Source organism: Durio zibethinus, chromosome 3, assembly GCF_047325235.1.
Source record: "Durio zibethinus cultivar Kanyao isolate XHJ-2024 chromosome 3, ASM4732523v1, whole genome shotgun sequence".
Taxonomy (NCBI): Eukaryota; Viridiplantae; Streptophyta; class Magnoliopsida; order Malvales; family Malvaceae; genus Durio; species Durio zibethinus.
The window spans coordinates 1,470,233-1,542,321 of NC_143164.1; the positions used below are offsets into that span (position 1 = coordinate 1,470,233).

At 41.5% G+C, this 72,089-nt stretch overlaps 4 non-coding genes and 6 pseudogenes across 4 annotated transcripts; all 10 read right to left on the reverse strand.

The window, feature by feature from the left end:
• Window positions 1-2,486: 2,486 nt before the first annotated feature.
• LOC149519498 (25S ribosomal RNA) lies at window positions 2,487-5,760 on the reverse strand (annotated as a pseudogene).
• A 231-nt stretch (window positions 5,761-5,991) lies between these two features.
• LOC149519499 (5.8S ribosomal RNA) lies at window positions 5,992-6,147 on the reverse strand. The gene has a single exon (XR_016341257.1). It is a non-coding gene; the product is annotated as a 5.8S ribosomal RNA (ribosomal RNA).
• A 290-nt stretch (window positions 6,148-6,437) lies between these two features.
• Window positions 6,438-7,737, reverse strand: LOC149519500 (18S ribosomal RNA; annotated as a pseudogene).
• Window positions 7,738-8,085: 348 nt separating this feature from the next.
• On the reverse strand, window positions 8,086-9,854 carry LOC149519501 (18S ribosomal RNA; annotated as a pseudogene).
• Window positions 9,855-28,044: 18,190 nt separating this feature from the next.
• LOC149519502 (25S ribosomal RNA) lies at window positions 28,045-31,392 on the reverse strand. Its single transcript, XR_016341216.1, has one exon. It is a non-coding gene; the product is annotated as a 25S ribosomal RNA (ribosomal RNA).
• Window positions 31,393-31,624: 232 nt separating this feature from the next.
• Window positions 31,625-31,780, reverse strand: LOC149519503 (5.8S ribosomal RNA). Its single transcript, XR_016341252.1, has one exon. It is a non-coding gene; the product is annotated as a 5.8S ribosomal RNA (ribosomal RNA).
• A 4,016-nt stretch (window positions 31,781-35,796) lies between these two features.
• On the reverse strand, window positions 35,797-36,883 carry LOC149519504 (18S ribosomal RNA; annotated as a pseudogene).
• A 15,263-nt stretch (window positions 36,884-52,146) lies between these two features.
• On the reverse strand, window positions 52,147-54,782 carry LOC149519505 (25S ribosomal RNA; annotated as a pseudogene).
• Window positions 54,783-55,014: 232 nt separating this feature from the next.
• LOC149519506 (5.8S ribosomal RNA) lies at window positions 55,015-55,169 on the reverse strand. Its single transcript, XR_016341259.1, has one exon. It is a non-coding gene; the product is annotated as a 5.8S ribosomal RNA (ribosomal RNA).
• A 294-nt stretch (window positions 55,170-55,463) lies between these two features.
• LOC149519507 (18S ribosomal RNA) lies at window positions 55,464-57,203 on the reverse strand (annotated as a pseudogene).
• Window positions 57,204-72,089: the final 14,886 nt, after the last annotated feature.

Genomic DNA, 72,089 nt, shown 5'->3' on the forward strand with positions numbered 1-72,089 from the left:
AGGGTTCGACAGCTAGGGGAAGTAGGCCTTGAGGCATATTAGAGGCCCAGGTCATGGGAAACTAGCCCAGAACAATGGTACAGGTAGTGATCAAGACTCTAGAGGTTCATGCATGGTGCTTATGTTCAATAGAGTTGAGTCAAGCCTAAGTACGGGCACTGGTAAGTGCTTATATGAATTTACAAGCCATAAAAATGGCATTGGCTTAGCAAAAATATGAAGATGTGCCTAAACCCACCTATTACCTGGTCATGGTATGCATGGTACATAGCCAAGGCCCAGGATACCTACATGTAGTGCTCAGCCCAGCATGTGCTGACGATTTTCAAGGGAATTACCCACATAAAAGGCCAGTATGTACTGATGGTGTTCGAAGCATGTGTCAAGATGAAGCATGTGTCAAGACCAAGGGATAACATGTCCCGATGGTTGGTCAAGGAATGTGTATGTGTCACAGTTCACAAGCTGGTCTAAGCCTAAGGGTTCTTTCCAAGTCAAGGAATAATTCTAGTTCTAGCAGGATAGGGTTCGACAATTAGGATGACCAAGCTTTGAGACCTGCTGGAAGCCTAAGTCATGGGGAACTAGTCTAGAATAGTGGTATGGTTAGTGATCAAGACCGTAGAGGCTTGGACATAATGTTCAAATTAGGCACAATTGAGCTAAGCCCTGATGTGGGCATTGGTAAGCGCTTATATAAATTTACAAGCCATAAAAATGACATTGGCATTGTAGAAATATAAAGATGTGCCTGAGTGCACCTATTACCTGATCGTAATGTGCATGGTGCATGGCCAAAGCCCAGGATACCTGCATACGATGTGTAACCTAGCATGTGCCAATGCTGTTCGAGGGAATTGGTCGCATAAAGGGATAGCATGTGCCAAGTCCACTAGCCCACATGTCCTGAAGGTGGTCAAGGCTTATGCATGTGTTACGATCCATAAGCTGGTCTAGGCCTAGGGGTTTTCTTCGAGTCTAGAAGTAATTCCAGTTCTAGTGGGATAGGGTCTGACATCTACAGGGACTAAGCCTTGAGGCCTATTGGAGGCCCAGGTTATTAGGAACTAGCCCAAAACAGTGGTATGGGTAATGATCAAGATTCTTGAGGCTTAGGCATAGTATTCAAGTTTGACAAAATTGAGCCAAGCCAAGGTGCAAGAGCTGGTGAGTGATGCACAGACACACAATCAGACCTAGGTACAGGTGCATGGTCAGACCAAGGTACAAACACACCTAAACACAGTCTTAGGAGGATCAGTATTTGTGGGCTTCCAGAAGGCCCAGTACTGTAGCATAATCTTTAACAAGCTGGAATTATGCTAAGCACTTGAGTTTAGTATGCTGACTTAGGTAGATAATAAGATGTAATCGATCGAGTTTAAACTAATATAGCATTAAGCTTGAGCTTAAGCTTGACTCAAAATTCAAAGTTCAAAACTTGATTCGAGCTTGACTCAAATTTTGAAGCTCAAACTCGATTGAGTTTTATTTTTTAGCTCAATTTTGACTTAAGATAGAATTTAAGCTACTCGAGCTTGCTCGATTAGGCTTGATTTTTTTATTTGACAAGAGCTTAATTAGCTATGCTTAAGCTCAAACTCGAGTTCAAGATATTTTATTAATTAAAATAATTAAAATATATTAAAATATAAAAGATCAATTAGGCTCGTGAGCTACTCAAGTTAGGAATAAGAATGATCGAACTTGGCTCGATCGATAAGTCTAGCTACTCAAGTTCGAGCTTGACTCGATAATAACCAAGCCAAATTTGAATTTTATTTGAGTTGGACCCAAATAGCTAGTGAGTACTAATGTATCATTTACACCTCTAGCAAATGGAGTCAATTCCATAAATAAGGTCACACGGGGTTTGGCTTAAGACCACCCGTGACATATACTCCGAGCACTATTTGGTGCTGATGGTGATCGAGGGGCAAACAAGTGCCTTAGGTGGGAGGGTCATGATACACATTCCATACCAAGTGCCAACATCTACCAAAGACATGTTCAAGGCAACAACCTACACCAAGGCCCTATTTGCACCGATGATGGTTAAAGTAAGTGCTCACATAAAGTGCCAGCATCTGGCAATGGTGTCTGATTCAACATCCCGCACCATGGTGTTAGCATCTGTATATGGTGTCTAAGGCAACAATAGGCTAGCATCTGTCGATTATGTTTGATGCGATTGCCTACACCAACCAAGGGCTAGATGTTATCAATGGTGTTTGAGGCAACAACTTGCACTAAAGGCTAGTATGTGCTGATGGAGTTCGAGGCAAGTGCCTGTACCAAGGGCAAGCCCTTCCCTGTAACAAATACCAAAGGTATTTGGTTGTTGTTTACTTGGACTCATAAGGGAGGGATGTCATCGCCCAGCCAAATCGATTGCAATAGAGAACACCATTCATCCCCAACCCCAAAGGTATGCAGTGTAAAAAAATGAAATGAGTGGACTTTAGTGGGTGTGAAGTGGGGGAGGGATGAATCGAAGTGATGAAAGGTTGAATCTTAGTGGATCATGGTAGCAAGGCCACTCTACCACTTACAATACCTTGTCACACATTTAAGCCATCTGTAAAGGATTTTACCCACCACTCGATGGGAATTGAGCCCTAAGGAGGCCCGTGTGGCTTGTCCACCATAAGGGCTACACCTATGACATGTGCCATTGAAGGCCATAGGCCCCTACTATAGGTTGGCAATCGAGCGATGGGTGTGTGCATTATTTCTAGCCTGGATTCTGACTTAGAGGTTTTCAGTCATAATCTAGTGCATGGTAGCTTCACACTACTAACTTTTCAACCAAACATGATGACCAATTGTGCAAATCAATGGTTCCTCTCATACTAGGTGTGACGCTACCATCAGTAGGGTAAAACTAACCTGTCTCATGGTAGTTTAAACTTAGCTCGTGTTTCCTAGTGGTGGGTGAACAATCTAGCACTTGGTGAATTCTACTTCAAAATGATAGGAAGAGCCAACATCAAAGAATCAAAAAGCAATGTCTCTATGAATGCTTGGTTATCATAAGCTAATTATCCCTCTGGTAACTTTTCAAACACTTCTAGCTTCAAATTTTAAAGGTTTAAAGGATCGATAGGCCACACTTTCATAATTCGTATTCATACTGGAAAATAGAATCAAATGAGCTTTTACCCTTTTGTTCCACACAAGATTTTTATTCTTGTTGAGCTCATCTTAGGACACCTGCATTATCTTTTAACAAATGTGCTGCCTTAGCCAAACTCCCCACCTAACAAGGTTTTTTGCTTGGATTAATCGACCAAGGGCAGTTTTGGTTCCAAAAGAAGGGGTTATGCCCCACCTTTGATTCATGGAATAAGTAAAATAATGTTAAAAGTTATGATATTTCAATTTTGCCCAAGGGCTCCCACTTATCCTATACCTTTCAAGTCATTTCACAAAGTTGGACTCTACCAAGCTCATTCCCGTGGTTGTGGTTTTGTTGGATAGTAGATAGGGATAGTGGGAATCTTGTTAATCCACTCATGCATGTCATTAATTATATGATGAGGCATTTGGTTACCCTAAGAGAGTCATAGTTACTCCCACTATTTACCTGTACTTGGTTGAATTTCTTCATTTTGACATTCAGAGCACTGGGCAAAAATCACATTGAGTGAGCATCCGTAGGGACCATTGCAATGCTTTTGTTTTAATTAAATAGTTGGATTCCCCTTGTCCATAACAATTTTGCGCCAACTATTCGTCATATAGGAAAGACCCCTAAGGGAGCCATTCTAATCCATCCCTTAGCAGGCATGTGATGACCCATTCTCATTGTAAGAGTAGCTCGAGTAGTGCACCAGTAGCCGATGGGTTCAAGATTGGGACCCCCATGCCTAGCCTTCAGAGCCAACCCTTTTTCTAAGGTTACAAATCCATTTTACCGACATCTTTTACCTATATTGGTTCATCGACCAGAGGCTACTCACTTTAGAGACCTGATGCAGTTATGAGTATGACTGGGCATGGATGATAGTTGGTCCTTTGGATTTTCAAAGGTCACCAGGGGCACATTAGACACCATGCAACGTGTAGTACTCTTTTGGTTGTTGGACCCTACCTTTGGTTAAGCCATTTCCAAGGTGGACAGGCCATTAAATAAAAAAGATAACTCTTCCTGAGGCCCCCACCAATATCTTCAGAGTCCTTAACATTGCCATTAGTCACCGCATCTTGGTTTAAGAATTTTGGCTTGATTCCCTTTTAAAGCTTGTGCTAGACGTGCTATCGGATGAACTTTCCCCATCTTTTAGGATTGACTAACCCATGTGCAAGTGCTATTCACATAGAACCTTTCCCTTCTTTAGCCTTTAAAGTTCTTATTTGAATATTTGCTACTACCACCAAGATCTATACTAATGGTTGCTCTGCTCATGCTTTGGGTTTTACGGTGCCCCCACACCTTGCTATTCATTAAGGCTTAGCCCTTGCCCTAATAGCCATATATAGGTTGTGTGCTTAACACTATCCATTTTTAGGGCTAGTTGATTTAGCAGGTGAGTTATTACACACTCCTTAGTGGATTTTGACTTTTATTACCACTCTCTTATTGTCTCAATTGACCAACACCCTTTTTGGGTTCTAGGTTAGCATGTTGTTAGGCATCGTAACCTAACTTCTAGTTCATCCTGCATCACCAGTTCTACTTAACAAAATGGCTCGCTTGGAGCTCATGATTCCATGGAACGGCTCCATGATGTAGCCTCACCCTCTTACCTATTTAAAGTTTGAGAATAGGTCAAGGGTGTTGCACCTCCGATGCCTCTAATCATTGGCTTTACTTGATACAACTTGCTAAGGGCTTTAGCTATCTTGAGAGAAACTTTAGAGGGAGCTAGCTACTAGACATTTCAATTAGTTTTTCACCCTATACCTAAGACAGACGAATGATTTGCATGTTAGCATTGCTGTGGGCCTCCACCAGAGTTTCCTCTGCCTCTGCCTCATTTAGGCGTAATTCAAAAGATCAAGGTTGGTTAGTAGTGCACTTGTAAGGGATCTTACCAATTAGTTTCCTTGCACCTTATGGTTTTTCTAGCTCATTCACTTACACATGTTAGACTCCTTGGTTTGTGTTTCAAGATGGGCCAAATGGGAAGCCTATAGGTTGACCCTAAAAGCACATATGGGCTGACACACATCTAGATGGCATGTGTTGCATTCCATGATAGTGGCGATAATGTCTCTGTAGGCATATAAAAAGCTCGAGCTTGGGCCATTGCCATGATCTGCATCGATCCATGCCCCAAGTCGATTGGTGGACTAACTCTCGCCATTTCACATCTAATTGAGATGCATCCTTAGCCTTCATCTACTTCTCTACCGATAATTTCATGCACTTTTTGACTCTTTTTTTAAAGTCCTTTTCATCTTTCTCTCACGATACTTGTTCATTATTGGTCTCTTCCTTGTATTCAGCCTTGGATAGAATTTACTACCTGATTAGGGCTACATTCCTGAACAACTTGACTCGTAGATAGCGCCTCATGGTGTGATAGGGTCTAGGCATAATGGGGCTTTCACCAGTACCTCTTTCTAGTGGATTGGGCCCAGTCCACCATTAAAGATGCTTCTCTAGACTACAATTTGGACATCAAAGGTGACCAATTATCAAGTTAGGCTTTTCCCAATTCGCTCATCGTTACTAGGGGAATCTTGGTAAGTTTCTTTTCCTCTACTTATTGATATGCTTAAACTCAAAGAGTAATCTTGCCTGACCTAGGGTCACAATGCATGCATTGATTGAGTGATGCGAGAGGTCTGATGGGGTTTAGATGGACAATAAATGCTCGTCACTAGAGACAATGCATGCTGGGAGCTTTACCAGTAATGGTCACAACACTATCATTACTAGGGACTCATTTTTGGGCCAATGACAACTGACAAGATCATAAGAGGCCATCTTTTACCCCTTGCTCAAAGCCCAATGGGTGGGGGGTTAGAGGGGGTGATGATGCATGACACGCAGGCAATCAGGCCCCTAGCCTAATGGCTTGGGGTTAAACTTGCATTCAAAGGCTTGATGGCTCATAGGATTCTACAATTCACACCAAGTATCATATTTCACTATGTTCTTCATCGAAGCGAGAGTCGAGATATCCATTGTTGAGAGTCATTTTGGTTTTTCATGACAAAAGGAGTCACGGTGCCACCCATACATGTAATGTGAACCGATGACAATGGCACACACGCTTTTTTTCATTTCGATCCCTTGGTGTAATTCATGCTAGGGATTCATTATTCGACCACAAGTGATGACACTGATTGTTTCATTCACCTGACAAGCAAAAAAAAGTGACCATTGTGCACACCTATAATCGAAAAAGCCTTGGAGCATAAAGGCAACATCACCCCATCGATGTTTTGTTAACATATTCACGTGTCATTCATTAAACAAGTTTCAACAATGATCCTTCCACAAGTTCACCTAAGAAAACCTTGTTATGACTTCTTCTTCCTCTAAACGATAAAGTTTAGTGGACTTCTTAATGTGTCGCAGGCAGTAAACCATCCATGTTGCCATGATTTGAATACTTCGAGGACCATTCAATTGGTAGGAGCGACAGGTGGTGTGTACAAAGGTTAGGGATGCAGTTAATACAAGTTGATAAATCACGCTTACTAGGAATTCCTTATTGAAGACTAACAATGGCAATGATCTATCCCTATCATGTTGAAATTTCAAAGATTAACCAGCCCTATCAACCAAGGCTATAGATACATTGAATACATTAGTGTATTATGTGTGTGGCCTAAAATATCTAAGGGTATCATAGACTTATTATTGCCTTAAACTTCCTTAGCCTGAAAGGCCATAGTCATTCTAAGAAGCTAGCCATGGAGGTTCACCTTCACATAGCTAATTAGTAGGCTAAGGTCTTGTTCATTAATTGAATTAACTAAACAAATCGCTCCACCAACTAAGAATGACCATGCACTACCACCTATAGAATAAAAAAAGAGCTCTGAATCTATCAATCCTTTGTATGTCTAGACTTGGTAAGTTTCCATGTGTTGAGTCAAATTAAGCCGTAGGCTCCACTATTAGTGGTGCCTTTTCATCAATTCCTTTAAGTTTCAGCCTTATGACCATACTCCACCTGAAATCCAAAGACTTTGATTCTTATAAGGTGCTAGAGGAGTCTTAAAAGTAACATCCATTGATCCTTGGTTGGCATCGTTTATGGTTAAGACTAAGATAGTATGTAATTGTCTTTGAGCCTTCAACTTCCATTCTTGATTAATGAAAACATCCTTGGCAAATGCTTTCATAGTTGTTCATCTTTCATAAATCCAAGAATTTCACCTTTGACTATGAAATACGAATGTCCTTGACTATCCCTATTAATCATTACTCCAATTGCCATAGCATCATCAAAGAACTGAATAATGGCAATGGGGGTTTCAATGATTAGAGGTGGAGGGCCAGGGGGTGTGCGCACATGATGTGTGGTGGGTGCTGGTCCTTGGCCCTTATATTAGCCCCCTATCCCCCAATGAACCTCAATAACTCACACCCTTTTAATGAGCATAAAAGCTTTTACGATTCACAATCAGTAGCCATTTAAGTGTCTGAAATGGGGACACTTTTTTCAAATGACCATAAAATCTTCTACACTGATTTTTTAGCTAAATGTTTTTGTGGATGCCAACAAAAATACAAGAATTTTTCTACACATGGGATTTTGCAATTCTCACCAAGTATAACATTTTGCTACGTTTTTCATCAATAAGAGACCCGAGATATATATTGCGGAGAGTCATTTTGGTTTTCCATGCAAAAGGAGTCACGGTGCCACTTACGAACACACTGCGAAAGGGATAGCAACATCACGCGCTCTCTTTTTCATTCTAGTTCGTTAGTGCGATATGCATCGAGGGCTCATTATTTGGCCACAGACAATGATACCAATCATTTTTCCCACTTGAGAGGCAAAACAAATTGATCATCGCACACGCTCAGGGCTAGAAAAGGCTCAGGGCATGAAGGCATGCTTGGCCTCTCAGTGCTTCATTAACACATTTGTGGGTCATTCGTTGAGCAAGTTTCGATAATGATCCTTCCCCAAGTTCACCTACAAAAACATTGTTACAACTTTTCTTTCCTCTAAATGATAAGGTTCAGTGGACTTCCCATGATGTCATAGGTAGCAAACCATCCACGTCACCATGATCCAAACACTTCACTAGATATTCAATTAGTAGGATGGGCAGTGTGTAAAAAGGGCAAGGATGTAGTCAACATAAGTTGTTGACTTGTACTTACTATCCCCAGCATGATGAAATTTCAAAAATTACTCAAACCTGTTAGCTAAGGTTGTAGACTCATTGAATACATCAGTGTAGCACACGTGCAACGCAGAACATCTAAGGGCATCACAAACCTATTATTACCTCAAACTTTCTTAGCTTAAGTAACCATAGTCCCTCTAAGAAACTATCCACAAAGGATCACCTCCATGTAGCTAGTTAACATGCTGAGGTCCTGTTCGTTAATGGATTTAACTAGACAAATCAATCCACCAACTAAGAACTACCATGCACCACCTCTCATAGAATCAAGAAAGAGCTCTCAGTTTATCAATCTTTACTATGTCTAGACCTGGTAAGTTTCCCTATATTGAGTTAAATTAAGCCATAGGTTGCACTCTTTGTGGTGCCCTTCCATCAATTCCTTTAAGTTTTAGCCTTGTAACCATACTCCCTCTAGAACCCAAAGACTTTGATTTCTCATAAGGTGCTGACGAAGTCCTGAAAGTAACATCCATCGATCCTTGGTCGACACATTTATGGTTGAGACTAGGATGATATTTGATCATCTTCAAGCTTGAAACTTTCATTCTTGATTAATGAAAACATCCTTGGTATATGCTTTCACAATTGTTCATCTTTCATAAATCCAAAAATTTCACCTCTGACTATGAAATACGAATGCCTTCGACTGTCCTTGTTAATCATTACTTTGATCTCAAAGGCCACCACAATAGGATAGAAATCCTATGATGTTATCTTATGCTAATGTATACAAGCATAGGCCTACTTTGAGCACTCTAATTTTTTCAAAATAATAGCACTAGAGGAATGATCAATTGGTTAAGGCTAGGAGCACGTCTCTAGTAGAGGGATGAGTAGATCGATGCTCACCATGGGCATACCAAATGACCCAACCCTAATTTTGACCATGAGCTTTTTAACTGCAACAACTTAAATATATCCCATTAAAATTGGTATTACCATAGCTACTAGCACCAGACTTGCCCTCTAATGGATCCTTATTAAAGAATTTATATTGTACTTATTTCAATTACCAAACTCATAAAGCCCGATATTGTTATTTCTTTTGACTACCACCCTATGTCAAGATTGGATAATTTTAACACTTGCTACCTTCTTTGGATTTGCTAGTCATTTCTTAAGATCTCTTTTCGAAATTGAACCCTAATTCTCTGTTACCCTTCACCATCATGGTAGGCCACTATCCTACCATCAAAAGTTGATATGGTAGAAATTTGAATGATGCGTCACCGGCATAAAGGTCGCGTGATTTGTTGAGTTACTATGAATCATTAAAGCAATGGTCAAAGCTCGCATCAACCTTTTATCTAATAAATGCATCCCTTTTAGAAGTTGGGGTTTGTTGCACGTATTAACTCTAGAATTACTATGGTCATTTGAGTCAAGCTTTTGACACTGGCAGGATCAACCACATAGCATTCTTTTAGGATGTTAACACTGCATGGGCCTCAATGCACTAACAGAGACAACATTGGCTACATGCATGGGCTTGGCCTAGCCAAGGCATTCTTACGGTCGATGAGAAAGGATCACTAGATTACCAAATACTTGAGAGACTTAGCAAGACCAAGATTGAGATAACAACTTCTGCTTGCACCATCCTAGGGAGTTGTTGCCTAATTTAGGGACTTGGTTTGGGGTCTGGGGTAGTATCAGCCACAGATGTCACAGACTGTGTATAAGTCCCAGACCAAGAGGGTCATGGTCGGGACTTGCTAGAGATGATGCAGGTGAATCACTAGGAAGGATTGAGACCAAGGTCTTAAAGACACATATTTTAGCCAAGTGTGCAGACCAAGGCCAAGGCTAGAGTGTAGGAGTAAACTCATGGTAAGTTGCACAATGCTAGGCATGAGGACTACTTGTTAGAAGGCTCAAGAGCACCCTAGGATGTGGCACAAGTAGTCAGACATAGAAAGGCCTAGAACCATCTAGAGATAGGCCATATACACAGGCATGAAAGTGCCTAGAAAGCCTAAAGGTAGGCCAGGTGTGTGGGCATTGAAGGTTCCAGATGGGCCGGGCATGATCATAGTGATAGGCACTGTAACACCCAAAGAAAAAGCCTCTAGAAGACCCTAACTATGAGTAGAGTGGCACTTAGATGGAGAAAACTTTAGAACCCATTAGGTGTGGGCACTTACCAAAAGTGCCCTGAATCATCCAGACCCAAAGGCTTGGTAGGTAGCCTAAAACCAGTATATCTCTAGAAAGGCCTTAGCTGACTTTGTTAAAGCTTGGAAACCTTAGAACTATCTAAAAAGCCCTTAATGGCCATACATTTGGATTCATTATAACCATAAGTACCAAAGGGGCTCAAGTATAAATAGGAGAACCTCCCCCTCATTTGTACATAAGCCATAACCAAGTGAAAACATAGAGAAGCAAGAATGTAAGCATTAGCGACATAGGCCTTGAAAGCCTTTGTAGAGAACACATAAGGGGCTGTGTTCCAAGAGTAAGTGTACATATCCCATCAAGTCAATAAACTACTATTGCCTTAACCATTTCCTTTCTAGCTTTTTCCTAAACTCCTAGGAGATTAGTTGAGTTTCAGCACAAGTGAACTAAATAATCGATTAGTGCATGGCACCTAGTTGGTTTAAAGATTAACTTAGTCATACAAATGGTAGTTTCCCACCTAAGGTTGCATGGTAGCTAGGCTTAAGCTCCTAGCCCATGATAGTTGGTATTAGTGCTATTTCTAACTAGAGTTGGTATCAAAGTAAGTTTCAAACCTTGGTTACGATTAGTGTCAGTGTCAGTTTGAATGCACAGGTAGCTTGTGTGTTAATGTGTCAGTTGTGCTGTAAACTTGCAGTGGGAAGTATTGTGTGGGTGATTGCTAGTTGTCGATGCCAAGAGTGGGGCATAAATATGTGTGAGTGCTCCTAAGTAAATTATGGGAAATCCTTAGTTTAAGCTTTGTAATTATGGTGCGTATGAAAAAGCATGGCCAGTAACTTTCAAGTAGAGTGCATGAATGAAGTTCAAGAGGGTAACCCACCCATAAGCAAGGAGAAAAAGAGTGGTTCAAAGGATCTATTATTATCCATGTCCTCTCGGTTGGCAAAATGAAAGTTAGCCATGGGAGATTTGAAGGATCAATTTAAAGACATTGAGGATTACATCCAACAGTTAGACTTGGCATAGGAAAAACTTAAAAAAGAGATGCACAGTGTCTTAACTCAAAAGATAGAATTGCTTACCCAACATAATGAAGCTCTAAAGGTTCAAGTGGTAGCCTTATGAGAAGAACTAGAGTAACTCAAGTAGGAGTTTGTTGCATTTCAAGTTGCATAGTTACAAACAAGGGTTTAGGACTTAGGGTGAAAGTCCTAACCCAAAGCCATTCATGAGAAGTCATTCAGCTAAAGAAGTTGACAACTTCATGTGGGCCATGGGGTAGTACTTCCTAGTGGTTAGTGTAGTGAAGAAAGCAATGGCAAGCATGCTACCATGTACTTAATTAATGTGGCCTTATTGTGGTGGCATCAAAGGTACAATAACATGCAGCAAGGGTACACTACAATCACCACATGGGATCTATTTGTGAGGGAACTAATAAGACAGTTTAAGCTAGAGTATGCAAAAGAAAAAGCTCAGGCAAAGCTTCACTAACTCACTCAAAAGGGAAGAGTGTGAGACTATTATAAAGAGTTCTTGAAACTATCACTTATGGTTCCTAGCATAGCCAAGCAAGAAGCCTTGTTCTACTTTTTTGATTGGTTAAAGTCGTGGACAAAAATTGAGCTAAAGTAGCATAAGGTCCAAAACTTGAGTTAGGCAATTATAGTTGCCAAATCGTTGGTTAAGTATCAACATAGCAAGTTCCTTAAGCCTAGGGGCAGTAGCTTAAGTAGGGGAGACAAGAGTAACTGCTTTTTATTAGAGGATGAGGTTAGAAGAAGCCACAACATCACAATGGAAGGGTCGAGGAGCCTAACAAGGACAAAGGTAAGAAGGCTATTACCTTTAGCTGCTTCTTATGTTCAGGATCACATATACCTAGGGATTGCCCATAATAGAAGAAGCTTGTAGCCATTGTGGAGACTTATAAGGAGTTTAATGGCAAGAATAATGGTAGCAATTAGCACGTTGAAGACTCTAATGGTGTGTTAAGGCTTGGTGCTATTCGGATGAACCAAGAGGAGCGAACTTCTCAAGCTCTCGATGAAGGTGATAATGGTGTGGCTACGGAAAGCCACCAGTCAAGCCAAATAAGATTAGTAGAGTGTGGTCATGAAGAGCCACTAGTTGAACTAAAAAGATTAGGCAAACCCTTTCATTAAAGTGTATAGGGGTGACTCAAGCAAAAATTGGTTTGGTAACAAACTGTCACTATTAAGGTAAGAGAAAGGGATGATCATGATTAGGTGCCAATGACCATCGAGATAAGAGACAAACAATGAACTAATGTGCATGTACGATGGAGGATTAACATTCCTTTAGCAACAAGGGCATTACTAGCACAAGTGGGAAAGAATATTATAGATCGTACATGAGTTCTAGACTAAAAAGGTTATATTATAGGACTTGCTCGAGATGGTGCAAGCAAAGCGCTAGGAAAGATTGAGACCAAGGTCCTAAAGGCACATATTTTACCCAAGTGTGCAGGCTAAGGCTAGGGCTAGAGTGTAAGAGTACACTCATAGTGAGCTACAAGGTGTTAGGTATAAAAACTACTTACTAGAAGGTTTTAGAATACCCCGGGATGTAAGACAAGTAGTTAGGTACAAAAAACCCTAGAACCACCTAGAGATGGGCTATGCATGTAGGTATGGAAGTGTTTAGAGAAGCCTGGAGGTAGACCAAGTGCATGGGCACCAAAGGTTTCAGAAGGGCTAGGCATGGGCACATGGATAGGCACTATAGCACCTAGACAAATAAGCCTTTAGAAGACCCTAGCTATAGGTAAAGTGGCACTCAGATGGAAAAGACTTTGGAACCCATTTGGTGCAGGCACTCATTGGAAGTGCTGAACTCTTCCAAACTTAGGGGCTCTGTAGGGATCCTAAGACTAGCATATCTCTAGAAAGGCCTTAGTCGACCTTGTTAGAGCCTGGTCACCCTAGAACTGTCTAGAAGGGCCTCAATGGCCATATAGTTTGATTCATTGTAACCATAAGTACCAATAGGGCTCAAGTATAAATAGTAGAGCCTCCCTTTCATTTATACAAAAGCCATAACTAAATGAAAACATATGGAAGCATGAGTGTGAACATTAGGGACTTAAGCTTTAAGAGCCTTTATAGAGAACACATAGGGACTAACATACCCTATTAAATAAATAAACTAGTCTTGCCTTAACCATTTTTTTCGTAGTTTTCTCCTAAACTCTTAAAAGGTTAGTCAAGTTCTAGCACAAGTGCATAACACAGTTGGTTTGTGCATGGCACCGAGTCCTTTTAAAGGTTGACTTAGGCACATGGATGATAGTTTCCTACCTAAGGTCGCATGGTTGCTAGGCTTAAGCTCTTAGCCTATGACAATTGGTATCAAGCCAATTCTAATTGGAATTGGTATTAAAGTAGGTTTCAAACCTTGGTTACAATCAGTGTTGGTGTTAGTTCTAGTGCATGCACAGCTTGAGTGTTAGTGTGTCAATTATGCTATAGACTTGTAATGGGAAGTGTTTTATGGGTGATTGTTGGCTGTTGGTGCTAAGAATAGGGCACGAAAACACTTGAGTGCTCTTAATGAAATTGTGGAAAATCCTTAGTCTGAGCTTTGCAATTGTGGTGCATGTGCCAAAGCATGGCTAGTAACCTTCAGGTGAAGTGCACTAGTAAAGTGCAAAAGGGTTCCCCACCCATAACAAAAGGAGAAAGGCTAGTTCGAAGGATCTATTGTCATCCATGGACTTTTAGTTGGTAAAATGTGCCATGGGAGATTTGATGGATTAGTTCAAGGACATTGAAGATTGCATCCAAGAGTTAGACTTGATATAGAAAGAGCTCAAAGAAGAGATGCATGATGCCTTGACTCTAAAGATAGAAGTGCTAACACAGTATAATGAAGCTCTAGAGGCTCAAGTGGCAGCCTTACAGGAAGAAATAGAGCAACTTGGGCTGGAGTTTGTTGCATTTCGAGCTACCAAACCTACAATGAAAGTGCATGAGCCAAAGCCATTCGAGAAAAGTCACTCAGCCAAAGAAGTCAACAACTTTATGTGGAGCATAAAGTAGTACTTTTGAGTGGCTGGTATAACAGAAGAGGCTAAGGTAAGCACTATTGCCATGAACTTAATTGATGTGGCCCTCTTATAGTGCTATCAGAGGTGTAATAGCATGCAGTAAGGGGAGACTGCAACACCATATGGGATCAATTTGTGAGGGAGCTAATGAGACAGTTTAAACTAAAGTATGAGAAAAAGAAGCTTGGGTGAAGTTTCATCGGCTCATTCAAATGGAAAGACTGTAAGACTATTGTCAGAAGTTCTTAAAATTGTCACTTACGGTTCCCAACATGGGTGAGCAAGAAGCCTTGTTCTACTTCCTTGATAGGTTAAAGCCATGGGCAAGAATCGAGTTAAAGTGGCATAGGGTCCAAGACTTGAGTTAGGCAATTGTAATTTCTAAATCATTGGTTGAGTATGAATGCACCAAGTTTCCTGAGACTAGGGACAACAGCTTAAGTGGGGGAGATAAGAGTAATCACTCTTCATCAAAAGATGAGGTTGAGGAGAAGCTTTATTATCGTAAGGAAAGGGTCGAGGAGTCTAACAAGGAAAAAAATAAGAAAGCCATTACGTTTACATACTTTTTGTGTTTAAAATCACATAGGCCTAGAGATTGCCTATAATAGAAGAAGCTTGTAGCCATTGTAAAGACTTATAAGGAGTCTAATGGCAAGAATAATGGTTACAATCAGCACTTTAAAGACTCCAATGGTGTGTTGAGGCTCAGTGCTATTTGATTGAGCTAAAAGGAGCAAATCTTTCGAGTTCTTGATAAAGGTGATAATGGTGTGGCTACAAAGAGCCACCAATCAAGCTAATAGGATTAGTGGAGTGTGGACATAGAAAGCCACCAGTCAAACTAAAGAGATCAACTAGACCCTTTTTATCAAAGTGCATAGTGGGTGACTCTAAGGAAAAAGTTAGTTTAATAATAGACACATCAGTGTCAAGGTAATAGAAAAAGATGATCATGATTAGGTGCCAAAAGCCATTGGGATAAAAGGCAAACATTGATCTAACATGCAAGTGTGGTGAAAGATTGGCATTCCTTTAGAAACAAAGGCATTGCTAGAACAAATGGGGAAGAATGTCACAGATCGTGAATAAGTCATCAACCAAGAAGGTCACATGACGGGACTTGCTCAAGATGGTGAGGTGAAGCTTTAGGTAGGTTCAAGACCAAGTTCTTAAAGGCACATACTTTACCCAAATGTGTGGGCCAAGGCCAAGGCTAGAGTGTAGGAGTACCCTTATGGTGAGCTACATGGTGTTAGGCATAAGGATTGTTTGCTAAAAGGTTTTAGAACAGCCCAGGATATGGTGCAGGTAGTTAGACATAGAAAGGCCTAGAACATGGAAGGGTTAGACAAGCCTTTAGGTAGGCTAGGTGCGCTAGTACCAAAGGTTTCAGAAGGACCAAGCATAGGCATAGTGACGGGCATTGTAGCATATAGATGAAGAAGCCTTTAGAAGGCCCTAACCATAGGTAGAGTGGCACCTAAATAGAGAAGACTCTGGAACACACTAGGTATGGGCATTGAGTGAAAATGCTTGGGCTTTTCCAAACCCAAGTGCTTAATGGGGAGCTTGAAATCAGCATATCTCTAAAAAGGCCTTAGCTTACCGTGTTGAAGTGTAGGCACCATAAAACTATGTAAAAAGCTCTTAAAGGCCATACACTTGGATTCATTGTAACCATAAGTACCAAGGGGGCTCAAGTATAAATAGGAGAGCCTTTTCCTCATTTGTACATAAACCATAGCCAAGTGACAACATAACAAAGCAAAAGTGTGAGCATTAGGGACATAGGCCTTAAAAGCCTTTGTAGAGAACACATAGGGACTGTGTTCAAATAGTAAGTGTACATACCTAATCAAGTAAATAAACTACTCTTGCCTTGACCATTTCCTTCCTAACTTTCTCCTAAACTCTTAGGAGGTTAGTCGAGTTCTAACATAAGTGCATGACATAGTCAATTAGTGCACGACACCAAGTTGGTTTAAAGGCTGACTTAGGCATACAGATGGTAGTTTCCCACCTAAGGCTGCATGACAGCTAAGCTTAAGCTCCTAGCTTGTGTCACAGGCACGGGCTTGAGGTTAGCACAACCGAGCCCTTTTTTCACATGCATGTTAACTGGTCAAGGCCATAGGTGCCTATAGGTCACTAAACTAACCAGTCACCAAACAATATGACAAGAAGGCAAGCATGGCCTAGATTTTTCCCCAAGGACATTATCATGGATATATGCAATGACAAGCCCATCATGTACACCTACACCCCTCATAGAGGGGAAAGGGGGGCTCAGACAACCAACTCTTAAAGAGTATGAGAGATTTTATAGATATGCTTATAGTAGATATTAGAGCATTTGAAATGGGGACATTTTTTTCAAACAAGCATATCTCACACCAAGATTTCGTAGGTTTTGATGGTGGTCAAGGCATGTGCTGACACTAAAGCTCAGCATGTGCTGATAGTGTTTAAGGTAATTACCTGCATTGAAGGCCATTTACTACCAATGCTGATTGAGGTATGTGCCCACACCAAGGGCCAAAATATGCCAATGATGGTCAAGGCAAGTGCCCATACCTATTGCTAGCTTGTGTCGATGGTGGTTGAGGTAAGTGCCCATACCGAAGGCTAACTTATGCTAATGATGTTCGAGGCATGTGCCCACACCATGCACCAGTATGTGCCATTGATGGTTGAGGCCTTGGTCAAAGTTTGATTCTAGGCCACAGTGTATATATTAGACTTAGGCATGTGCTGGTTCAGCTTTTTTTTACCAAGGGCACCATCGTTAGAGAACTTGATCAGTGGCATTAGAGGTTTTAGCGATTAGAGGTAGGGGTCAGGGACGTGTACACACATTATATACAATGGGTGTTGGTACTTGGCCCTTATATTGGCCTTATGTCCCTAAGAAACCTTGACAACTCACACCCTCTTAAAGAGCATAAGAGCTTTTACAAGTTTGCAGCTAGTAGCCATTCAAGAGTCTAAAATATGGGGCACTTTTTTCAAATGGCCAAAAAATCTTCTACACTTCAAGTTTTTAGCTAAATTTTTTGTGTGGAAGCCAATAAAAATACAAAGATCATGTATACCAAAATTAGGGCCAAAAGTCCTTTAAAAAAAATTTCAAAAAATCTAAATCGAGAAAAATTTAAAAATTTATGAAAAATAGAAAATGAGTCATCTTGCCACTAAACTTCATATGAAGGCTTAAAGGACCATTATATGAATTTGCAAGCCATAAAAATGTCATTGGCACAACTAAAATATGATGATGTGCTTGAACCCACCTATTGCCTAATCATGGTGCACATGGTGCATGGCCTAGGCCTAGGATACTTACGCATGGTGTGAGGCCAGCATGTGTTGATTATGTTTGAGGGAATTGTGTGCACAAAGGCTAGCATGTGTCAATAGGGGTCAAAGCATGTGTTGAGATAAAGGGCCAACAAGTCCTGATGGTGGTTAAGGCATGTGCATTCACTAAAGGTCCTTCGATGTCGATGGAGGTCAAGGCATATGATGTGTCATAGTCCATAAGCTGGTCCAAGCCTAGGGGTTCTTTTTGAGTTAAGGAATAGTTTTAGTTCTAGTAGGATAAGGTTTGACAGCCATAAAGACCATGCCTTGAGGCCTACTAGAGGCCCAAGTTATGGGGAACTACCCTAAAATAGTGGTATAGGTAGTGATAAAGACTCTAAAGGCTCAGGTATGGTGTTTAGGTTTAATAGAATTGAGCCAAGCATAGATATAGGCATTGGTGAGTGCTTATATGAATTTACAAGCTATAAAAATTGCATTGGCATGGTAGAAATATAAAGATGTGCCTTAACCCACCTATTGCCTGATCGTGGCATTTATGTGCATAGCTCGAGCCTAGGATACCTATGTGTGGTAAGTGGCCTAACATGTGCCAATGTGTTCAAGGAAACTACTCACATAAAGGGCCAACATGTTTTAATGGTGGTCAAAGCATGACCTAAGACTAAAGGTCAACATATCTTGATGGTGGTTGAGGCATGTGCATGTATCATAGTCCACAAGCTAGTCTAATCCCATAGGTTTTCTATAAGTCAAGGAGTAATTCTAGTTCTAGCAAAACAAGGTTTGATGGCTAGATGGATAGGCCTTGAGGCTTTCTGGAGGCCCAGGTTGTAGAAAGCTAGCCTAGAACAAAGGTATAGGTAGTGATCAAGATTTTAGAGGCTTAAGCATGGTGTTCATGTTTGACAAAATTAAGTTAGGCCCATGTGTGGGTGCTACTGAGCACTTATATGAATTTACAAGCTATAAAAATGGCTTTGGCATGGTAGAAATATGAAGATATGGTTGGACCCACCTACTGCCCAGTTATGGTGTGCATGGTGCACATGTCATGCCTTGGGCGAGAGCACTAGGAGCACAGGCTCAAGCACTTGAGGTTAAGGTTGGTGCACTAGGAGCATTGGTGGGGGTTTACACACTAGGCCTTGGTGAGGAGTCCAGATCACCCGCACAGCATACAGGCCAGCTTGCATGCCCAAGGCTAGGCTTGTATGATGCCTGCACCACATCCAGGAAGGCCCAAAAGAGGAAGCACATAGCAAGATCTTCTAAAAGTGCATAGGATCAATAGAAGCCTTCTAGAGGATTTGGTTGACCCAAAAAATCAGAAAATAGAATCCTGTATTAATGTAATATGTGTAATCCTTGATTGATTGTAATTCCTTGATTCTAGTGATTTAGCCATAAGTGTAGCTAGGGGCCTCAACTATAAATAGAGGGTCACCTCACCCTCTTTTATACATCATCTTACACTTTTGCACATCATCTTACACTTTTGCTTTAGTAAAATACAAAGCATATTCTAGCAATTCTCTTGTTTTTTTGTTTTTCTCAAACTTGTGTGTTCTATCCTTCCCATTGTTCTAGTGCTCGCACACTTTAGTTCTAGGCTGACTTAGGCTAGAAGGAGGTGATTCCAAGCCTAAGGCTACATGAATTTTGAGTCTTAGGTTAGAGCCTGTGACAGTTGGTATCAGAGTAGTTTTGGTTCTACGTTTTTGTGTGTGTAGGTTAGATCGTAGTCAAGGAGATGGCTTCCCAGAGTGATGTGGCTAGCTAACAACCAGAGGCCCAGGAGCAAGGGTGCGGAAGAGGCAAGAAGGCTAGTTCAAGAGACCTCTGGTCTACCATGGATGGGAGGTTGTCCAAGGGAGAGGTGACCATGGGTGACATGAAGGAGAAGCTTGATGATGTGGAGACTCATATTAAAGCGCTAGACTCCATGAAAGAAGAGCTCAAGGGTAAGTTACAAGCTGCTCTCAATCAAGGCCTGGATGTGATCACCTAAAGGAACAAGACCTTGAAAACCTAAGTGGAGACCATATATGATGGCATAAAGGCCATGTGTAAAGAGATAAAGGAGCTCAGGAGTGAGTTCGCTGTGTGTAAAACTGCCATAGGGAATGGCATGTTTGCTAGAGCATTTAAGACCCGTGTGTAGATCCCCAAGCCTAAAGGGTTCAAGGGGACTAGGGCTACCAAAGAAGTAGACAACTACTTATGGGGCATGAAGCAGTACTTCTAGGCTATCAGCATGTACAATGAGGCTACCGAGGTAAGCACTACATCAATGTATCTTACTAATGTTGCCTTGTGATGAAGGTGCAAGTGTGATGATGTGAGGTATGGCGTGCCATGATTGGAACCTGGGCAAAGTTTAGAAAAGAGTTCAGAGAGTAGTTCTACTTAAAGTATGCCAATGATGAAGCCCAAGCGAAGTTGTGCAAGCTTACCCAGTAAGGGGAGATAAAGGACTATGTCCCAAAATTCTCTGAACTAATGCTTTAGATTTTGGATCTGAGTGAGATAGAAGGCCTATTTGCTTTCATGGATAGGTTGAAGCTGTGGGTGAAGTGCCATGGATTGAGACTTAATCTCTAACCTTACGTGGCTCTAAGACCCGGGCATGCACTCATCTGATGTCCTAGATTAGCCTACCTACTATGATTCACACCCTTGTGAGGTATTGTTTGCTTTGGCCCTTCTGGCCTCATAGTTTTATCCCACAAAAGGTGCCTCACAAGGAGGAAGAGGTGTGAACCCTTATATCCCAAGACCAACTCTAGTATTTAACTGATGTGGGATTCTTGACTTCACTTTAGGATTGTGACATCTTTCCCTACTCTAATAAGGTCCCACTGTCCTCTATGGTACATCTCTAGTACCTTATAAAGTGGGCTTTGATTTCACTTGTCGCAGATCAAGACTTAATCTCTAGGCCCATGTGGCTTCAAGATCTAATTATGCACTCATCTAGCGTCTTAGATCAACTTATTTACTATGGTTCACACCCTTGTAAGGTATTGTCTACTCTAGCCCTTTTGGCTTTATAGTTTTGTCCCACAAAAGGCCCCTCACAAGGAGGAAGAGGTGTGAACCCTTATATCCCAAGACCAACTCTAGTACTTAACTGATGTAGGATTCTTGACTTCACATTAGGACCATGATAGAAGCACGAGCTACAAAGGCAGGGAGTTCATGACTTGGCTAAAGCCATGATTACTGCTGAGTCCTTGGAGGAGTTCAAACCATTGAACAAGTTGAGTCTTTCAAGCCGAAGGGAAAGTGCAAGGACAAGAGGGGCTAAGAGAAGTAATCCAAGGGAAGGGATTGTGACTGGCAGTCCAAGGATGGGGATTGAGACCATTTGGACAAAGATGGCAAAATGAAGCCATTAGCAGGGAAGTGAATGGCAAAAGGGGATTGAGAACCACTCATATGCTATCGATGTGGAAGGAGCTACATAGCTTGTAACTGCCCATAAAAGGGTAAGCTGGCTATTGTAGACAAAGAGTTTGATGAGGAGCCAATGGTAAGGGTAGCAAATCTTGGGTCGTTGGTGCTTAATACTATCCAAAGTAATGGGAGCTACAAACCAAAAGGCTTGATGTTTGTTGATATGATGGTTACGGGTCAAAAGGTGAGTGCACTGGTGGACACAAGTGCCTCGCACTTGTTTATTTTATGGGTTTAAACCTAAAAACTCTGATTGAAGGGGTAGAAAGGGACTAGTACCATCAAGACAGTGAACTCCATGGAAGTTCTGGCCATTGGAGTAGCACGAGGAGTGGAGTTATAGCTTAGAGACTACAAGGGCAAGGAAACCAATGAGGTAATACCCTTAGATGACTATGAGTTTATGATTGGGTTGGATTTTCTTGTTCGGATTAATGCCTTCCTTGTGCCTTTTGCCAATTGTATTTACATTCTAGATGCATAGTGCCAATGCCTTGTACCATTGAGCTAAAGGTTCGAGATTGAGTCTAAGGTGGTGTCAGCCATTCAATTTACCAAAGTAGTGAATAGGGAAGAAAACACCTTCTTGGTAGCCCTGAAGTATGAGAAGCTGAGGGAGGAAAAGTCCAATACTCCCTTGAAGGTGGTAAAAGTGCTGGAGTCCTTTAGCAATGTGATGCCCACAAAGCTGCCTAGCAAGCTACCACATAAGAAAAAAGTGGACTACAAGATAAAGCTGGTGCCTAAGGCCAAGCCACCAACTAGAGCCCTTACTGGATGTCCTCACTAGAGTTGGAGGAGTTAAGAAAGCAGCTCAAAGAGTTGATTGGTGCTGGCTTTATCAGGCCATCTAAGATGCCATATGGTGTGCTCATTCTATTCTAATACAAGCATGATGGGTCATTTTGGTTGTGTATAGATTACCAGGCTTTGAACAAGCTGACCATCAAGAACAAGAATCCTATCCCACTAATTTTGAAATTGTTTGACCAACTTGGGAGTGCAAGGTGGTTCACCAAGCTGGATTTGAGGTTAGGCTGCTATTGGGTCAGAATCATGGAGGGAGATAAGCCTAAGACAATGTATGTCACTTAGTATGGCTCATATGAGTTCTTAGCCATGCCATTTTGACTCACCAATGCCCCAACAACCTTCTGTACACTCATGAATAAGGTACTTCAGTTGTTATTTGATCAATTTGTTATGGTTTATCTAAATGACATTGTGATCTACAGCCAGATGTTGGGAGAGCATGTAGACCACTTGAGACAGGTATTCGAGGTGTTGTAGGTGCACAAGCTATATGTCAAGAAGGAGAAGTGCTCATTTGCCTAGTAGGAGATCCTGTTCGTAGGCCATAAAGTGCGAGGTGGCAGGATTCGCATGGATGAAGGCAATGTGCATGCCATCTTGGAGTGGGAACCACCAACCAAGGTCACTGAGTTGAGGTCATTCCTTAGGCTAGTCAAATACTATAGGCCCTTCATCAAAGGCCACTCAGCCATAAGCATGCCATTGATTGACTTACTCAAGAAAGAAAAAGCATGAGAGTGGAGTGCAGGGTGCTAGGAAGCCTTTGATCGGTTGAAGCATGCTATGATCGAGAAACCAATCTTGGCCTTGCCAGACCATGCCAAGCCGTATGAGGTGCATATAGACGCATCAAACTATGCAATAAGGGACTATGCAATAGGGGGTGTGTTGATGTAAGAAGGACATTCGATTGCATTTGAGAGCCAAAAGCTCAATAAGACTAAGCATAGGTACATAGCCCAAGAGAAAGAGATGACTGCAATGGTGCACTACTTACGCACTTGGCACCATTACCTATTGGGGTCGAGGTTCGTGGTCAAAATGGACAATGTGGTGACCAATTACTTCCAGTCATAGAAAAAGCTATCTCCAAAATAAGTGAAATGGCTAGATTTTTTTATGGAGTTTGATTTCCAAATAGAGTATAAGAAGGGCGGGCAAACCTGGTGGTTGACCCTCTGAGCAAAAAGGTGAACCTTGCTACCATTAGCCAACCAGAGGGGTCTTTGGTGCCACGTATCAAAGAAGGGCTTGTGCATGATCCTACAGCCAAAGCTTTCATGGAGTATGCCTAGTAAGGTAAGACTAGGTGATTTTGGTTGTAGGATGGCTTATTATACACTAGAGGCAGTAGGCTATTTATGTCGTAGCATGGGATGCTTCGTAGGGAAGTCAAGCATGAGTGCCATGATTCGAGGTTGGCTGGACACCCAGGGATGAGCCATACCTTAGCTTTGATAGATGACTGATACTACTAGCTGTACATGAGGGAAGATGTGGAAGCCTATGTGAAAATTTGTCTTGTGTGCCAACGTGACAAGGTAGAGCTCAAGAAACCAAGTGATCTTTTGGAGCCATTGCCAGTGCTAGAACGACCATGGGAAAGCATCACTTTGGACTTTATAGTCAATTTTCCCAAAGCAGAGGGGTTTGGAAGCATCATGGTAGTGGTGGATAGGTTTTCCAAGTATGGGATTTTCATTCTAGCAACCAAAGAGTGCCCAGTTGAGGAAGCAGCCCGATTGTTCTTGAAAAATGTGGTGAAGTACTGGGGAGTGTCGAGGACCATTGTTAGTGATCGGGATAGGCATTTCATGGGTAGGTTCTAGATCGAGTTATTCAAGTTATTGGGGTCAGACTTGAACTTTTCCACTAGCATACATCCGTAGACCGATGAGCAGACTGAGCATGTGATGGGCTATTAGAGGTCTACCTCAGGCACTATGTGAGTGCCACACAAAGGGACTGGCCAAAGCTATTAGATGTCACCTAGTTTTCTTACAACTTGCAAAGGAGCGAGGTAATGAACTAGATTCCATTTAAGATCATGATAGGTCAACAACCGCTAACACTCAGTTCAATTGCTATAGGTTATGCAGGGCCAAATCCAATAGCATACAAGTTTGCCAAGGCTTGGCAAGAGCAAGCTGACTTGGCCAAAGTCTGTCTACACAAAGTGGCAAAGAGGTCGAAGAAGTGGGTAAACTAGAATAGGTGGGACATGCAATTCCAAGTAAGAGACTTGGTGTTGGTGAAACTGTATCCCATACACAAAGGCCTTGTCCAGAGGTATGAAAGACCTTTCTGAGTAGTCAAGAGAGTAGGCAAGGTTGCCTATAACTTAGATATGCCACCCAAGCTGAAGGTACACTCGATGTTCCAAGTTAGAATGCTTAAGCAATTTTTTAAGGATGAAAAAGATCCAGGATGGGTAGAATCAAAGCATACGCCATTGAGAGCTTGGGCCTTATATGAGAAAGAGGTCCACAACATCTTAGTTGATCAAAAAATGAGGCAGAAGAGCTACCAACCAAGATAAGAGTATAGGCTCAAGCAGCCAAGGTTGAGGCTCGCGCACCAGGAGCATTGGCAAGGGTTTGCACACTAGCCCTTAGAGAGAAGTCTAAATTGCTTGCATAGCATGCAGGCTAGCTCACACGACTAAGGCCAGGCTTACAAGATGCCTGTACCACATCCAAGAAGGCCCAAGAGAGGAAGTGTGCAGCAAGATCTTCTTAGTAGGAGCCTTTTGAAGGATTTGGTTGACCTTAAAAATCAGGAAGTAAAAATCGTGTATTAATGTAATCTGTGTGATCTTTGATTGTTTGTAATTCCTTGATTCTAGAGATTTAGCCATAAGTGTAGCTGGGGACCTCAACTATAAATAGAGGGTTACGTCACCCTCCTTTGTACATCATCTTACACTTTTGCTTTGGTAAAATATAGAGTATATTCTAGCAATTCTTTTGTTGTTCTATTTTTCTCAAACTTATGCATTCTGTCCTTCCCATTGTTCTAGTGCCTGCACACTTATGATCTAGGTTGACTTAGGCTAGAAGAAGGTGATGCCAAGCCTAAGGTCACACTGATTCTGAGTCTTAGGTTAGAGCCCATGACACACATCTCGAGCTTAGGATACCCACGCATGGTGCATGACATAACATGTGTTGATGGTAGTCGAAGCATATGTCGAAACCAAGGGCCAAGATGTATTAATGGTGGTTAAGGCATATGCATGTGTCATAGTTTGCAAGCTGGTCCAAGCCTATGGGTTCTTTTTGAGTCAAGGAGTAGTTCCAGTTCTAGTGAGATAGGGACAGCCAGAGGGACCAAGCATTGTGGCCTACTAGAGACCCAAGTTATGAGGAACTAGCCTAAAGTAGTGGTATCGGTAGTGATCAAGACTCCTAAGGCTCAGGTATGATGTTCATGTTTGGCAAAATTGAACCAGGCCTAGGTGTGGGCACTAGTGAGCACTTATACAAATTTACAAGCAATAAAAATGACATTAGCATGGCAGAACTATGAATATGTGCTTGAGCCCACCTACTGTCTATCGTGGTGTGCATGGTGCATAGCCTAGCATATGTTGATGGCGTCTGAGGGAACTACCTGCACAAAGGGCTAGCATGTCTTGATGGTGGTTGAAACATATGCTAAGACCACGGGCCTACATGTCCTGATAGTGCTTAAGCCAAGTGCATGTGTCATAGGCCTAGGACTTAAACCAAATGATCCATGTGGCCTTAGGCTAGACTCCTTCCTAGTATGCCTAAGTTATCATGCAAACACTTTCAAGCAATGAGCACTCAAAAGAACACTGAAAGGTAATATAAAGCTAGAAAAAGCTAGAAAGCAAGAGATGTTTGGAAATGCTATAACATGTATTCACTCAAGTGTTTTTGTATACCGAATGAGGGTGGGGCAGCCCTCTATTTATAGTTGAAGCCCTCATGAATCAATGGCTAGGATTGACTCAATCCAATGGCTATTATAGTGTCCAAGATTATAAAGAGATTACATGAGATATACATCAAGAGTTTGAATTATGTGGGGAACTATACTATCATGGGAGTCTCTAGATCTTTCTAGAAAGTTCTATGTATTAAGTCTACTTGGGCCTAATGATAGTTGGGTCTACTATGGCCTGGTGTGCCCATACCAAGGCCTAGTCCACCTTACCGGGGCTTAGTTTGCACATGCATTCTACTCTTGAAGGGTTCTTACTAAGATAGGAAGTGGTTTTAAGACAACATGGACCAAGTCAAAATGTAAGGGAAACTAGGCCCAAAGGTGCAATGGAGACCCTATATGTAGGACCATGACCTAGAATGGGTTTGTAGGCACTGAAACAAGCTTAGGCAGCTCAGGCCAAGGGATCCAGTTTGGCAACTTTTAGACAAAACTAGGCACGAGTGCGGGAGTAAGCCTATGTGCAAGCAAAACCAAAATAGGTGTAGACAACTAAATTTAGAACTATTCATTATGATCCCATTGTATGTCCTATACATATTGTACTCTTTGTGAGCATTAGAATAGGAACAATGTCAACCATTGATTCATGGGGGTTTTAGCTATAAATAGGAGGTGTGCCCACCCTCATTATACATACCATAACTTGAGTAATACAAGTTTACTCTTGCCTATCTTTGTTGTTCTCTTTAGCTTTCCATTAAACACCCTATATGCAGGCTTGTCTAGTAGTAGCTTGGGTGGTTAGCCCTGAAGTCTTAAGCATCTATGCACCAATTTAGTTGAAGGCTAATGTGGGAAGTTGGATGAGTCCATTCCTAGGTCCTGGAGCCTTATGAGTCAAAGCTTAAGTCTCAACTAGTGACACATGTGTCATGGTTTATAAGCTGGCCTTGGCCTAAGGGTTCTCTCTGAGTCGATGAGCAATTCCAATTCTAGCGAGATAGGTTTAATAGCTAGAGAGCTAGGCCTTGAGGCCTACTAGAGGCCTAGGTCATGAGGAACTAGCCTTTTTTAGTGGTATAGGTAGTGATCAAGACTTTAGAGGCTTAGGCACAATGTTCAAGTTCAGTAGAATTAAGCCAAGCCTAGGTGTAGGTGCTGGTGAGTGATGCATGAGCACACAATCAGACCTAGCTATGGGCATTGATGATCGAGGTATGGGTGCATAGTTAGACATAGGTATGGGCACACTTCAACATAGTCCTAGGAGGATTAGATTTGTGGGCTTTTAAAAGGCCCAATACTGTAGCACAATTTTTGACAAGTTGGAATTATGTTAAGCACTTGACTTTTGTAGGCTAACTTAGGCAAACAGAGTTAATTCCCTATCCAAGGTTACATGGAGTTTGGCTTAAGATTGGAGCATGTGACGTATGCATCGAGCATCATTTAGTGCTGATGGTGATCGAAGGGTAGGCAAGCGCTATGGGTGAGAGGTTCACAGTACACATGCCTACCAAGTGCCAGCATCTACTAAGAAGAGTTTAAGGCAACAACCTGCACCAAGAACCCGCTTGCACTATCGGTGGTTGAGGCAAGTGCCCATATCAAGTGCCAGTATTTGGCAATGGTGTTTGAGGCAACATCCCATAGTAAGGGCCAACATCTACTAATGGTGTTTGGGGCAACAATAGGCCAGCATCAGCCGATGGTATTGGATACAATTGCCTACACCAACCAAGGGCCACATGCTGTCGATGGTGTTCAAGGCAACAACCTACACCAGGGGCTGGCATACACTGATGGAGTTTGAGGCATGTGCCCACACCAAAGGTGAGGCTATCATTGTAGCAACTACCAAAGGCATTCAATTGTAGTTTACGTGGTGGCTATAACAAATACCTAATCGAATCTATTGCAAAGGAGAACACCATTCATCCCTAACCCTCGAAGGGTATGGTGTAAAGAAATGAAGTGAGAGGACTTTAGTGGGTGTGGTGAGGGGAGGGACAAATTGAAGTGATAAAGGGTTGAATCTTAATGAATGTGGTAGCAAGGTTACTCTACCATATACAATATCCCATCATATATTGAAGTCATCTATAAAGGATTCTACCTACCACTTGATGGGAATTGAGCTCTAAGGAGGCCTATGTGGTTGTTCGCTATGAGGGCTACACCTAGGACACATGCCCTTGAGGGCATTGGCCCCTACTGTGGGTCAACATTTGGGTGACAAGCACATGCATCATTGCAAGCCTAGATTTTTCCTGAAAGGCATTCGGTTATAATCCAGCACACGGTAGCTTTGTTCCTTTGGCTTTTCAACCAAGTGCGATGACTTATTGTACAAATCAATGATTGTTTTCATACTAGGTTAAATTACTATTGCAACACTGCAATCAGTAAGATAAATCTAGCCTATCTTATGATAGTCTAAACCTAGTTTACATTCCCAGTGGTTGGTGAACAATCCAACACTTGGTGAATTTTGCTTCATAATGATTGAAAAAGCTGACATTGAAGGATCAAGAAGCAAAGTCACTATGAATGCTTGGCTGCCACAAGCCAATTATCCATGTGGTTTCTAACACCTCTAGCTTCAAATTCTGATGGTCTAAAGGATCGATAGGCCATGCTTTCGTAGTTTGTATTTGTACTAGAAATTAAAATCAAATGAGCTTTTACCCTTTTGTTCTACATGAGATTGCTATTCTCATTGAGCTTATCTTAGGACACTTGCATTATCCTTTAATAGATGTGTCACCCCAGCCAATCTCTCTACTTGATAATGTCTTTCACCTAGATTGACTGATCGAGGTTGGCTTTGGGTTTAAAAGAAGGGGTCATGCCCTACCTTTGATTTACAGAATAAGTAAAGTAGCATTAAAAGTAGTGGTATTTCAATTTCACCCGAAGGCTCCCACTTATCCTACACCTCTCAAATCATTTCACAAAGTCAGACTAGAGTCAAACTCAATTGGGTCTTTTTTCCTCACTAATTCTGCCAAACCTATTCCCTTGGGTGTAGTTTCACTAGATAGTAAACAGAGATAGTGGAAATCTCATTAATGCTTTCATGTGCATTAATAATTAGATGACAAGGCATTTGGCTACCTTAAGAGAGTCATAGTTACTCCCGCCGTTTACCTATTTTTGGTTGAATTTTTTCACTTAGACATTCAAAGCACTGGGCAAAAATCATATTATGTAAGCATTTGTAGGGACTATCGTAATGTTTTGTTTTAATTAAATAGTCAGATTCCCTTAGTCCGTACTAGTTCAAAGTTGACTATTCATTGTTTGGGGAAGGCTCTCGACCGACATATGGTGACTTGCTCTTGCCATAGGAGTAGCTCAATAGTGCATTGATAGTCGAAGGGTTTAAGAATAGGACCCCCATGCACAGTCCTTAGAGCTAATCCTTTTCTTGAGGTTATGAATCCATTTTGCTGACTTCCTGTGCATACATTGTTCCACTGACCAATGGTTGTTTACCTTGGAGACTTGATGTGGTTATGAGTATGATCGGACATGGATGGCACTCGATGCTCCAAATTTTGAAGGGTTGTCAGGGGTGCACTAGACACTAAGCAACATATGTTGCTCACTTGGCTACCAAACCCTACCTACAATTGAGTCATTTCCAAGGTGGGGAAGCCATGAAATGAAAAAGATAACTCTTTTTGAGGACCCAACCAATGTCTTTAGATTCTCTAACGTTGCCATCAATCGCTGCATCTTGGTTCAAGAATTTTAACCTTATTCCTTTCAAAGCTTATGCTAGATGCACTATTAGACTATTTTTCCCCATCTCTTAGGATTAACTAACCCATATGCAAGTGCCATTCACATGGAACCATTCCTCTCTTTGGCCTTCAAAGTCTTTATTTGAATATTTACTACTAATGCCAAGATCTACACTGATGGCTACTCGACCCAAGCTCGTGCCTTAGGTTTTGTAATGACCATGTGCCTTCTTACTCATTGGGGCTTGGCCCTTGCCCTAATAGTCGAGTTTAGGTTGTGTGCTTAAGCGTCATTCATTTTCAGGGCCAGTTGACTCGGTAGGTGAGTTGTTACACACTCTTTAGCAAATTTCAACTTCCATGACCACTGTTCTGCTATCTTAATCAACCAACACACTTTATGGGTTCTAGGTTAGTGCAAAGTTGGGCACTATAACTTGGCTTCTGGTTCATCCTGCATCACCAATTTTGCTTACCAAAAATGGCCCACTTGGAGCTCTCAATTTCGTGGCATGGCTTAATAAAGCCGCACCATCCTACCTATTTAAAGTTTAAGAATAGGTCGAAGGTGTTACGGCCTCGATGCCTGTAATCATTAGCTTTACCTGATGGAATTCACTAAAGGCTTTAACTATCCTGAGGAAAACTTTAAAGGGAACCAACTATTAAATAGTTTGATTAGTCTTTCACCCTTATACCCAAGTTAGATGAACAATTTACATGCTAGTATCATTGTGGGCCTCCACCATAGTTTCCTTTGGCTTTGTCCCACTCAAGCATAGTTCCTTATCTTTTAGGTCTTTACATGCATGCTTACACTCAAACCTTTTTTAGAAGATCAAGGTCGATCAGTAGCTCACTTGTGAGGGATCCCACCAATTAGCTTCCTTGTGTCTTATAGGTTTTCTACCCCATTGACTCACAAACATGTTAGACTTTTTGGTCCATGTTTCAAGATGGGCCAGATGAGGTACCTACAGGCCTATGTCAAGAGCACGTGAGCATCAAGGCATGTTGAGATGGCATGTGCTACATTTTATAATCATGGTAACGATGTTTCCATAGGCATATTGAAAGCTTGGGTTCGGGCCACCGCCACGACCCATAATGGTCCAGCCCTAGCTAATCGACGGATCAACTATTGCTGGTCCACATTTAACCAAGATGCATCATTGGCCCCCATTTCACTTCTTTCTTGATAATTTCAAGAACTCTTTGACTCTCTTTTCAAAGCCTTTTTCATCTTTCCCTCATGATACTTGTTCTCTATCAATTTTTCACCCATATTCAACCTTTAATGGAATTTACTGCCCTATCAGGGCTACATACCCAAATAACCCGACTTGTAAATAGTGCCTCATAGTGTGATAGGGTCTAGGCACAACAGGGCTCTCAGCCTCTCTGGCTCCCTTTTCCTGGGGACTTAGGCCTGGTCCACCACTGAGGACACTTCTGTAAACTACAATTTAGACACCGTGGGCACCCAATTCTCAAGTTGGGCTTTTTTTGGTTTGCTTGTTGTTACTAAGGGGAATCTTGGTAAGTTTATTTTTCTTTGTATATTGATATGCTTAAATTCATCAAGTAATCCTACTTGACTTGGGATCATGATGCTAGCATCAATCAAGTGATGTGAAGGGTCCAATGGGGTCTAAATGGACAACGAGCATGTGTCACCAAAGTTAAGGAATGCCAAAAGCTTTACTATTAATGATCACGATGCTATCATTGCTGGCAACTTGCTTTTAGCCCCACCAAGATTGATGAGATCATGAGGGGCAATTTTCAGCCACTTACTGTAGAGTTTAATGGGTAGGGGTTTAGAGGGGGAAACAGTGCATGACACCCAAGTAGGCATGCCCTCAGCCTAATAGCTTGCAGCACAACTTGCATTCAAAGACTCAATGGTTCACGGGATTCTACAAGTCACACCATGTATCATATTTTAGTACATTCTTCATCGATATGAGAGTTGAGATATCCATTGCTGAGAGTTGTTTTGGTTTTTCACAAAAAAAAGAGTCATATGCCGCCCATGTATGCATCATGAATAGGATGGAGAAGGCACACATGCTCTTTTTCATTATGGTTCCCTAGGGTGATTAGCACCAAGGGTTCATTATTCAATTGTAAGTGATGATATTAATAGTTTCACCTGCTTAGAAAGTGAAATGAATCGACTGTCATGCACAGCTAAGGCAAGAAGGGGCTTGAAGTATGAAGGTTCCTTTGCCCCCTTAGTGTTTTGTTAATGCATTGTCATTTATTAAGCAAGTTTCAACAATGATCTTTTCACAAGTTCACATATGAAAACCTTGTTATGACTTTTCCTTTCTCCAAATGTAAGGTTCGATGGACTTCTCTAGACATCGTAGGCAATGAACTATCATGTTGCCATAATCCAAACACTTTATCAGACCATTCAATTAGTAGGAGTGATGGGTAGTGTGTACAAAAGACAAGGATGTAGTCAATGTGAGCTGATGACTCATGCCTACTAGGAATTCCTCATTGAAGACCAACAATTGAAATGATCTATCACCATGACGATGAAATTTCAAATATTACTTGGGCCTATCAGCCAAGGCTATATGTCACAAGTTGAGACTTAGGCTCTGACTTATGCAGCTCTAGGTCCTAGGAATTGACTCATTCGGTATCCTAGAGCAGCCTTTAACCAGATCAATGTATGGACACTTGAAACTCCAGGGCCGACCATTCTAATCTACTATTAGACAAGGCTGCACATAAATTGCTTAATGGAAAGCTAAAGAGAACAACAGAGATAAGAAGGAGTAAACTTGTATTATTCAAGTTATGGTATGTATAGTAAGGGTGGAGGGCTTCTCCTATTTATAGCTAAGGGCCTCTTGAACCAATGGCTGACATAGTTCCTATCCTAGGGCTTACAAAGAGTCTAATCTATACAAGACATTATAATATGATTACATTAGAGAGTTCTAATTTTACATGAACTCTATCAGAAAAGAGTTTGAATTAACTTGGACTCCTTCTTCAACAGTATCCATGTCGGGCCCTTTTTCAGACCTATGCATGGTTTAGTTTTGCTATGCTTGGGCCTACTCACGTGCTTATGCCTAGGTCTATTTGAAAGCTATTGAACTAGATCCCCTAGCTTGAGCTCCCTAAGCTTGTTTCGATGCCTATGCACCTATTATGGGTCATGGTCTTACCCCTAAGACCTCTATTACGCCTCTGGGCCTAGTTTCCCTTGCATTTTAACTTAGTCCTGATTACTTTAAAACCACTCCTTATCTTAGTGAGAACCGTTCCCTTTCTCAGTGAGAACCTCTAGGCTTGGTCCTTCCTATGGACTGTGACATTCTTCCACACTCATTCTAGCAACACCTTTATTACTAGAGGGATATTGCATCTAAATTGCATGCCTTTATGCAAATCAACTTTGTCTTGTCTCCTTGAACTAGATTTCCCATGTGTCTATCCCATACCCAAATAAGTACTCTACTAGTTGTTCTCTTGAGTATCATCAACCCTATGCTGCACTAGTCCTTTTCGCCTGCACGTCTAATGTCTCCTCTACTTTCTTTGACTTGCCTGCTACAAACATTTTTTTAGAGGGATCTGGCTGCACCTTGGGACTAATGCTATGGCACTCCATTACCACTTCATTGTCATATCCTAGAGAGGTTCTACCTTTTCAACAAAATCAAAAGGCATCGAGCCGCATCACCTTGGGCTCTTCTTAGTGCTCATAACCACTACTACTCTTGCCTACAAACAATTTCTCTATGTAGTTGATGGTTGAATGCCTTGTACACTTCGAGCACTCTTTCACCCTATGCTGATTATTACATAAAACGTAACTCAAGGGCTTATTCTCTTTATCCCTACTAGTAGCAGTAGTTGCCATGCAAAATCTAGGATTTCTCATAGCCCTTTCCTCACATAAGGAACAAACACTGGTGTCTCCCCCACTTGGTTGTTTCCCTTGGGGTTTGGAGACTTGGTGCAATAAACCTAAGACTTTGATTCCACAACAACACTGGCCTAACTTGACTCCTACATACCTTCTTATTGCAGCATGGTCTTGACTCTTAGCTTTTAAGCATCTAAAAACTGCTTAGCCACCACCACCTTAGGTTCTAAGCCCACACCAACAACTATGGCAGTTTGAAATGTAGTATGATCAACCCTAAGCCTTGCTAGCTTTTCTTGCAAGGTTGACACCATGGCTTCCAATGCCTCATTCCATTGCATGACCACCTCTAATACCTTATTCAAGGAACCTTCCTATCTTTGAACCTATACCTCAATTCAACAATAGTCACCTCAAACTTTTGCAATTTGGTATCTAGGGACTTCACCATGTCTTTCAATCTAGCCTTATTTACTTTGTCTATAGGTGGGCACTTATTAAGGCCCTTACCCTAGCCTTTGGTTTAGTTTTCCATAGTGATGCCACTACCTTAAATAATTTACAAAACCAAAGAGATTACCTCAACCTTTTGCACATTCTGATGATCTAGTCTTGGTCTCAATGAACCGGTACACCTATCTATTGGCACAACACACCAACACACACATTGTCAAGCACCAATTTGCACATTGACTTAACAAGCCCTGCATTCTCAGTCAAGCACCAGTCTATACACTTGCACACCATGCCTAGCACTTCTATAGTACCACAATAGTAATCGATTGAACACCTAGTCTACATTCTTGTACACCTGTATCTTGTGCACTAGGGGGCATATCGCTACCACACAAGCACAAAAATGACCTACGATGCCCACACCATAAAATTGAATGCCTACACCAACACGTTCGAAACTTTCTTCCAAGGTTAACTTTAGTACCGTGACACATAGCGTTGATCACTGTGGACTAGCTTTTGCTAACTTTGAACCAATTTTGAACCTGTTCTAATACCACTAATCATGGGCTGAGACTTAAGCTTTGACTTGTATGGCTTTAGGACCCAAGAATTGACTCATCTAGTATCCTAGGTAAGCCTTTAATTGGATAGATGAATGGGCTCTCAAAACTTCAAGGCTAGTTGCCCCAATTTGCTGCTAGATAAGGCTATATATAAACTGTTTAATAGAAAGCTAAAGTGAATGATAGAGATAGGCAAGAGTAAACTTGTATTACTCAAGTTGTGAAGTGTATAATAAGGTTGGGGGCACCTCTTATTTATAGCTAAGGCTGACATAGTTCCTATCCTAAGCTTACAAAGAGTCCAATATATATAGGACATTACAATAGGATTACATTGAAGAGTTCTAATTTTACATGGACTCTATTAAAAAAGAGTTTGAACTATCTTGGACTCCTTCTTTAGCAGTGCCTATGTGGGGCCCTTTTCTAGGCTTGTGCTTGGTTTGGTTCTACCAATGCTTGGGCATACACCTCACCTGCACCTGGGTCTGTCTAAAAGCTACTAAACCAAATCACTAGCTTAAGCTTCCTGAGCTCATTTCAATGCCTACGCATCCATTTTGGGTCATGGTCCTACTCTTGGGACCTATCTTGCACCTTTATGCTTGGTCTACCTTACATATTGACTTGGTCTCAATAGCTTTAAAACTGCTCCTTATCTCAATGAGAACCCTTGGCTTGGTCTTTTCTATAGATAGTGACATATAAACTCATTGAATACATTAGTGTAGCGCATGTGTAGCCTAGAATATCTAAGGGCATCACAAACTTGTTATTGCCTCAAACTTCCTTAGCCTAAGCGACCGTAGTCCCTCTAAGAGGCTAGCCAAGAAGGATGACCTCCTCGTAGCTAGTTAGTAGGCTAAAGTCTCATTTGTTAATGAAATTAACTAGACCGATTGCTTTACCAATCAAGAATAGCCATGCACCACCACCTATAGAATCAAGAAAGAGCTCTCATTCTATCAATCCTTACTATGTCTGGACCTGGTAAGTTTTCCCATGTTGAGTTAAATTAAGCCACAGGCTCTACTCTTGGTGGTGCCCTTATGTCAATCCCTTTAAGTTTCAGCCTTACAACCATACTCCCCTCAAAACCCAAAGACTTTGATTTCTCATAATGTGTTGATGGATTCCTAAAAGTAACACTGTCGATCCTTGGTCAACATTGTTTATGGTTGAGACTAGGATGATATTTGATTGTCTTTGAGCCCCCAACTTTCATTCTTGATTAATGAAAACATCCTTGGCAAATGCTTTTGTAATTGTTCATCTTTCATAAATCCAGGAATTTCACCTCTGACTATGAAATATGAATGCCCTTGACTATCTCTGTTAATCATTATTCCGATCCCAAAGGCTAACACAATAGGACTAAAATCCTATGATGTTATCCCATGCTAATGTATACAATCTTAGGCTTACTTTGAGCACTTTAATTTATTCAAAGTAACAGCTTTAGAGGAATGACTCGACTAGTTAAGGCTAGGAGTACATCACTGGCAGTAGGGATGAGTAGACCAACGCTCACCATGAGGTAGACCGGATAACCCAACCTTAGTTTCAACTACAAGTTTTTTAATTGCAGCAACATAAACATACACTATTAGAGCTGGAATTATTGCAACTACTAGCACTAGACTTGAACTCTAATGGATCCTTATTAAGGGTTTTAGACTGTACTTATTCCAATTACCAGACTCATAAAGCTTAGTATTATTATTTATTGTTACTACCTCGTCGAGTCAGGATTTGGTAATTTGCACACTTGCTACCATTTCTCAAGATTCCTCCCTGGAATCAAACCCTAATTCTTTGTTACTTGTTGCCACCATAGTAAGCCACCATCCTACCATCGAAAGTTGATAGGGCAAAATTTTGAATGATGCATTACCAATACAAAGGCCATGTGATCTGTCAAGTTATCATGAATCATTAGAGCAATAGGCAAAGCCTGCATTAACCTATTATCTAATAAATACATCCCTTGTAGAAGTCAAGAGTTGTTGCACGTATTAGCTCTAGAATTACTATGGTTATCTGAGTAATAGATACCATCAAACGAACTATAACTAATTTGTTGAGCCATTCGTAGTTTCATAGTCTGAATTAGTTTGAACTGACACATGCATGGCTTAATCTTTTAGACAAGCATATGACTATTGGCAAGATCAACTAGGTAGCATTCCTTCAAGATGTTGGCACTACATAAGCCTTAATGCACCGACTAAATGACAGAGAGAGCTAACACAGAGCAGAAGCATCATGCATGTCGAGCACATAAAATGTATTGCATTGGATGAACAAGGGTTGAGAGCCCGTGTTTACAAAATGTTCTGCATCTAGAAGCACTATCAAACACCAATGCACCAATGTGGCCACAGAGGTTTGGGTGGCATACTTGGGACATGGGCCTTGATTTAGGTTCGACCTATAGCCCCAAAAAACATAAGACCAATAAAGGATGGCAAGACATCTAGTTTTCATCAATTTAGGTATGCAGCACAGGATCTCGATTACACCCTTAGGGTACTATGACCTCATGGAGGGAGATTGAAAAGGATGATGGGTCAATAGTTCAATGCAGTGATCATGGAGTCTGCCAACATGTACAACCTTAGCACCACTCATATACCCATTGTGTACAAGTGGTAGGATCCACACACATCAGTCTGTAACCCACCCATTCAATTACACAACAAGCGAGTGGAAGAAATGACATATGGGGCTACCCCACAACAGCTTCGCATAAGAAAAACATAAGCAAAGGCTATGAGACTATATCTACCATCCAATAAACAACAATGACACGACACCATCGATGCTTGGTCTGGTTAGGATCAGACATATAAACTTTATTATCAGCAGCCCAAGAAGACATTGCCTAACTTATTCTTAGGTTATTGGGCCGTATCGACTGCATATGTCATGGTTCATGTGCAAGTCATAAGCCAAGTGGGTTAAGAGATGTGGCTTGTTTGAGTTGGTGCGGGCAAAGGATTTGGAAGGATAAAGAATAAGGTCCTAAAGGCATATACGAGGCCTAAGTGTATAGATCAGGGATTAGGCTAAGGTGCAAGAGCACGGCAAGGTGAGTAGCCTAGTGTCGAGAATGAGGATTGCTTGTTGGAAGGATCTAGAATGCCTCAAAAGAGTGGCACAGGCAAGCAAGTAGATAAAGCTCTAGATTAGCCTAGAGACAGGCTAGGTGCACGAGCACAAAAAAGTCTAGATAAGCCTAAAGGCTAGCCATGTACATGGGTACTAAAGGTTTCAAAAAGGATCAGGCAGGAAAAATAGTAGGCAACCTAAATAAGGAAGGCTCTGAAAGGACCTAGCTGCATGTGGAGCAGTGACTAGATGGGGAAGGTTTTAGAACCTACTAGGTGCGGGCACTAAGTGAGAGTACCTGGACACTTCTAGACCTGAGGCTTAGTAGGAAGCATAGAACAAGCTAGATTTTTCAAAGCCCTTAGTTGACCTAGGAAGTGTTTAGGGACCATGAAAGGGTCTAGAAGGCCTATAAAGGCCACACATTTGGATCAGTAAGGGTCATATGTGTTAGAAAGGCTCAAATATAAATAAAGGCCATTCCTCTCATTTGTCAACAAGTTAGAAGCTACATAAATAAGAAGAACCATATCATAGACTTAGGCATTAAGCAATTGCATATAGTATCATGTAACTAAAAGTTACAATTGCTTTAACCCTCCTTCCTAGCTTTCTCCTAAGCTCTTAGGGAGCTAATGGAAGGCATGGCAAAAGTGATTGGCAAAGAGTCAAGAAAAAGGCTGATTTAGGCCTATGGATGGTAGTTTCCCACCTAAGGCTACATGGTAGCTAGGCTTAAGCTCCCAACATATGACATATACAGGGGCTTAGCCAGGCCAAGGTATTTTTGTGGTCTATGAGAAGGGATTACAAAACATCCAAATACTCAAAAGACTTGGCTAGACCTAGCCCACGACCTCAGCTTCCACTTGCACCACCTTGAAAAGTAGTTACCTAATTCAGGGACTTAGTTTATAGTTTGGGGTAGCATTAATTGTAGGCATAGACTTAAGATTAGCATCAACCATAGGCATAAACTTGAAATCAACATAGTCAGGCCCTTTTTCCAAATGCATGCCAACTGGTTGAGGTGATGGGTGCTTGTGGTTCACCATAGCAACCAGTCACCAAACAACATGGCTAGAAGGCATACACAACCTAGATTTTGCTCTAGGGATGTTGCCATGGATGTATACAATGATAGGCCCATTGCACACACCTAGTCCCCTTATGGGGAAAAGAGTGGGGCCTAAACAACCACCCTCTAAAGAGTATGAGATATTTTACAAATATGGTAGCAATAGACATTAAAGTGTCTGAAATGGGGATACTTTTTGCAAACAAGCAAATCTTGCACCAAAAGTCTATAGGTGTCGATGGTGGTCAAGTATGTGTTTGTACCATGGCCTGGTATCTACCAATGGTGTTCGAGGCAACTACTTGCACTAAGGGCCAGTATGTACCAATAATGTTCAAGGTAACTACCCACATCAAGGGCCATTTTTTTATTGATGCTGATCAAGGCATCTACCATACCAAGGGCCAGCATATGCTAATGGTGGTTGAAACAAGTGCCTATACCAAAGGCTAGCTTGTGTTGATGATGATCAAGGTATGTGCCTACACCATGTGCCAACATGTGCCATTAATGGTTAAAACCTTGGCTGAAGATTGATTCTAAGCCATAATCCACATGCTAGGCTCGGGCATGCGATGGTGCTACATTTTTTTGTCTAAGGCACCATCATCAAAGCATCACCAGAGAGCCTAATCAATAGCATTAGAGATCTAGTGATTAGGGGCAAGGGCTAAGGGGTGTACACACATGATGTGTGATGGGTGCTAGTCCTTGGCCTTTGTATTGGCCCCCTATCCCCCAAGGAACCTTAAAAACTCTCACCCCCTTAATGAGCATAAGTGCTTTTATAGGTTCATAGACAGCAGCAATTCAAGTGTCCGAAATGGGTATGCTTTTTTCAAATGGCCACAAAATCTTCTACACTTTGATTTTTTAGCTAAATATTTTTTGGATGCTAAAAAAATACAAGGATCTCGTACACCAAATTCGGGGCTAAAACTTCTTCTAAAAAAATTTCAAAAAATCTTGAATCATGACAAATTCTAAAAATTGTGAAAAATAGAAAATATGTCATCTTGCCATGAAACTTCACATGAAGGCTTAGGGGACCATTATATGAATTTACAAGCCATAAAAATGGCATTGGCATGGCAAAAATATTAAGACATGCCTAAACCCACCTACTACTAAGTCATGGTATGCATGGTACATAGCCTAGGCCTGGGATACACTCGCATGATGCGTGATCTAGCATATGCTGATGGTGTTCGAGGGAACTACCTACACAAAGGGCTAGCATGTAATGATGGTGGTTGAAGTATGTGCCAGGACAAAAGGCTAACAAGTCTCGATGGTGGTTGAGGTATGTGCATGCACCAGGGTCATTCAGTGCCAATGCTGGTTAAGGCATGTGTATGTGTCACAGCCTGTAAGTTGGTTTAGGCCTAAAAGTTCTCTATTAGTTAAGGAGTAGTTCCAGTTCTAGCATGATAGGATATGACAATTAGAGAGGCCAAGCATTAAGGCCTTTGAAGGCTAATGTCATGGGGAATTAGCATAAAACAATGGTATAGGTAGTGATCAAGACTCCAGAGGCTCAGGCACAGTGTTTAGGTTTAGTAGAATTAAGCAAGGCCCTAGTGTAAGTGCTTGTGAACAATGCACAGGCACATAGTCAAACCTAGGCAATGGCCTTGATGATCAAGGTATGGGCACATGGTTAGACCTAAGTATAAGTATACCTAAACATAATCCTAGGAGGATAAGATTTTGGGGCTTCTAGAAGGCTTAGTACTATAGCACAATCTTTGACAAGCTAGAATTATGCTAAGCATTTAAGTTTCGTAGGCTAACATAGGCACATAAAGTCAATTCCCTATCTAAGGCCACATGGATTTTAACTTAAGACCAGAGCCCATAACGCATATGACGAGCATCATTTGCTGTTGATGGTGCTTGAAGGGCAAACAAATGCCTTGGGAGGGATAAAAGAGTGGTGAAAAGGTCATGGTACACATGTTGTACTAAGTGTCAGCATCTGGTGATGGTGTTTGAGGTAACAACCTTCACTAAAGGCTAGCATTTATCGATAGTTGTCAAGGCATGTGCATACGTCAAGGGTTATTAGGTGCCGACGGTGGTTAAGGCATATGGATGTGTCACAGTATGTAAGTTGGTCTAGGCCTAGAGGTTCTCTCTTAGTCGATTAGCAATACTAGTTCTAGCAGGATAAGGTTCGATAGCCAAGGGAACCAAGCCCAGGTGCATGTGCTAGTGAGTGCTTATATAAATTTACAAGCCATAAAAATGGAATTGGGATAGCACAACTATAATGTGCAAGAACCCATCTATTGCCCAATCATGGTGCAAATGGTGTAAGGTTTGAGCCCAGGATACTTATGCATGAAACATGGCCTAGCATATGCCAATGGTTTGAGTAAACTGCCCACACAAAGGGCAAGCGTATGCCGATGGTGGATAAAGCATGTGTCAAGACCAAGGGCCAATGAATCCTAATGGTGGTCAAAGCATGTGCATGTCATAGTCCATAAACTATTCCAAACCCAAGGGTTCTCTTCGAGTCAAGAAGCAGTTCTAGTTCTAGCAAGATAGGGTTTGATAGCTAGGGGAAAAAGTCTTGAGGCCTACTGGAGGCCCAGGTCATGGGGAACTAGCCAAAATAGTGGTAAGGGCATGGTGTTCATGTTCAGTAAAATTGAGCAAAGCCTAAATGTGAGCACTGGTGAGCACTTATTTGAATTTAAAGCCATAAAAATGGCATTGGCTTGGCAAAAATATCAAGATGTGCCTAAGCCCACCTATTGCCATGTTGTGTTGAGTATGGTGTGTGGCCTAGGCCTAGGATACCCATACATGGTGCATAGCCTAGCATATGCCAATGGTGTTAAAGACAACTACCCACATTAGGGCAAATATGTGCCAATGGTGGTCAAAGTATATTCTGTAAAAAATGGCTGAGTACCCCTTTATGAAGCATTAATAGTAGTTTGTTAGACGTAGGAATAACCTTAACTCTGTGACCTTGGTTGGCGGTTCCCACTTTTGGATTGCATAGACCTTGTTACTATTCATTTAGATCTGGCCATTCCCTATAACATGGCCTAGGAATGAGACTTCTTACTGGGCAAATGAATATTTCTCCTTCTTTACATATAGTTTCTTTTTGCTTAGTACTTGAAACACTTACCGCAAGTGATCCACATGTTTCTTAAATGATTGACTATAGATAACAATACCATCATGGTACATGACAACAAATTGGTTAAGGAACAATTGTAGTATGTTGTTCATCAGTGCATATAATATCACGGTGCATCCGTCAAATCTAAAGGCATTACTAGGAACTAGTACACCCCATAACTAGTCATACATGCTATATTTGGTTCATCACCTTCAACTATCCTCACTTAATAGTATCATAATCTTAGATCCAGCTTGATGAAACATCTTATTCCTCCCAGCTAGTTGAACAAGTCGATAATAAGGGGAATGGGATACTTGTTCTTCACTATAAGCTTGTTTAGCACCTAATAGTTGAAGCACATCTGTAAAGACCCATTGTGGTTCCATTAAAACAAGACTAGTGCACCATATAGAGCTTTAGAAGGCTTAATGAACCTTGCATCTAGAACCTCCTTGAGCTATCTCCTTGGCTCCTCCAACTCTAGGGGTGACATCTTATATGGGGCTCAGGCTAGTGGCTTGGCATCAGGCACCAATTCAATCTTGTGGTCTACCTCCCTTTTGAGAGGTAGTCTCTTGGATAATTTTATAGGCATGACAACCTTAAAGGACTCAAACACCTCTAAAGGGGTGTTGTCTTTTAGTTCTTAAGGCTCATCCTCTTTTGAGGCCACCAAAAAGGTGGCTCCTCCTTTTGCATGCCCTTGGCGAGCTAGATTATGAATAGTGCCTTGGTTTTGGTCCCTTGCTCTTGTTTCATTGAGACACTGCACTAGCACTAATGGTCTAAGATGCAAATCATCTAAGATGCAAATGCAATTGGTGAATGGAACAAGGAGTTTATTGATCCTTTAGAGGAAATCTAAATCGATAACAAAGTCATAGTCATTGAAAGGGATTACCTTAATGGATTCCTTACTTTTCCATGCTTCAAGTTATAGCTCGACTCCTTGTGCCATGCCCATGATCGAAACCTTTTTAGAGTTCATGATCTTAATCCATCCCACCCCTTTCTTGACCTTGAGTCCCAATCTCTTAGCCACTCCTTTGAACATGAAAAGATCAAATGTACTTGTGTCCACCAAGGCATTCAAGCACTTACCTACAATTGAGATTTTATCGAACATGAGCCCTTTTTTCTTATGCCTTTTTCTGCTAATATAGAACTTAGAATGATCAAACTAAGCTTTAGTCCCTCATTCTTGGGTTGTTCTTCATACCTCTTGATGATGGCCATGAGCTTGGCTCTATTAGGATAATCCCTGGCTTAATGTTGATTGTCACATAGAAAATAGGTCATAGGTCCATCTTTGGTCACTGATTGTTTGTCCTTCTTCTTGTGTCCCTTTTTGGAGGACTTCTATTTATGCATTAGTGTCTTACCATTACTACTTTTGTCTTTGTCTCCCCTACCTTTGCCCTTGCCTTTGGGCTTGAAAGACTCAAAATTGTACCTTTTCTTGAATTCCACTAAGGATTGAGCGATGGTCATGGCTCGAGTGAGGTCCTGGAGACCCATCATCTTTAGCTCTTGCTTTGCCCATGGCTTGAGCCTATCCATAAATGCAAAAAGGGCTAATCCTCTGCAAGGTTGGGAATTTGGAGCATAAGTTCTTAGAACTCCAAAACATAATCTTGCACCTTTCAATGTTGGGTGAAGTATCGTAGCTAGGTATATGCCTCATCTATAGCGTATCTTGGGTAAAACTGCTACCTAAACTCCTTTTGGAACTCTTCTAATGTTCCAATGGCTTCACCCCTATGCCTAACCTCTTTGGACCTGTAATGCCACCATAGAAGTGCAATGTCTGTAAGATACATAGAGGCAATACTTATCTTAACACCATCCTTCTCGATGCCCAATGCTTGAAAATACTACTCCATGTCCCATAAGAAGTTGTCTATGTATTTTGTAGATCATGTCCCCCTTAACTCCTTTGACTTGGAAACCTCTACCTAGTTATTGTGAGTATGCCTCCCCCTATGGTTGCCTTGTATGTAGAAAGCCTCCTCTTGAGTTGCTTCATCTCCTCTCTCATGGCCTCTACTAAGGCCGTTAGGGTAGAGTTCTTATAGGTAAGGCATTTTATTTCTTCATAAAGAGTTTGCCTTAACTTATCCATGATCTCTTTTCCAGCCAAGACCAATTCCTCCATTTGGTCTTCGTACTTGTCTTGTATTTTAGCCATGGCTAATTCCACCTTGGCCAATTGAGCACCTAAGGTTGAGATCATGCCCTTATTGGTGTCTTTCTACCCATTCCAATAGTATGTGTCTCATGAGTCTCTTACCTTTCAATGTGCTAGGGGCTCTTTTAGAAGTATACATGTCTTAGATTGGGGTCGCACACTAAACTGTGCCCTGATGCCAACTATCATAGACTTCAATCTTAAGCTTTGCAGTCGTGCAGCCTTAGGTAGGAAACTGCCATTCACATATGCCTAAGTCATCTTTTAATCGAGTTGAATGAGTGTGCCACTCACCAATGACTTATTGGACCCTAGAGATAATTAAACACTATAGCACACTAAAAAGGCAATGGTAAAAGAATATAGGATCCTTTTTATTACTGGAACAATGTGGCTTATGTACAAATGTGCTTGAGTAGCTTTGTGGGTTCACAAATTCACTAGCTTATAAGTTGCTTATGGGAGAGAGGGTACCCCTATTTATATTTAAGCCTCCACGGCTAAAGTGGTCACTAGTGAGCCAAGTGTATGGCTCTTATATACATTCTAAAGGGTTCCAAGGCCCTTAACACATACAAGGTTAGTGAATCTCTAGAAAAAAGTTGGTTCTAGACACTTTGTGGTGCACCAAGTCTAGAAGGTTCCAGGCTCTCTCGTAAAGTGCCTACACCTCTGGCCTTTTGAAAGCATCCCTACCTAGTGCTACAGTAAGCATACCCATTTTTGTATTTCACCCTTCTAGAAGGTTCTATGCCTATGCACTTGGCTTGTAACTAGGCTTATCTAGAGCCTTCGCACCTACAGTGCCCGCACCACCTTTCTAGGGCTTTTGAGAAGCTTCTCTCGAATGGTCCTCAGGTTTAACATCAAGTAACTCTTGTAGGGACTCGTTCATGTGATCTACTACTTGAGTGAGGGTCTAGCCTCCATGTGCTGGCACTCGAGCCTTGGCCTCAATGGTGCTCATGTGGGGTGTGACATATGCACAAGCTTGGCCAGGCCAAGGCATTTTTGTGGCCAACAAGAAAGGACCATGGAACTACCAAATACCCAAAAGACTTGGCTAGACCTAGCCCCATGGTAATACATTTTGCTTGCCTACCCCAATATGCCATTACTTAATTTAGGGACTTGGTCTAGTGTCTAGGCCAACATCAGTTGTAGGCATGGGATTAAGCTTGGCATAACTGAGCCTTTTTTTGACATGTATACCAATCTAACGAAGCCATGGGCATCTATGGGTTACTAAAGCAACTAGCCACCAGATAACATAGCTAAAAGGCATTCATGGTTGGAATTTGCTCTAGGGACATTGCCATGCATGTATGTAATGATAGGCCCATCACACACACCTACTCCCCCAATGAGGGGAGAAGAGGCCCAAGACAACCACCCTTTAGAGAGCATGTGAGATTTTACAGATATGCTAGCAATAGACATTAAAGTGTCTAAAATGGGGATATTTTCTTCAAACAGGCATATCCTGTACCAAAGGTCCGTAAGTGCTAGTGGTGGTCAAGGTATGTACTTGCCCCAAGGCCTAGCATGTGCCAAAGATGTTCAAGGTAAGTGCCTACTGCAAGGGCCAGCAAGTGCCAATGGTGTTTAAAGCAACTACCCATACCAAGGGCCATCTTCAGCCAATGCTGATCGAGGCATGTGCCTACACCAAGGGCTAGCATGTGCTAATGGTGGTTGAGGCAAGTGCCTATACCAAAGGCTAGCATGTGCCAATGGTGGTTAAGGTAAGTGACCTTGATGATGGTTAAGGCATGTGCTTGCACCATGTGCCAACATGTGCCATTGATGGTCGAGGCCTTAACTGAAGTCTAATTCTAGGCTATCATGCACATGCTGAGCTCAGGCATGTGTTGGTGCAACTTTTTTTTGCCTAGGGAACCATTGTTGGAGCATCACTATAGAACCTAATTGATGGCATTAGGGGTTTCGATGATTTGGGGTGGGGGGTCAGAGGGTGTTTACACATGATATGCGATGGGTGCTAGTCTTTGTCCCTTATGTTGGCTCCCTATCCCTCAATGAACCTGACAACCACACCCCCTTAAAGAGCATAAAAGCTTTTATAGGTTCTCAGCCAATAACCATTCAAGTGTTTAAAATGGGGATGCTTTTTTCAAATGACTATAAAATCTTCTACATTTTGATTTTTTAATTGAATTTTTTTATAGATTCCAACAAAATACAAGGATCATGTATACCAAATTTGGGGCCAAAACTCCTAAAAAAATTTCAAAAAATCCTAAATAGCGAAAAGTTTTAAAGATTGTTACAAATAGAAAACAAGTCATCTTGCCATGAAACTTCACATGAAGGTTAGCGGACTATTATATGAATTTACAAGCCATTAAAAAGCCATTGGCATGGCAAAAGTATGAACATATGCCTGAACCCATTTATTACCTAGTCGTGGTGCACATGATGTGTCACTCAAGCCTAGGACACGGACATGTGGTGCACAACCTAGCATGTGCTGACAGTGTTCAAGGGAATTGCCTACAAAAGGGTCAGCATGTGTCGATGGTGGTCGAGGCATATGTTGAGACAAAAGGCCAACAAGTCTCACTAGTGGTCGATGCATGTGCACATGTCATAGGCCAAGACTCAAGCTCCAAGCTCGAGTAGGTCCAAGATATAAAAATGGACTCCTTCATGTCCTAGATCAACCTAATGCAAGAAATGGTACATAGACACTCTAGACTACAAGCTTGGTTACCTAGCATGTTGTAAAGCAAAAGGGCATATCAAGTGTCAGAAGAAAAGCTGACAAAAAAAGAATAGAAACGTTTAAGTTAAGAGTAAAGATGTTATTACTTAGTGGTTCTATTATGTGTACAATAGGGGTGGAGGCTCTCTATTTATAGCTGAGTCCTCGTTACATTTAGTGCCTAAGATACATTCCTAAACTCTAAAGATTACAATCCCTTAATTCTAGGAGCTAAGATACAATCCTTGATTTTAGGTGATTTGGTGTTGCTGCACAATCCTTGACTTGCTAAAATCATGCTAAGCACCGGGCTTTTTATAAGCCTCCAAGTCTAATCCTCCTAAGATTGTGTTCAGGCATGCCCACACTTGGGTTTGACCATGCACCTACATCTTGATCATCAGACTACTCACCTAGATCCAACTAAGAGCCTGCACATTGTTCACTAGTGCTTGCCATTGGGCTTGGCTCAATCCTATCAAACTTGAACACCGTCCCTAAGCCTCTAGAGTCTTGATCACTTCCTTCCTATTGTTTTGGGCTAGTTTCGCATGACCTAGACTTCTAGTGCACCTCAGGGCATAATTTTCTTGGCTTTTAGACTCTATCCTATAAAACTAAAATTATCACTCACCTCAGAAAGAACCCCACTTGTCATGGGCCGAGACTTAAGCTCTAAACTAATGTGGCTCTAAGACATGGGAATGAACTCTTTTGCATCGTAGATTAGCGTAACATAAGAAACAGTGCATGGACACTCTAGACTATGGGCTTGGTTGCCTAATACGGTAAAAAACAAAAAGGCACAATAAATGCTGGAAAAAAGGCTAACAAAAAAATAACAAAAAGGTTTAAGGTGAGAGTAAGAATGTTGTTACTCAATGGTTCTAGTGTGTGTACAATGAGGGTGGGGGACTCTATATATAGCCAAGTCTGCCTTACATTTAGTGTGTGAGATATATTCCTAAACTCTAGAGATTATAATCTTTTGATTTTAGGAGCTAAGTTATAATCCTTGATTCTAGGGGATTTGGTGCTACAGCATAATATTTGACTTGCTAAAATCAACTTGAGCGATAAGCCTTCTTGAAGCCCTTAAATCTGATCTTCCCAAGTCTTTGTTTAAACGTATGGGCCCGACCATGCACCCATACCTTGATCATTAGTGCTACTTGTTAAGTCTATCTAAGTGCTCATGCATCGCTCACTAGCACCCATGCTTGGGCCTGATTCAATCCTGCTAAAGTTAAACACCTTTCTTGAGCCTTTAGAGTCTCGATCACTACTCACCCCATTGTTTTGGGGTAGTTCCCCATGACCTAGACCTCGAATGCACCTCAAGGCGTGGTTCCCTTGGCTATCAGACTTTGTCTTGCCAGAACTACAACTATCACTTGACTTGGAGATAACCCTGGACTTGGACTAGCTTGCGGGCCATGACATTCTTCCTCATTCATTCTAGCAATGCCTTCATTGCTAGGCAATGATGCACCCACCTTGCACACTGGTATTGACTCTTACCCTATAAGCCAATTTTCCAACATTTTGGTCCTATTCCTAAACATGTACTTTGTTGGCTTTTACTATTCTCGATCCTATGTTCCTCAGCATTTTGCTACAATCCTATATTCCTCAGCACTCTACTATAATGGACCTTTCCATCTATGCTACTGATGCTTCTTATGCTTCCTTTAAGTTGCTTATGGCACACTCTTTTATGATGAATTTGGCTGTACTATGGGACTTATGTTGTGGCACTGCACTACCATTGGTTTTCCCTTATCAACTCCTCAAGAGGTCCTAACCCCTTGGTGGTCTTGACCAGCACCAGGCCACTCTTCTTTGGTCTCATTCTGGTGCTATTTACCACTTCCACTCTAGTTTTTAGATAGCCCCTTTGCTTGCTTGAGGCCCAAAAGATTCGATCACTCTCTGACCTGATGTTGACTGGCATAAAAATAGTAACTCAAGGCCCTTTGCCCCTATTGGTGGCTCTATTGATCTTACAAAATCTAGGTTTCCCTGTAGCCCTTTCCTCATTTGAAGAACAAATATCGGTGTCTCCCCCACTTTGGCTTTTTCATTTTGGCTTTGGAGACTTGGTGTACTCAACTTGACTCAATGATTACATAGTAATTTTGGCCTAACTTGACTCCTAAGCCTCTTTTCATTGCAGCTTTGCCTTTACCCAAACTTTGGTCCATTAATGAAATGCTTAGGCACCTCTACTCTCGGTCTCAACCCGTAATAGCAACCACAATAGCTCACAATGCAGCATGGTGAACCTTGAGCCTAGCCAATTCCTCTTATAAGGTTGTCACTGTGACTCTAATGCTTCATTACCCTGTATGAGCTTTTCCATTACCTTATTTAAGGATCCCTTAATGTCTTGAACTGATCTATTATCTAAAACATGGCCTTCACACATTTCACTAACCAAGTGCTTGTTAGCACATATCTTGTTGAAGCCTTCCCCTACCTGTTTGTACATGGGTGTTCCTCAAACACCTCACTTAGGCCCCTTATTTGGTTTTCCCTAGCTATGCCATAGCCTAAAGCACACAAACTATTAGTTCATGAACGTAAAAATTGAAGGATTACATCAACTCTAGTATGCACTCAAGCAATCTGATTTTAGTTCTTGCAAGCCAGCACACTAGTCTATTAATACAACACACCAACATAGTACACACTATCAAGCACTAGTCTGTATAATGGCTCAACACACAAGCCTCTCTTAGTTAGGCTCCAATATGCACATTTGCTTACCTGTACAGTGTCATAGGCCAGGAGCTTAATCCTAGCTACTATGTGGCCTTAGGTAGGAAACTATCATTCGTATTCCTAAGTTAGCCTTTTTTTTTTACTTTATGCCAAACACTTTTACCATGCACTCCATTGGCTCCCTAGGAGCTTGGGAGAATGCTATGAAGGAGAGTTAAAGCAATTGTAACTTCTACTACTTGCACTCTTTGCAGCATTACCTGTTGGGGTCGAGGTTCATGGTCAGAATGGATAATGTGGCAACCAGCTACTTTTAGACGTAGAAAAAGTTATCCCTCAAGTAGGCCCATTGGTAGGATTTTCTAGCAAAATTTGATTACAGGTTAGAGTATAAGCCTGGGTAGGCAAACACAATGGCTGATGCCCTGAGTAGGAATGCAAATCTTGCTGCCATTAGCCAACCAAAAGGGTTTTTGGTGCCACGCATCAAGGAAATGCTCACGCATGATCCTATAGCCAAGGCTCTCATCGAGTATGCCAAGCAAGGTAAGACTAGGCAGTTTTGGTTGCAAGTTGACTTGTTGTACACCAAGGGCAATAGGTTATTTATGCCATAGCATGGAAAGCTCTATAGGGAAGTTTTGCAAGAGTGCCATGATTCGAGGTGGGCTGGTCACCTGGGAGTGAGTCGCACCTTAGGCTTTTTAGAGGAATGGTATTATTGGCTACACATGAGGTAGGATGTGGAGGCCTATGTGAAGACTTGTCTTATGTCTCAATTAGACAAGGTAGAGCTCAAGAAACTGGTGGTTTCTTAGAGCCATTACCGATACCAGGCGACCACGGGAGAACATCATCCTATATTTCATAGTCAATTTACCAAAAATAGAGGGGTTTGGGAACATCATGGTAGTGGTGGATAGGTTTTTCAAGTATAGGATTTTCATTCTAGTAACCAAAGAGTGCTTAGCCAAATAGGCAACCCCTTTTCTTCCTGAAGAATATGGTGAAGTACTAGGGAGTATCGAGGACCATTGTTAGTGATTAGGATGGGTATTTCATAAGGTGGCTCTAGACTGAGTTGTTCAAGCTATTAGGGTTAGACTTGAACTTTTCCACCAACATGCATCTATAGAATGACAAGTAGACTGAGTGAGTGAATGGGCTGTTTGAGGTACTATGTGAGTGCCACGTAAAGGGACTGGCCAAAGTAGTTAGATGTCACCCAGTTTTCATACAACTTGCAGAGGAGTGAAGTAACGAACCAGAGTCTTTTTAAGATTATGATAGCTTAGCAACTGTTAACCCCTAGTTTGATCACTATAGGTTATACAGGGCCTAATCTAGCAATGTACAAGTTTGCCAAGGCTTGGTAGGAGTAAGCCAACTTGGCCAGAGTCTATCTACACAAAGTCATAAAGAGGTCAAAGAAGTGGGTAGACTAGAATAGGAGGGACATATAGTTCCAAGTAAGGGACTTGGTTTTGGATGAAGTTGCACCCCATTGTGCACTAAAAGTGCTACACAAAGGCTTAGTCCAAAGGTACGAGGGACCTTTTAGAGTTCTTAAGAGGGTAGGCAAGGTTGCCTACAAGCTAGATATGCCACGCAAGCCAAGGGTACACCTAGTGTTCCATGTTAGCATGCTTATGCTATTCCATGAGGATGAGGGAGATCTAGTACGGGAAGAGTTGAAGTGTGCACCATTGGGAGTCAAGGCCTTATAGAAAATGGAGGTCCGTAGCATCATTGCTGATCGAGAGGTGTGACAAAAGAACTACCAGAAAAGATAGGAGTACTTGGTGCACTGGAAGGGACTTCGAGACAGTGAGGTGAGTTGGAAGCCAGTAGAAGACTTATGGTAGTTCCATAGCCAGATTATGTAGTTCCACATAGAGGATGCAACAAGGGCATTGTGCAATTAGGTGAGGGAGAATATGATGCCCTAGATGGGTGCACCAAGCGCTTAGGCCCGAGCAACAGGGACCAAGGTTCAAGCATCGGGGATAGTTATAGGGGTTGGCACAATAAGCATGAGAGATATGTCCCAATTGCCCGCACAACATACAGGCCTACTCACACATCTAAGACTAGCCCTGTAACATGCCCACACTATACCTAGGTTGACCAAAGGAGCCTAGCCAATCTAGAATCTTTTAGAGGCATCTAAGATTGGTAGCATTCAGTAAGAGGATCTAATTGACCCTGAAAATCAGGAGGAGCCTTATGTAATCTGTGTAATAATGTGTAATCCCTGATTTTTTAAAAACTTGTAAATCTTTTAATTTTAGGAGTTAGCCATAAGTAAAACTAGGAGCCTCAACTATAAATAGAGGGTCACCCCACCCTCAGTTGTACATTATGACATCTTTAGACACAATCTATCTTTAGTAATATACTGCATATTCCAGCATTCTCTATTGTGTTCACTAACTTGTGTATTCCACCCTTTCTTCTTCTTGTTTGCCTGTACACTAGTTGCATAGCTTAAACTTAGGTATACGGAGTTAATTCCAAGCCCTAAGACCATACAGATTCAGGCTTAAGTTCGAAGCCCATGACACAATGACCAATTATGTGAATCAGTGGTTCCATTTATACTAGGTTGAATTGCTATTATGATGCTGCCATCAATAGGGTTAAACTAACCTGTCTCACAATGGTCTAAACCTAGCTTATGTTCCCTATTGGCAACACTTGGTGAATTCTACTTCATAATGATAGGAAGACCTGACATCAAAGGATCAAAAAGCAATGTTGCTATGAACGCTTGGTTGCCATAAGTGGGATAGTAGATAGGGATAGTGGGAATCTCATTAATCTATTCAAGCACATTACTAATTAGATGATGAGGCATTTGGCTACCTTAAGAGAGTCATAGTTACTCTTGCCATTTACTCGTGCCTAGTTGAATTTCTTCACTTTGACATTCAGAGCACTGGGTAGAAATCATATTGCTTGAGCATCTGCAGGGACAATCACAATGCTTTGGTTTAATTAAACAGTTGGATTTCCCTTCTCTTTATCAATTTTGAGTCAACTATTCATTACCTAGGAAAGGCCCTCAAGGGAGCTATTCCTAGTTCATCCCCTGGCCGACACGCGATAACCCACTCTCACTGTGGGAATAACTCGAGTAGTGCAATGGTAACTGATGGGTTTAGGACTGGGACCCTTATGCCTAACCCTTAAGCCAATCCTTTTCCTAAGGTTACAGATACAATTTGCTGACTTCATTTGCCTATATTGTTCCATTGACTAGAGGCTATTCATATTAGAGACCTGATGTAATTATTAGTATGATTGGGACTGATAGCACTTGGTCTTCCAAATTTCAAGGGCTATTGAGGGTGAACCAGACATTATGCAACATGTGGCACTCTTCTGGCCTTTGGCTGAGCTATTTCCAAGGTGGGCAGGCCATTAACGAGAAAATATAAACCTTCTTAAGGCCTCTACCTATGTCTTCAGACTCCCTGACATTGCCATCAGTCGTTGCATCTTGATTTAAGAATTTTAACCTAATTCCCTTTTGAAGCTCACATTGGACGCGCTATAAGATGGGCTTCCCTCATCTCTTAGGATCGACTAACCCATGTGCAAGTGCATTTACATGGAACTTTTCTCCTTTTCATTCTTATTTGAATATTTGCTACTACCACTAAGATTTGCACTAATGGCTGCTCTGCTAGAACTTGTACCCTAAGTTTTGCAGTAATCGTTGCACCTTTTAACTCATTGGGGCCTGGCCTTGCCCTGATAATTGAGTTTAGATCATTAAATTAAGTGCCATCCACTTTCGAGGCTACTTGATTTGGTATGTGAGTTATTACAGACTCCTTAGTGAATTTTAACTTCCATGACCACCATCCTGTTGTCTTAATTAACCAACATCCCTTATGGGTTCTAAGTTCATACATAGTTGGGCACTGTAACCTGGCTTTTGATTCATCCCACATCGATAGCTCGACTTACCAAAAATGGCCCACTCAGAGCTCTCAATTTTTTGGCATGGCTCAATGAAGCAACCATGCCATCTTACCTATTTAAAGTTTGAGAATATGTCAAGGATGTTATGCCTCTGATGCCTTTAATCATTGGCCTTACCCAATAGAACTTGCTATGGGCTCCAACTATCCTAAGGGAAACTTTGGAAGGAACTAGTTACTAGATGGTTTGATTAGTCTTTTGACCTTATACTTAATTAGATGAAAGATTTGCATGTCAGTATCACTGTAGGCTTGCACCAAAGTTTTCTCTGGCTTTGCCTTGCTTAGGTATAGTTCACTATCTTTTGGGTCTCGATAGGCATGCTTACACTTGAACCATTTTCAGAAGATCAAGGTCAGTTGGTAGTACACTCATAAGGGATCTTACAAATTAGTTACCTTATGCTTTATGGGTTTTCTAGCCCGTTGACTAGCACATATTCAGACTCCTTGGTCCATGTTTCAAGATGGACCAGATAGGGAAATTGTAGGCTGATGTTAGGAGCACACATGTGCTAAGGCACATTGATATGGCATGTGCTACATTGTTTGATTGCAGTGATGACGTCTACATGGGCATATCGAAAGCCCGAGCTTGGGCTATCATCATTACCTGTATCGGTCTATACCCTGAGCCAATCGGTGGAGCAACTTTCACCTATCTACATCCAACTGGGGTGCATTGCCAGCCTCTATCTACTTCTTTCCCTATATTTTCAAGCACTCTTTCACTTTTTTTTCACAATCCTTTTCATCCTTCCCTTTTAGTATTTGTTCACTATCAATCTTCACCTGTACTCAACCTTGGACAAAATTTATTGCCTAATTGAGACTACATTCCTAAACTACCTGACTCACAAATAGTGCCTCATGGTGTGATAGGGTCCAAGCACAATGGGGCTCTCACCCTTTTTGGCACCCCTTTTAAGGGGACTTAGCCTCAGTCCACCACTAAGGATGTTTTTTCATACTACAATTTGGACACCATGGGTACACAATTCTTAGGGTAGGTTCTTCCTGATTCACTCACCATTACTAGGGAAATCCTAGTAAGTTTCTTTTTATCTACTTATTGATATGCTTAAACACGATGGGTAATCCTGCTTGACCTAAGGTTACAATGCAAACATCAACTGAGTGATGCATTGGTTTTGATAGGGTCTAGATGGACAACAAGTGCATGTCACTAGAGACAAGACACGCTGAGAGATTTACTACCAATGGTAATGGCATTATCATTGTCGAGGACTCACTTTTAGGCCAACCATGACTAATGAGATCACAGGAAGCCATCTTCCACCCTTTCACTTGGAACCTAATAGGCAGGGGGTTAGAGGGGGCAACAATGCATGACACCTAGGTAGGTGTACCCTCAACTAATGGCTGAGGGCACAACTTGCATTTAAAGACTCAATGGTTCATAGGATTCTGCAATTCACACCAAATATTAAATTTTGCTACATTCTTCATTAATACGAGAGCTGAGATATCCATTATCAAAAGTCATTTTGGTCTTTCACAAAAAAAAGAGTCAAGGTACTACACGCGTACGTAAAGCAAATGGGATGGCGATGGCACATGTGCTTTTTTTCATTTTAGTTCCATGGTGCAATTTGTGTCGAGGGTTTGTTATTTGGTTGTAGGAAATTATACTAATCATTTCAATCACTTGGGAAGTGGAACAAATCAACCATCATGGATGCCCGGGGCCAGAAGGGGTTTGGGCACAGAGGTAGCCTTGCCCACACCCTCGATGTTTTGTTAATAGGTTCGTAGGTCGTTCATTAAGCAAGTTTCAACAATGATCCTTCCACAGGTTCACCTATGTAAACCTTGTTATAACTTCTCTTTCTTCTAAATGATAGGGTCTAGTGGACTTTTTATGACATCATGGGTAGTTAACCATCCACATCACTATGATCTAAACACTTCACTAGACCATTCAATTAGTAGAAGCAGCGGGTGGTGTGTACAAAGGGTAGGGACATAGTCAACATGAGTTGATGACTTACGCTTACTAAGAATTCCTCATTGAAGACCAACAATTGCAATGATCTATCCCCATCATGATGAAATTTCAAAGATGACCCAAGCCTATCAACAAAGGCTATAGATTTCTTGAATACATCAGTGTGGGGCAAGTGGCCCAAAACATCTGAAGGCATCACAAACCTATTATTACCTTAAACTTTCTTAGCCTAAGTGGCCATAGTCCCTCTAAGAAGCTAGCCACAAAGGATCACCTCAATGTAGTTGGTTAGTAGACTAAGGTCTCATTTGATAACGAAATTAACCAAACAAATTGCTCCACCAACTAAGAATGGCCATGCACCACCACCTATAAAATCAAGAAAGAGTGCTCCCAATCTATCAATCTTTACTATGTCTAGACCTAGAAGTTTCTTTGTGTTGAGTCAAATTAAGCCTAGGTTCCACTACTAGTGTGCCTTTCTATGAATTCCTTTAAGTTTCAACCTTGTAACCACACTCCCTTTAGAACCCAAAGACTTTAATTTCTCATAAAGTGCTGGCAAAGTCTTAAAAGTAACATCCATCAATCCTTGGTTAATATTGTTTATGGTTAAGACTAAGATAGTATCTAGTTGTCTTCAAGCCCCTAACTTTTGTTCTTGATTAATGAAAACATCATTGGCAAATGCTTTCACAATTGTTCATCTTTCATAAATCTAAGAATTTTGCCTTTGACTATGAAATACAAATGCCTTCGATTATCCCTATTAATCATTACTCTAATGCCAAAGGCCAACACAATAGGATCGAAATCCTATATTGTTATCCAATCCTAATGTATACAAGCATAGGCATACTTTGAGAACTCTAATTTCTTCAAAGTAACAACATCGGAGTTACAACTCAACCAGTTAAGGTTAGGAGCACATTGTTGATAATAGGGATGAGTAGACACATGCTTACCATGAGGTGAATCAAATAACCCAACCATACCTCCAACCATGAGCTTTTTAACTACAACAACTTAAATATACGCGATTAGAGCTAGAATTACAACACCTACAAGCAGTAGACTTGCCTTTCAATAGATCCTTATTAAGGGATTTAGATTGTACCCATTCCAATTACTAGACTCATAAAGCCCAGTATTGCTATTTATTGTCACTATCATGCTTTCTCTCTAGAATCGAACCCTAATTCTCCTTTATTTGTCACCATTGTAGTAGACCATTATCCAACCATTGAAAGTTGATAAGGTAGAAATTTGAATGATGTGTCACTGACACAAAGGTCATGTGATTCGTTAAGTTATCATGAATCATTAGAGTAATGGGCAAAGCTTGCATTGACCTTTTATCCAATAAATGCATCCCTTCCAAAATTTAAGGCTTGTTGCACAAATTAGCTTTAGAGTTACTACGATTATCTGAGTAGTAAATACCATCAAACACACTATAATTGATTTAACAAGCCATTTATAGCTTCACAGTCTAAATTAGTTTGTACTTAAATGTGCATGGCTAAACCTTTGAGACAAGTATATGACTACTAGTAAGATTAACTAGGTAGAATTCTTTTGGGATGTTGGCACTGCAAGCCTCAACACATCGACTAAGCGATGAAAAGAGCCAACATGGAGCACAAGTGTCATGCATGTTGAGCACATAAAATCATAGCATTGGATGAACAAAGGTCAAAAGCCCACACCCATAAAATGTTTTGTGTTTGATAGCATGATTGAACACCAGTGTACTAAAGTGGCCAAAAAGGTTTGGGTGGCACACTTGGGACACAAAGCATGATTGGGGTCTGATAGATTGCCCCTAAGGACACAAGATAGACGAGGGATGGCAAGACATCCGATTTCCATCAATTAAGCTCAGGATCCTAATTATGCCTCTAAGGTATGTAACCAGACGAGGGAGATTAAAAAGGATGATGGGTCAACAATTTGATGCACCGAGCATAGAGCCTACCAACATGCATAACCATAACACAACTCATATGCCCATAGTGTACAAGTGGTAGCATCCATGCACACCAGTCCACAACTCACCCAATTGATTACTCGATGACTGAATAGAGGAAATAATGTATGAGGCCATGTCATAACCATTTAGCATGAGAAAAACACAAGCAAAGGCCATGAGACTACCCCTACCATCCAATAGGCAATAACAACATGACATCACCAATGCCTGGTTTGGCTAGGACTACATACACAAACTTTATTATCACCACCCTAGATGGACATTCTTGATTAAAGGACTTGTTCTTGGGGGGTTCTTTGGTAGCATCGATTGCGTATGTCATGGGTTTCAATCTTAAGCCCTACAATTGTGTAGCCCTAGGTGGGAAACTACCATTGATGTATGCCTAAGTTAGCCTTTAACTGGGTTGAGTGTGCCACTCACTAAGGACTAGTTAGACCCTAAAAACAATCAAACACTATAGCACACCAAAGAGGCATTGGTAAAAGAATACAAGATCTTTTCTATTACTGGAACAATATGGCTTATGTACAAATGTGCTTGAATAGCTTTGTGGGTTCACAAGCTCATTAGATCATAAGTTGGTCCTATAAGGGAGGAGGCACCTCTATTTATAATTGAGCCCTAATGGCCTAAGTGGTTATCAAAAAGCTAATGTATAGCTCTAATATACATTCTAGAGGGTTCTAAGGAGGGAATTTTTTTAAAAAAAAAACTGGTTCCAAACACTTTGTGGCACACTGAGTCCAAAAGTTTCTTGGCTCTCTCATAAAGTGCTTGCACTTTGGGCCTTCCAGAAGCTTTTTTGCCTAATGCGACAATAACCATACCCATTTTCATATTTGGCTCTTCTAAAAGGTTCTATGTCCATGCACCTATCTTGTGTCTAAGGTTATCTAGAGCCTTCACACCTACAGTGCTTGCACCTCTTTTATGGGCTTTCTATAAGCTTTTCCTTAATAGTCTTCAAGCTTAGTATTAGGTAACTCTAGCAAAGACTCATTCTTGTAACCTGGTGCTTTAGTGAGGGTCTGGCCTCTATGCACTGGTGCTTGGGCCTTGGCCTCATTGGTGCACATGAGAGGTGTGACATTTTCCTCCATCTGTTTCATTGATGCCCTCATTATGTCTTCTTTGTAGAACCTGTCGACCTAATCCTAAAACTACCATAATGTTTTAATTGGCTTTTAGCTTATCTTAGTATCTAGCTAACTTTTCTATTGTACCAAGTACTCATGCCTAGGCATTTGTTGCAACTATTGTACTATGTGATTGACTAAGATGCATTCGACCTCTCGATCATAAGAGGCCTTAATGCCCACTAGTGCTTTCTTTGATTGGCCTTAAAAAAGATCATTTGAGTTTTTCTGGTTGGGTTTAAGCATACTTACATGGAAGACCATATGTACCTTAACTATAAGAGTAGCTCAAGCTTGTATGCAGCCTTGCCTACTAGCTTAAAAACTTTGAAAGCACCTTCATACCTACGAGTAAGCCTCTTGTGCATCCCTGGATATCGTAGCATCAAGTGTAGCTTGACTAGTACCATGTCACTTACTTGATACTGCATGTTCCTCCACTTTTAATCAGCCCACTTTTTTGACTACTTTATGGCCTTGTGTAGACACACCTAGGCTAGATCAACTTTTACTTGCCATGCTTTGGCAAATTTACAAGCTGCTAGGTTCAATCTTATGTACCCCAAAGCAATAGCACTGGGTGCACATGGCTACTGCCCTATCACAATCTCAAAGGGTCTTTGATTCATAGCCTCACTTTGCTAAAGATTGTATGAGAATTAAGCTATGTCCAACAATTTGGGCCAATTTCATTAGGAGGCACTAATATAATGTGGAAGGTACCTCTTTAAGAAGCCATTCACCCTCTTAGTCTACCATCTGTTTAAGGGTGCATAATGGTAGAGAACCTCAAGTTAGACCTCTGGAGCCTAAACAGTTCACTCTAAAACTTGTTAATAAATCAACCATCTCAATCATTGATGATGGATTAAGGAACACCTCAGTACTTGACTATGGTTTTAAGGAACAATTAGGTTGCTTCCTTTATTAGGCATTCCTTAGTTGCTGAAACAAAAGTTTCATACTTGGAGAACTGGTCCACCACTATGAAGATGTTGCCATACCCCATCGACTTTGGGTAGTTCAATAACAAAGTCCATAGAGACACTCTCCTATAGGTGTTTGGGAACTATCAGTGGTTCTAAGAGGTCTACTAGGGACTTTTGCTCTATCTTGTCTTATTAGCACACAAGACAAGTTCTAACATAGGCCATCATATCATCCCTTATCCTAGGCCAATAATATAGGTCTTCAATAAGGACTAAAGTGTGGTGCACACCTAGATGGCCTACCCATCTGAGTTGTGAAACTCCTTCATGATTTCCTTTTATAGCTTGCTAAATTGTGGGACAAAGTTGGTTTCCTTTGGTGTAGAGTAGATCACCCTTAAGCTAGAACCATCTAGTATTCCCTTATTTCATATATTCAATTAAGGTTTTGGTTGTGGGATCTTAGATCAGCCTTTTTTTTATATGTGCAAGTAGGGAACCTTTTGGCCTACTAATCATTGCTAGTTTAGCCTTGTGGCTGAGTGTATTTGCCATGACATTGGCCTTTCTTAGCTGGTACTCCATGGTAAAATTAAACTTAGCTAGGAAGTCTTACTAGCAAGCTTGTTTATGAGTAAGCTTCTTTTGACTTTGGAAGTAACTGGTAGCCATGTTGTTGGTCATCACCACAACTTACTTCCCAATAAGTAAGGCCTTCACATACGCAAGCAATGCACCATAACAGTCATCTCTTTCTCTTGGACTATAAATTAATGCTCGATCTCATTAAGCTTTTTACTCTCGAAGGTAATTGGATACCAGTCTTGCATCAACACACTATTAAAAGCAAAGTTGGATGCATTAGTGCTACCTATAGCTTGGTGTAGTCAAGGAGAGCTAGGACTGGCTCCTCAATGATAGCTTGCTTTAGGCGATTTAAGACCTCATGACTCTTAGGACTCTATTCCCAAACTTTTCCCTTCTTGAGAATGTCGATCAAGGGTGCCATAATGGTTGAGTACCCCTTTATGAATCATCAATAGCAATTTGCTAAACCAAGGAATGATTGCAACTCTATGACTTTGGTTGGTAGTTCCCACTCTTGGATTGCACTGACCTTGTCACCATTCATCTAGATTTGACCATTTCCCACAATATGGCCTAATAATAAGACCTCATGCTAGGCGAATGAACATTTCTCCATTTTTATGTATCGTTCATTCTCTCTTAGTACTTGGAACACTTGTCGTAAGTGATCCATATGTTCTTCAAGTGATTAGTTATGGATAACAATATCATCAAGGTACATTATAACAAATCGATCAAAAAAGGGTTTTAGTACCTTGTTCATCAACATTCAAAAGGTTATGGGCGTGTTTATCATACCGAAAGGCATTACTAGGAACTCTATGCCTTATAGTGAGTCACACATGGTGTCTTTGGTTCATCACCTTTAGAATTTTAGATCTAGCTTAGTAAACCACCATGTTCCTCCCAACTGGTTGGACAAGTCAACAATGAGGGAAATAGGATACCTGCTCTTCATCATAAGCTTGTTTAGTGCTTGATAGTCAATGCACATCCATAAGGCCCCATCATACTTTCGTGAAATAGGATCGATGCACCCTATATAACTTTAGGGGGCCTAATGAATCCCTAAATCTATAAGCTTCTTGAGATATCTCCTTAGCTCTTTTAGCTTTGGGGGTGACATCTTATATGGGGCTCAGGCTGGTGGCTTGCCATCGAGCACCAATTAGATCTTATGGTCTACCTACTTTTTAGGTGGTAGTCTCTTGGGCAATTCTACAAGCATGACATCCTTAAAGGACTCCAACACCTCCAAGTGGGTGTTGTCATGCAATTCGTAAAGGTTATCATCCTTTAGGGCCACCAAGAAGCTAGGCTCTTCTTTTTACATGCCCTTCGTAAGCTAGATGGTAGATACTGCTTTGGTTACGGTATTTTGCTCTCATTTCGCTGGGACAATACAATGGCATCGATGGTCTATGATACAAATGTAGTTGGTGAAAGGAACAAGGAGTTCATTGATCCTATCAGGAAAATCTAAGCCAATGACAAAGTCATAGTCATTAAGATAGATTACGTTAATGGATTCCTTGCTTTTCCACACTTTAAGTTGTAACTTGACTCCTTATGCCATGCCAATGATCAAAACCTTTTTGGAGTTAATGATCTTGATCCATCCCACCTTTTTCTTGACCTTAAGCCCTAGTCTCTTAGCCACTCCTTTGAACATGAAGTGATCAGATATACCTATGTCCATCAAGGCTTTCAAGTGTTTCTCTACAATTAAGATTTTGATGAACATGAGCCCCTTTCTCTTATGCCCCTTCTTTGCTAATATAGAACTTAGCATGATCGAACCAAGTCCTTCCTACTTGGGTTGCTCCTTGTACCCCTTGATGATGGCCATAAGCTTGGCTTTATTAGGGTAATCCTTGGCTTAGTGTTGACCATCACACAAAAAACTGGTCATGTGTCCATCCCTTATCATTGCTCATTTGTTCTTCTTCTTGTCTCCCTCCTTGAAGGACTTCCATTTATGCATTGGTGTCTTACCATTGCTACACTTATCCATGTCTCCCTTACCTTTGCCCTTGCCTTTGGGGTTAGAAGACTCAAAGTTGTCCCCTTTGTTGAATTCCATAAAGGATTTAATAGTAGTCATGGCTCAGATGATGTTTTAGGCACCCATCCTTATTAGCTCTTGCTTAGCTCATGGCTTGAGCCTATCCATAAATTTGTAAAGCACCCCATCCTCTCCAAGGTTGGGAATTTGGAGCATAAGTTTTAAGAACTCCACAACATAGTCACATACCTCTCCACATTAGGTGAGCCATCATAGATTGGTGAGTGCAACCTATATGACCTATTATGGGTAAAACTATTGCCTAAACTCCCTTTGGAACTCCTCCCACTTTCCAATGGTAGCACCCCTATGCCTGGTCTCTTTGGACCTACGATGCCACCACAGAAGTGTGATGTTTACAAGATACATAGCGGTGGTGTTTACATTAGTATCATCCCCTTCAATGCCTATTGCATGGAAATACTATTTTATCCCTATAAGAAGTTATCTACATCCTTTGCAGATCATGTCCCCTCGAACTCCTTAGGCTTAGAAACCTCCAGCCTAGTCCTAGAAGCTATTACAAGTATACCTCCCCCTACGATTGCCTCACATACGAAGAGGATTCTCTTAAGCTACTCCATCTCCTCCTTCATGGCCTCTACCAAGGCCTTTAAGGTAGAGTTCTTATGGGTAAGGCTTTTGATTTCATTGAAAAGAGTTTGCTTTAACTTTTTTTGTGATCTTTTTTCCAACTGAGACCAATTCCTCCATTTGGTCTTTATAATTGTCCCATATTTTAGCCATTACCAACTCTACCTTGGCCAACTAGGCATCAAAGGCTGAGATCATGTCCCTACTAGTGCTTTTCTTACCCTTTCTAGTAGTGCATGTCTAACAAGCCTTTTGCCCTTTAGTGTGCTGATGGCTCATTTTAGAAGTAAACATTATCTTGGATTAGGGTCGCACACTGTGCTTTGATACCAACTATCACTGACTTTCATCTTAAGCTTTGCAACCATGCAACCTTTGATAGGAAACTACTATTCATGTATGCATAAGTCAGTCTTTAACCAAGTCGAGTAAGTGTGCCACCCACCAAGGACTAGTTAGACCCTCAAGAAATTGAACACTACAGTACACTAAAAAGGCATTGGTAAAAGAATACAAGATCTTTTCTATTATTGGAAAAATGTGGCTTATGTACAAATGTGCTTGAGTAGCTTTGTGGGTTCACAAGTTCATTAGCTCATAAGTTGGTCCAATGGGGGAAGGGGCACCACTATTTATACTTAAGCCCCCATGGCCTTGATGGTCACTAAGGGGACATGTGTATGGCTCTTCCATACATTTTAAAATGTTCCAAGGCCTCTAGACACATATAAGGTCAGTTAGGGAATTTTTAGTAATAAGCTAGTTTCTGACACTCTATGGCCCACTAGGTCCAGAAGGTTCTAGGCTCTCTCACAAAGTGCCCTTGCCTCAGGCATTCCATAAACTTCCCTGCATGGTGTTATAGTAAACATACCCATTTTTGCATCTAGTTCTTCTAGAAGTTTCTACACCCATGCACCTGGCCTGTGTCTAGGTTTATCTAGAGCCTTTATACCCTTTACACCTATAGTGCCTGCATCACCTTTTTGGGACTTTCTAGAAGCTTTTCCCAAATGGTCTTTAGGCTTAGCATCGGGTAACTCTCGCAGGGACTCATTCTCGTGGCCTGGTGTTTGAGTGAGGGTCTAGCCTTTACGCTTAGGCACTCAAGCCTTAGCCTTGATGGTGGTCTTACAGGGTGTGACACATGCACAAGCTTGGCCAGGCCAAGGCATTTTTATGGTTGATGAGAAGGGACCATGAAACTACCAAATACCCTAAAGACTTGGCTAGACTAAGCCTATGACCACAGCTTCTACTTGCACCCTCTAGGAGTTGTTGGTTGTTTCAGGGACTTGGTCTGGGGTCTGGGGCAACATCAACTATAGGCACAAGCTTGATCTTGGCATAGCTAAGCCCTTTTTCCACATGCATGCCAATCGGTTGAGGCCATAGGCACTTGTAGCTCACTAGAGCAACCAATCATCGGATAGCATGACTAGAAGGCATGCACGGCTTAGATTTTGCTCTAAGGATGTTGCCATGGATGTACACAATGATAGGCCCATCATGCACACCTTTGGATAATCACCCCCTAGAGAGCATGATAGATTTGATAGATTTGCTACCAATAGACATTAAAGTGTCTGTAATGGGGAACTTTTTCAAACAGGCATATCTCACACAACAAGTCCCCAGGTGCTAGTGGTGGTCAAAGCATGTGCTGACACCAAGGCCCAGCATGTGCCGATGGAGTTTGAGGGAGGTGCCCATAGCAAGGGCTAGCATGTGCTAATGGTATTCAAGGCAACTACCTGTACCAAGGGCCATCTTATGCCAATGTTGATCGAGGCATGTGCTCGCACAAGTCTAGATTATACCAATGTTAATCAAGGCATGCGCCCACACTAGGTCTAGATTATGCTAATGCTGATCGAGGCATGTGCTCACACCATGGGCCAGCATATGCCAATGTTGGTTGAGGTAAATGTCCATACGAAGGGCCAGCTTATGCCAATAATGGTCAAGCCAAGTGCCCATACCAAAGGCCAACTTGCGCTAATGATGTTTGAAGCCATGGCTAAAGTTCAATTTTAGGCCACAGTGCACATGTTGGGCTTAAGCATGTGCTGGTGCCATATTTTTTTGGTTAGGGCAGTATCATTAGAGCATCATCAAAGAACCTGATTGGGGGTATTCAAGCTTTCGGTGATTAGGGGTGGTAGGCTGAGGGGGCGTGCACACATAATGTGTGATGGGTGCTAGTCCTTGGCCCTTATATTGGCCCCTTATCCCTTAAGCAAGCTTGACAACTCACACCCCCTTAAAGAGCATAAGAGCTTTTACAGGTTTGCTACTAGTACCCATTCAAGTGTTTGAAATTGAGATGCTTTTTTCAAATGGCCACAAATTCTATACTTTGATTTTTTAGCTAAATTTTTTTATGGATGCCAAAAAAATACATAGATCACGTATACCAAATTTGGAGCCAAAACTCTTTTTAAAGAAAATTTCAAAAAATCTTAAACCATAAAAAAATTTAAAAATCATGAAAAATAGAAAACAAGTCATCTATATTTGTGCATGGTGTTCAACAAAGTATGTGCCAATGGTGTTCGAAGGAGCTACCCATACAAGGGCCAACATGTGCCTATGGTGGTTGAAGTATGTATGAATACAGAGGGCCAACAAGTCTTGATGGTGGTCGAGGCATGTGCATGTGTCACAAGCTGAGACTTAAGCTCCAGACTTACGTGGCTCCAGGACACGAGAATGAACTCTTTCATGTCCTTAATCAATCTAACGCAAGAAATGATGTTAGACACTCTACATTGTGGGGCTTGGCCTCCCAGTACACTGCAAAGTGAAAAGGCATAGTAAGTGCCAGAAAAAAGGCTAACAAAAGGAAAACAAAAAAGTTGAAGGCTTGAGTAAAGATGTTATTACTCAATGGTTCTGGTGTGTATGATAAGGGTGGGGGACTCTCTATTTATAGTTGAGTTCCCCTTACATTTAGTGCCTGAGATACATTTCTAAACTCTAGAGATTTATAATCCTTTGATTTTAGGAGCTAAGATACAATCCTTAATTCTAAGGGATTTGGTGCTACTGCATAATCATTAACTCGTTAAAATCATGCTAAACACCAAGACTTATAGAAGCCTCCAAATTTGATCCTCTCATAGGCATGCCCACACTTGGGCCTAACCATACAAACATACCTCAATCATCAGTGCTCCTTCCTAGGTCTGATTGGGTGCCCACGCATTGCTCACCAGTGCCACCCTTAGGCCTAACTCAATCTTACAAAACCTAAACACCTTCCTTAAGCCTCTGGAGTCTTGATCACTTATTGCCTCATTGTTCTGGGCTAGTTTCGCATGACTTGGACCTTTAATGCACCTCAGCACATGGTCCCCTTCACTATCAAACTCTATCTTACTAGAACTGGAACTACACTCAACTCAGAGAGAACCTCACTGGTCATAAGCCGAGACTCAAACACTAGGCTCGCATGACTCTAAGACATAGGAATGGACTCTTTGCATCCCAAATCAGCCTAACACAAGAAATGGTGCACGAATAATCTAGAATGCAGGGCTTGGCTACCTCGTATGTTGCAAAATGAAAGGGTATAGCAAATGCTAGAAAAAAGGCTAACAAAAGAACAACAAAAAGGTTTAAGGCAAGAGTAAAGATGTTAGTACTAAATGGTTCTGGTGAGTGTACAATAAAGGTGGGGGACGCTAAGCTCCCTTTTACATTTAGTGCCTAAGATACATTCCTAAGCTCTAGAGATTACAATCCCTTAATTCTAAGATCTAAGTTATAATCCCTAATTATAGGGGACTTAGTGCTGCTACACAATCTTTCACTTGCTAAATTCATGCTAAGCGACAGGCTTTCTAAAAGCCCCCAAATCTGGTCCTCCTAGGTTTATGATTAGGCATGCCCACACTTGGGCTTAACCATGTGCATGCCTCTCGATCATGAGTGCTCACAGTTAGGTCTAACTAGGTGTCTGTGCATTGCTCACCACTTCTTACCTTTAGTTTTGGCTCAATCCTGCCACACTTGAACACTTTTTTTGAGCCTTTGGAGTCTCATTCATTGCTTGCCCCATTATTTTGAGCTAGTTCCTCATAACCTGGACCACTGGTGCAACTTAGGGCTTGGTCCCCTTAGTTGTTAGACTCTATCCTACTAGAACTAGAACTGTCACTTGACTCGAAGAGAACCCCTAGGTCTAGACCACCTTGCAAACCATGAAGTTCTCCTCCACTCTTTCTAGCAACACCTTCATTGCTAAGGGGATGATGTGCCCAACTTTTACATTGGTTCCAACTCCTACACCATGAACCAATTTTCCAACATTTTGTTCCTATACCCAAACATGTACTCTATTGGCTTTCGTTGTTCTCAATCTTATGTTCTTTAGCACTTTGTTATAATAGCCTCTTTTGCCCATGATGCCAATACTTCCTATGCTTCCTTCGAGTTGCTCATGACATACTCTCTTATGAAGAATTTGGCTGCACTGTGGGCCTCATGTTGAGGCACTCAGCTACCACTAATTTCCTTTCTTTAGATCCTCGAGAGTTTTAACCTTTTGGCAGTCTCAACTAGCAATTCTTTTTTGGGCTCCTTATGTTGTTTACCATTGCCACTCTTGCATTCAGATAGCCCTTCTACCCACTTGATGGCTAAATGCTTCAAGCACTCCCTAACCTAATATGGACTCGCATGAAAATAGTAACTCAAAGGCCCTTTGCCCCTGTTCGGGACTTTGTTAGTCTTCCAAAATCTAGGCTCCCTTGTTGCCATTTCCATCATTGAGGAATAAACGATGATGTCTCCCCCCTTCTGGCCTTTTCCCTTTAACCTTAGAGACTCGGTGCACTCAACCTAAGTCAATGATTCCATAGCAACTCTAGCCTGACTTGACTCTTGCACACCATTTTGTTGTATCATTGCCTTTACCCATGACGTTAGTCTATCAATAAAATGGTTAGGCACCTCCACTCTCAATCCCAAGCTTGCACTAACAACAACGGTAGCTCATAATATAGCATGGTCAAACTTGAGCCTAGCTAGCTCTTCTTGCAAAGTTATCACCATAAACTCTAATGCCTCATTATACTGCATGAGCTTTTCCATTGCCTTATTCGAGGATCCCTCAACATCTCTAAACTAATCTATTATCTAAATAATGGCCTCCTTACACTTCGCTAATCGAGTGCTTGTTAGCACATATCTTGTTGAAACCTTCTCCTACTTCTTTGTAGGTAGGCACTCCTCATGTAACTTGCTTTGGTCTCTTGTATGGTTTTCTCGGGCCATGCCATAACACAAAACACACAAACTGTTAGATCATGAATGCACAAATGAAAGGATTAACTCAACTCAAGTAGGCACTCAAGTGATCTAGTTCTAATACTCGTAAACCAGCACACCAGTCTGTCAACATGGCACACCATACAACACACACTATCAAGCACTAATTGGCACACTGGCTCAACACACAAGCCTCTCGATTAGGCTCTAGTATGCACACCTACACACCTACACATCTATACAATGTCATAAACTAGGAGCTTAAGCCTAGCTACCATAAGGCCTTAGGTGGGAAACTACCATCTATATGCTAAGTCAACCTTTTCCTTGACTTTATGTCAAACATTTTTGCCGTGCACTCCATTGGCTCCCAAAGAGCTTGGGAGAAAGCTAAGAAGGAGAGTTAAAGCAATTGTAACTTTTATTTACTTGATGCTATATACAATTGTTCAATGCCTAAGTCAATGACTTGGTTTTTCTTATTGTAGCTTCTAACTTCCTACAAATAATGAGGAGGGCCCCTATTTATACTTGATCCTCCCTAAAACATATGGCCCTTATTGATCCAAGTGTGTGGCCATTATAGGCCTTCTAGACCGTTCCATAGTTCCCAAACACTTTCTAGGTTGGCTAAGGCCTTTGTAGAATCTAGCTGGTTCTAAGCTCCCTGCTAAGCCTCAGGTCTGAAAGAGTTTGGGTAATCCTACTGAGTGCTTGTGCCTAATGGGTTTCAAATCCTTCATTGTCTGGTCATTGCTCTACCCATAACTAAGGCCTTCTAGAGCCTTCCTCGTTTGGGTGCTGTAGTACCTACTATTATTCTCATGCCTGGCTCTTCTGGAACACCTAGCCTACCTCTAGGCTTTTCTAGACTCTTCTATGCTCGTATGCCTAGTGTATCTCCAAGCTAATATAGAGCCTTCTGTGCCTACTGGCTACACCAGTTTGTTGACTCATTCTAGATCTTTCTAACAAGTAGTCCCCATTCTCGATAATAGGATGCTCACCTTACGATGCTCTTGTACCTTAGCCTAGGCTCTAGTCCGTACACTTAAGCCTTGTATGTGCTTTTCAAACCTTGGTCTTAATCTTTCATGGTCCTTTGCCTATACCAACTCAAACAAACAAGCTACATTTTTCAACCCACTTGGCTAAGGATTTGTGCACAAATCATGACATTCTCCCCCACTCATTTTAGCAATGCCCTTATTGCTAGGGAATGTCAATCATTCATAGCACATGCATGCTGGATTGATGCCCACTCTTATCCTGATGCTCTTTGGCACACATTAGTTCTTAGTACATGATAGTTCTTAGTACACTGTTATAGTCATCCCTTGTTTTGATCATGATCCCAATGTGGTTCCCATGAAACCATGTTCATCAAAGCAAGTAGTGCCTTAGCTAGTGACATGCCATTACCTTCTCCCTGTGCTCAATAGGCCTTTTGAGGCATGCAACACTCATGCTACATGGGCTTCTATGATCCTGGTTTGTCAAAGCATGCACCACCTTTATGTTTGATGTACCATTACCCTTCTCTCTACACCATGGGGTCCTTACCTTCTTCTTATGCTTAATGGGCTCTTTGAGGTGTGTAGCACACATGGGTGCAGGGTATGCAATGCTCACATCTAAGCCATTACCCATTCTGTGACAAATCATCCATCTTTAGGATCGATGACTCTTCATAGCCACACTCACCTTACCCTCATTAGGAGCCTAAGAGATCCCCTTTTCTCAGTTCAACCACCTTCGTGACTTTTGCCATTTGACACTCCCTAAGTCTTCACAATGGCTTTAGGCTTCTTTTGTTGTGGCTGTTCCCTCACCTTATGTGGTCTTGAGCATAAGAAACAATTAAAGGACATGGTCACCCATACCTTTGTCCTAGATTGAACCCTTGGTCCTTGCTTTTAGATGCTGTAGTTCTTCATTGGCTTCCTCTTCCCCTACTGAATTACTACTCTCATCTCCCCTATCAAGACTTTACCCTTGGGCTCAACCTTTAGCCTTAGGCTATGGAGACTTAGAATACTCAGCCTCGACCACTAACTCAACAATTACAATACTTTTGCTTCAAGTCCCATACCCTACTACTTCACTCGACTTTTACACATGGCTTTTACCCTTCTTTAGACTCCTCTCATGTGGAATCTAGCACTTGGTTAAGATCTTTGGTGCCCTTAAACTAGCTTTCATGGATGACAATCTCTCTTTTAAACTAGCCTTTCTCCCTTTGTATATGGGTGGGTGGCCTTCATGCATATTAGCAATGCACTCAAAGACAAATATAAAGCTCAAACTAAAGATCTCCCACATTTCCTTAGTAATACTAAAGCATCCTTATGCCCTACTCTTAGCACCTATGATCAATAATGTCTACACCACCAACCCTAATTGCTAGTCAATAGCATAATTGACACACTAGCATGCAAGCTACTTATGCAACCTAAACTAATATCAACATCGATCATAATGAAGGTTTTGAAGCCCTTTGGTTGGAACTTGCTCTGATACCAACTATCATGGGATGGGAGCTTAAGCCACCTACTATGCGACCTTAGGTAAGAAACTACCATCTGTATTCCTAAGTTAACCTTTTCCTTGACTCTTTGGCAAACACTTTTGCCATGCACTCCATTGGCTCCCTAGGAGCTTGAGAGAAAGCTAGGAAAGAGAGTTTAAGCAGTTGTAACTTCTATTTACTTAATGCTATATACAATTGCTCAATGCCCAAGTCTATCACTTGGTTTTTCACACTTGTGTAGCTTTTAACTTCTTACAAATATAGGGGAGGGCCTATATTTATAATTGAGCCTCCTCGACACATATGGCCTTTATTAATCCTAGTGTGTGGCCATCATAGGCCTTGTTGACCGTTCCATAGTCCCTAAACACTTCTTAGGTCAACTAAGGCCTTTGTAGAATCCAACTGGTTCTAGACTCCTTATTGAGCCTCAAGTTTGGAAAAGTTTAGACACTTTCATTGAGTGCTTGCACTTAGCAGGTTCCAGAACTTTCCCCTTTGGTCATTGCTTTACTCATAACTAAGGCCTTCCAGAGCCTTTTTCGTCTGGTTACTACAGTACCCACTATTGTTCCCGTGCTTGGGCCTTCTAGAACATTTGATGCCTATGCACCTAGCCTACCTCTAGGCTTCTCCAAACTATTTCGTACTTGTATGCTTGGCCTATCTTCAGGATAATCTAAAGTTTTTTGTGCTTGCCTACCCATGCCATATTTCTAAGGCATTCTAGATCTTTCCAACAAGTAGTCCCTATTCTCAGGACTAGGCTGCTCACCTTGCCTTGCTCTTGCACCTTAGCCTAGGCCTTGGTTTGCACACTTGGGCTTCATATGTGCATTTACGACCTTGGTCTCAATCCTTCCTAGCCCTTTATTTGAACCTACTCAAACAAGCTGCGTCTCTTGACCTACTTGGCTTAAAATTTATCCATAGACCATGACACATAGCTTGCCCAACAGACCCATAACACATTGCAACAAGTTGTCGAGCACCTATCCTACACTCTAGCATGCCTGCACCTAGCACACCAAGAGCATTTCACTAGCACACAAGCACAGCAGCCCATCTAAGATGTGCACACCAAGCAATAAACCACCATACCATATAGTTGAATGTCTATACACATAGCAGGATGTCTACACAACTCACCATAATTCTTGCAAACCATACCAGGATACTTATAACAAGTCCCCCAACCTACACTAAGTCTAACTCTGGTTGTCCTAGCAACTCTAGATCCTTTTGTCACAAGCAGGGATTTGTTACACACTCATGAACCAAGGTTCTAGTCACTACCTTTGGTCTAATCTAGGCTTCAATCCCCTGGGTATCTGGTTCTGCTGC